The following is a 72,089-nucleotide window of genomic DNA, read 5'->3' on the forward strand; positions in this document are numbered from 1 at the left end:
TTTCAGAGAAGTCTTAAAATATTTGGATCCTTTAACCACTCTGATTTAATAAATTTTGTTTTTGGATTTTGAACATGTTATGGCAAAATATTATGTATAATTTAATTTATTCCTCCAATTTCTGTGAAGAGTGAAACCTGGCAGTTGAACTTTGTATTTCTTTTTAAATCTTTACCAGAGGACATGCTTAGAAAGAGGAAGGGATGAAGAGAGAGAGAGAGAGAGAGAGAGAGAGAGAGAGAGAGAGAGAGACATAGATCAATTGCCTTAAAAGAGTGCCCTGACTGGGAATCAAAATCACAACCTTTCATTGCAAGGACATTCCACCCAACTGAGCTACTCCTGCCAGGCTGAACTATGTATTTCATTGTTTTAAAACCTAGTGAATTATTAACTAGGAGTTCACAGCTCAATTTCTGGTCAGAGCCCATGCCCAGGTTGCAGTCAGGGCATGCATGAGGCAGTCAATCAGTGATTCTCTCTCATCATTGATGATTCTATCTCTCCCTCCCTCTCCCTTTCTCTCTTAAATCAAGAAAAATATACTTAAAAAATAAAACCTAGTCACTGATCAACCTGATAATTACTTGCACATAACTGGATACAATATTTAAAAGCAGATGTCCTACTAGCTTGTGGACAGAAGTATTATGAGTATAAGTCAGTCTAAAGCTAGAAAGCTACTAGAAACTGGTAATAAAACATGAAAGTATAAAATAAGAAATTGAGAGAGTGATCAAGGAAGAGAGAAAAGCAACTTAGCATCTAGGAGGCTGAGAACAGATATTATGGAAAAGAAACATATCTAATAGAATTTTTCAAATGATATGCAGTGCTTTGTGAGATAGAAATTCACTTTCCTTTTCCCCAAGAAAATCAATAAAGGCTGCATTACTCACAAATATGAATGTGGTGAAGGTAAGATACTTAACCAACTTCTACCTGTGTCCGACTCAATATAAAAAATAATAATACCTATCTCAAAGCTTATTTGTTGTCTGTTTGGTAGGGAGATGAGATAATTTAAGTGGATAATCAAGGCCTGGTAATCAATAAAATCTTACAAAAATATTTCTACATGTATTATTGTTAAAAAGTTTAAGATACAGAATATAAATAGCTTTAGTATTTGCATAAATATAAAGGCAAATGAAAAGAATTTCCATAAGTAGAATATTAGCTTCACTATTTCTACTGAAATATGTTTAATAATTTTAATGACTATTTTAATGTGTATCAATAATAAATTCAACATGTTGATGTGTATGCATTGTCCTATGTTGTACCTAGCACTTTATTCATCCTTTCCTTTCTTTTTCCTTCTGTCCCAACTTCATAAATTCTCATCTTTCACTCCTGGCATTAAATGCACACATGGTTTATGTTCCTATTTATAACTATGACGAAATAAGGCTAAATATCTAAATGTAAACTTCATATTATACATGTGTATATATAGTATATAAATATCATATTCTAGTTATAAAATTTATATCTCTCATTGCAGAAAGTGTGAAAATAAACAAGTTAAAATTATCCAATGTCTGGTTTCCAAATATGTTTTTCTTGGTTTATTAATATTCTCACAATGAAAAGATGTCATTATCACAAATATAGGCAAAGGAATTTAATGTTAGAATTTCATGAAAGATTTTGTTGGTTTTTTAAAATATTTTAATGATTTCAGAGAGGAAGGGAGAAGGAGAGAGAGATAGAAACATCAATGATGAGAGAGAATCATTGATCAGCTGCCTGGCTGCCTCCTGCACGCCCCCTACTGTAGGTTGAGCCTGTAACCCAAGCATGTGCCCTGGCCCGGAATAGAACCATGATCTCCTGGTTCATAGGGTGACACTCAACCACTGAGCCATGACACTGGGCTGAACTGGTTCTTGTCTTTTGAATGTGATAGAACTACTGCTACCTGCAAGGCTGCCAGTATTTTCCATCCATGGATGGGAATCTGTGTATGTAGAAGGCTGACAAATTATAGCGAATTTTCAGCTATGTGGGGCTAGTGCCCTAACTCTGGTTGATCAAGGGTCAACTGTATGTCAGAGAAAAGAGGACGACCAGTGTGAGTGAGATCAAAGAGAATTCAAGACTTTAGGAAAAAGGGGAAAACAAAACTGAAAGTAGTCATGAGTATTTAAATCTTAAAGAGTTTTCAGAAGTTTGGTGGAAGTTTTGAATTACCACTTTATATGGACTAGAGATGTTCATGTCAAGTTTATGTTATTTTAAAAGGTAGAGAGCCCTCAGCTGAAATCTGATTTACAGAATAACAAGTCTTTCATAAAGACTAATAAAAAAAGGAAAAGACAGGTTTAACAAAGAAGAATGAGTCACCATATGGTATAAAATAATTTAATATAAACTAAAAACATTTAAAAAATTATAAATAGAGGACATCAATATTAACATATAGTTTTCCTGGGTTTTTTTGCCTTTATTTCTATTTCTACATGACTTTATCAATGCAGTACACTATTCTTTGGAAAAGTCTGGATTGAAAAAAGCAAATTCAAAGAGCTCAATTGAGTTAGTGATATTTTGAGTAAAAATTAATGAATGAATTGTTATAGGCTATTACTGATGCAAAATATTTGGTGTGGGTAGCAACAGACCTCAAGATAACTGGTATCTCATACAGCCTTTACCTCTTTAATTCTCATTCCTTAATATTTTTAATCAGTTAATGCTCTTGAGACAAGTGCAATGTCCATAAAAAGAATTATACTTCTTGTAATCTTAAGAACTACAAAACAAGCAATTAGGCTTCTCATTGAAGGACAGAAACTTCTCAAAATACAGAACAAGTCTGAAATCTCTTTTTATATCTCATTTTTATACTTTTAAAAGGATAATTATATTCATTTTGTCCATAATACTAAAGAGTATGCTTCAAGTTAAATATTACATAAATTGTAGAGCACTGACTGTTTTAAAAACCATGAGAAAAAAATGAAACTAGATAAGTTTTTTTGTTACGTTAAAAATCTTTGAGTTTACATATTCTCTGTGTGTGTTGCTGGAGCCAATGTATATTTAGATGAGAATGTAAGAAAAAAGTATGGGTTAGAGCAAAAAAAAAAAAAAAATGATGGCATGGAGACCTTCAGAAATTGCTTCTATTCTGGGACTCACATTAAAAAAAGAGAGGTGTTTTAATGAAAGCCTATTTGAAGAAATAATGACAGTAAACTTCCCCTAACTGGTGAAATAAATAGACTAACAAGTCCAGGAAGCACAGAGAACCCCAAGCAAGTGGAATCCAAAGAGGACCACACCAAGACACATCATAATTAAAATGCTCAGGGCAAAAACAAAGAGAGAATCTTAAAAGCAACAAGAGAAAAACAGTTAGTTACCTAAAAGGGAGTGCCCATACGACTGTCAGCTGATTTCTCAATAGAATCTATGCAGGCCAGAAGGGAGTGGCAAGAAATATTCAAAGTGATGAATAGCAAGAACCTACAACCAAGAATACTCTACCCAGCAAAGCTATCATTTAGAATTGAAGGTCAGATAAAGAGCTTCACAGACAAGAAAAACCTAAAGGAGTTCATCACCACCAAACCAGTATTATATGAAATTCTGAAGGGTATTCTTTAAGAAGAGGAAGAAGAAAAAGGTAAAGATAAAAAATATGAACAACAAGGTGAAAAAAAATACATATCTATCAACAAGTGAATCTAAAAATCAAATGAATAGAAAATTTGATGAACAGAATAAACTGGTAAATGGAATAGAATCAGGGACATGGAAATGGAGTAGACTGACTATTCTCAAGGGAAGAGAGTGTAGGGGTGTGGGAGGAGATTAGACAAAGATCTTATATGCATGTATGCCTTACCTATGGACATAGACTATAGGGTGTCGAGTGGCTGGGATGGGGTGGGAAGCAGGTGAAGGGGAGCTATGGGATGAAAAAAGACCAACATCTGTAATAATCTCAATAATAAAGATTAATTAAAAAAAGAAAAAAAAGATGAGAGGTGTGAATGAAACTGATAATAAACACAAGGTTTGGAAAAATTGGCGGTTTTGTTTTAATCATAAGAACCTTTTCATGAAAAATTGATTTGTATTAAATTTACTGAAATAGTATGGACTGAAGTGAGGATTAATGTTTTACAAAGATATTTTGATAGTTATACTGAAAGAATCAATTGAGCTGTCTTAATAGGAAATCTTTAACCTTTCATTTTGTATGAGTGAAGCTTTGGATAGATATCTTACATAGTATACAACAGAATCAAAGAAATGCTCTTTATTAAATAAACTAGAGTCCCAGTGCATGAAATTAATGCATGGGGGGCGGGGGTGTCACTCAGCCCAGCCTGCATCCTCTCCCATCTGGGACTTCTCAGGGGATGTCCAACTGTCGATCCTTGTGGGATCGAGTCTAAACCAGCAGTCGGACATCCCTCTCACAATCTGGGACTGCTGGCTCCCAACTGCTCGCCTGCCTGCCTGCCTGATTGCCCCCTAACCACTCCCCTGTCAGCCTGATCGATGCCTAACTGCTCCCCTGCCAGCCCAATTGCCCCCAACTGCCCTCCCCTGCCAGCCCGGTTGCCCCTAACTGCTCTACCCTGCCAGTCTGTTCGCTCCTAACTGCCCTCCCCTGCTGTCCATCTTGTCGCAGCCAGGTTGTGACCACATGGGGGCAGACATCTTGTGCAAGTGCATATTACCTCTTTATTATATAGGCTATGTTTTCTCCAGATAATTATAACAGCACTAGTAGCCCAGTGCACGAAATGCGTGCACTGGGGTCGGGGGGGAGGGACCCCTCAGTCTGGCCTTCACCCTCTCCAATCTGAGACCCTTCAGGGAATGTCCAACTGCCTGTTTGTGCCCACACTTTTAACAGATAACAGCTCCATTGTTGTTTCTTTCTTATGCTTAAAACCATTGGACTTAGTAGGTATTCAAAGTGTGTATACATTTTGGGGGGACACCCTGTATATCTCTAGTCAGTGGTGAAATAAACCAACAGCAGATATGGAACCCCCAGACAGGGAACCTCGCGCACTCCCCACATGTCTCCCCACTTCACTTTCCACCTTCGTGGGCAGCAGGAGAATCAACGTTTTCTCTCATTAATTCGGAAAAGCACGTCTTGTCACCCGTTGCCCGGCAGGAGTGAGCTAGGCCCCAAGCAAGCGAGGCTCAGTCAGGGAGCCTTCGCTCATGGGTGCTGGCACCCAAAGTGCACATTCCTCCTCTACAGTCACCCCGACTATCCCACTGTTTCACTGAGAGGACGGAATTCCTCTCTGCCTCTGGGTTCTTGATCTTGAACGCTGACCGAAGGCACCTCAGCGAGGGCCATCCGTGCCCACCAGGTGTGTCTATCTGCACCTGCTCCTGCCTCAGCACCTGCATTAACCCCCCAGAGGTGACCTCTTAACTGCACTGGCCTCCATAGGAACAGGGCATCACCACTCCGCCCCCTCACTGTCATCTCACAGGCGCCCACCCTCAGCACCCAGAACACCCAGACACTCTCCAAAGGACGTGAGCGCATCAGAGGGGATGTATGCACATCCTGTGGGGGTGTTAGGCATGCTGGGTTGATGGAAATGTGGGGGGAACTTGTGCACGCCTTGGTTTGCAACTGTTGCAGGCATGGGAGGGTGACAGTGTGCTGGGGGATGTTCGCACGCCAGGGGGGGATGTGCACACCGGAGGCCTCTGGCTTTGCAGATCCGCAAACCCCCATGGTGCAGCCAGGAGGACGTCAGTCTGGCTCGCCACAGTGGCTGTCCCTGCGATCCTGCACCTTCTGGGCGAGGAGGTGGATCTTGCGCAGCCACTCCTGGGCGCTGATGGCCTGCAGGCACTACTTCAGCTCAGCCTGCAGGCTCCACTTGGCGTGCTCACAGCTGTCACCACCGCCATGTGGGGAGTTCAGGACGCCCTCCGCCGGCCTGCCTCCCCTGTCTAGAGGCTCTCTGTGCTGCTCACCTGCCCAGAGTGACTGGGGCTGGGCGGAAGCCAGCTGTCCTGCCCTGCCCAGCCACGGCCAATCCGCCACTGTGTGAGCTGCCGCCCCGCCAGGAAGGGTCACGGATCCGGGTCCCAGGACCGCAGACAGCCTCAAGCGCTGCCCCCCGCCTGGCAGGGTCACAGATCCGTGTCTTGGTCCCACAGACAGCCTCAAGCACTGCCCCCCGCCGGCAGGGTCACAGATTGGGTCCCGGGACCTCGGACAGCCTTGCCCACTGCTGCCTGCCTTCAGTATGCAAATTAGCCGCCATCTTGTTGCTTCAGGGTAGGGGTCCCCACTGGGGTGCCTGGCCAGTCTGGTTGAGGGGCTGAGGGCCGTTTTCAGGCTGGCGGGCAACTGAAGCTCCCAACCTCTCCTTTTTTTCTTTTTTCTTTTATTCTGGAATTTATTTACCGTCTATGGCTGTCACTGGAGCTGAGAGCCAGCTTTAGCTCTGAGGTTTGGCTGCAGCTCTGAGACCTCGGCTGCTGAAAGCAGGCACTGGGTTTGTTTGGGTTCTATAATTGAAACACTGTTGCAGTCCTGCTGGCTGAAGCCCGGCTGGCTGAAAGCAGGTTTCTGGAGTTTGTTTAGCTTCTATACTTGCAACATTGTTTCTTAGAGTGCAAGCTCAGAGGCCGGCAGCAGCAGGTGGGGAACCTTGGTTTCCTCCATCACTGGAGCAAGCAAGCCTCCTGTTCACTTCAGTGCCTGGCTGCCAGCCGCCATCTTGGTTGGCAGTTAATTTGCATAAGGATATGCTGATTAGCCAATGGGAAGGGTGTCAGGTTTATGGTCAATTTGCATGTTTCTCTTTTATTAGATAGGATATGAATTTATAACAGCATGGTCATTGTGAATATTGTGAATTATAGCCATGGAGAACTGGATAACTCTTGAACGTAGGAAATGATTTTTTTATATTTATGAATCAGTCACATTGAATTTAATAGAAATTTATCATTTCATATCACAAATGAATCTCTTACCTCTTACCTATAAATTTCCAAAGCAGTTACAGAAACCCTGGGAATATAAGGGGGCTTAGAAACAGTGACTATTTTACTTTTATCTAGCTATAACTTATTACGGTTTTAGGAAGAAAAATAATGTTGCCTAATAGTAAGATTCATTCATTTAGAATTTTGTAATTTAAATTTGGCTAGACATTACCCAAATATGAACTTACTTCTGACTTTGCACTCTGGCACTCCATATAACACATATTGTTGACTGTTATTTTTCTATGATTTGTATCTTTAAAAATAGAGTAACCTTAAATTTAAAAAACATCTCACTAGTGAGTATGTCTTTTACTTATATGGAAAGAATATTCACATTTTTAGAAAAATGATTCATTGAAGAAAATGGAAAAGGAAAGAAAATAGAAAAAAGGAATTAAGTAAAAGGGAGAAAGAAAAAATTAGTGGTAATTATTTATAATGTATGGGGAAACTTTTCTTCTATTTTTTCTAGGTTCTTCTGGCTGTTCTAATAATTAAATTGACATGAGACAGATTAATAGGAGAAAACCCAAATTTAATTTGCATGTACAGGGCTCCATAGGAATGAGGCCCATAGGTAATCTGGTAACTAATGCTTATATGCTGTCCTGTACTAAAGAGAATGGGATAAGGTTCTGTGACTTCAAAGAGAAGGAAGACAATTCATAGAAAGATGGGAAGATAAAATCTTGAGTAAACAAATGTTTGCTATGTTATGCAGAGACAAAGGGACACAGAGGGGAGTGGAGCAAACAGGTCTTGCTAAATTCCCCCTAGTCCACCACACCCAGCTTATATTCTTTGCAGTTATCTTCTGGTAATAGCTTTCTTCCTAGCATAGGTCCTTTATCTGAATTCCTTTTAGATAGTTAAGGGGGAGGTAAAAAGAAAAAGTTCCCAAGTCTTCTGTTCTTAAAACTAATCAGCCTAAAATAATCCTCATTCCAAAGAGACATAGTTAAGGGCAGTAAATTTTGCTCCCTCATAAAAATCATTGGAAATACTTGTACATTGTTATGACAGCCAAACTGGAATATATAAAATGCAATAAGGTTAAAATACAATTTAACATAATATTTTTTATAGCAGATATTGTCATTCTTTTAAAAAAATTTTGGTGAAAGACTTTTGAGGTGATGAATGTAAGGGTGTAGGCTGGTCTGCAAGAAGACAGAAAAACAAGAAAAAATAAAAATCTCTCTATATAAAAGCCTATCGACCATTATGATGGAATGACTGGAACAACCAGAATGACCAGTTGCCATGACATGCACTGACCACCAGGGGGAAGACGTTCAATGCAGGAGCTGCCCCCAACCCTCAGGCCCTGATCGCCTGTGGGGTCTACCGGCCAACCTCCTGGTCCCACCCCCTGGCTGGCAGGCCCCAATCACCCAATTGAAGCTGGGCCACTGGGCTGGTATGGGGAACTGGGGGTGGGGGGTGGCAGATGCAGCTCCTTTATCAGGGGGACCAAGGGCTAGCTCCCTCCTTGGGTCCAGCAGTCAACCTCCTGGGTCCCTGTCCCCCCCCCCCCCCACCCAGTAGGCCCAGAGTGCCCGATTGAGGCCGGGCACTGGGCTGGGATGGGGAACTGGGGTTGGGTGGTGGCAGACACAGGTGACAAGGGAAGGAGGAGGGGGGAGGTGGGGAGGTAGGGAACCTGATCGGTCCTAATCGCCTGCCAGGCCTAGGGACCCCACCTGTGAATGAAATTTGTGCATCAGGCCTCTACTGTTCCCATAATTTTGAATTGTCATGAGCTGAATCAGGAAGAGGATGAACATGGAAAATACAGAAGAAGCTATGATGGCAACAGAGGAAGTAATTAACTAATATAATTACCAGACATGCCTAGCTAACATTTTATTTTTTTAAATAGCTAATTTTCTAGAACCCTCTTCTGTCACTGAAGATATTAAGGGTGCTACTTAAACAATACAAATATCATACATGAGGATACACATTATATCTGCTTGGGTGTATATCAGAGGAAAGAAACAATCAGGGTAAGTGAGATGAATTAAATTCAAGTCTCAGGAACAATGGAGGAAGCTAAACTAAAAGTAATTATAAGGATTTAAGTCTTAAATTTTCAGAAGTTTGGTGAAAGTATTGAATTCCCACTGCATGTGGGCTAGAAATATTTAGGTCAATTTTATGTTACTTTTAAGAGTCAGAGAAAGATAAATACCACATGATCTCACTCATTTATGGAATATAATGAACAACATAAACTGATGAACAAAAACAGATCCAGAGACAGAGAAGCATCGATCAGACCATCAAACCTCAGAGTGAAGGTAGGAGAGGGTGGGAGTAAGGGGGGGAGATCAACCAAAGGACTTATATACAAGCATATAGGCCTAACCAATGGACACAGACAACAGGGGAGTGAGGGCATGAGTGGGGGGATAAGGGGTAACGTGGGGATAAGGACACATATGTAATAACTTAATCAATAAAAAAATTTTAAAAAGAGCTCTAAAATAGGTAGAGAGTAGGGTTTCTTTTTAGGGTGCTAGAATAACCTCAGTATCCACTTGACAACACAGGATGGGATGTAACAGCTCCAACTAAGGACTATCACAGAAATGAAAATCAGAAACCCATAGCAACTGAGAAAAAGGAAAATGTCACCATAATAAATATTGTTTTGATTGGGGAAAAAAAAGAGTCAGAGATTCCTTAGCTGCAATCTGACTTACATAATTACAAAGTCACCATAAAGTGTAATAAACACAGAAAAAAAAGATGTTTGGCAAAGAAGAAGGGGTCTTATTTCTCTATAAAATGATGAAGATGATGAAACTTTACTTCCTACAAAGCAACTGGCTTCTCTGAAGATTTCTGAGGTTCTGTGTAGCTTTAAGATCTGTGGCCCAAGGAGATAGTTTTATACTTTGAATTTTTATCAATAAAAACATGAATGATTTTTTAAATTAAAACAAGCAAAAGAAGAATGGGTCACAGGTTGGTGTAAAATAACTTAATAGATTGGGAAAAATTGCAAATGCTGAAGATAACAGTTAAAATATTGTAGACTAAAGGCTTGGTGCATGAAATTCATGAACTCGAGGGTGTCCCTCAGCCTTACCTTTGCCCTCTCACAGTCTGGGAGCCCTCAGGGGATCAGTTGGACATATTTAGGGCTGCCGTGGAGGTGGGAGAAGTTCTTGCCACTGCCACTGCGCTTGCCAACCATCAGCCCTGCTCCTGGCTGAGCAGCACTCCCCCTGTGGGAGTGCACTGACCACCAGGAGTAGCTCCTGATTTGAGCGTCTGCCCACTGGAGGTCAGTGGACATCATAGTGACCAGTTGTTCCACCATTCAGTCAATTTTCATATTAGTCTTTTAGTATATCACATTTTTGTTATTTGTATTTACTTTTATTTGACAGTAGAGGCCTGGTGCATGAAATTCATGCACTTGGGGGGGGTCCCTCAGCTCAGCCTACACCCTCTAGCAGTCCAGGAGCTCTCAGGGAATGTCCAACTAATGTCCTTCTGGCTGAGTGGTGCTCCCCCTGTAGGAGCACACTGACCACCTGCGGGCAGCATCTGCATTGAGCGCCTGCCCCCGGTGGTCAGTGAGCGTCATAGTGACCAGTCATTCTGCTGTTGGGCCAAAACCAACTCTCCAACATCCCCCAAGGGGTCCTGGGTTGTGAGAGGGTGAAGGCCAGGACAAGGGACCCCACTGGTTCACGATCAGGACCAGGGAGGATGCAGGAGGTTGGCCATCAGGGGAGGGATTGTGGGAGGGGCTCCAGGGTGTGTCCGGCCCTTCACACTCACTCCTGATCGACCGGACCCCAGCAGCAAGCTAACGTACTGGTTGGAGCGTCTGCCCACCAGGTGGTCAGTGCACATCATAGTGAGCAGTTGAGTGGTCTTAGCATATCATTAGCATATTATGTTTTGATTGGTTGAACAAATGACTGGATGACCGGACACTTAGCATATTAGGCTTTTATTATATAGGATTGCCAATGTAATATGTTATCTTTTTATAATGCCTGGATTTACAACCCTTTAGAAAAGAAAATAGAGCTCAATTTAGTTAACAAAATTTTTAATTAAAAGTATATGAATTACACTGTAAACCAAAAAAGCATAAATAAATAAAGGCAAGGTGCAATTAAGTGATACACATGGATTGGTAGAATGAACATCATTAAAATGTTCATACTACCCAAAGCAATCTATAGATTCAATTCACTCACCATTAAAAAACCAATGGCATATTTCACAGACCTAGAACAAACTCTCCAAAACTTCATCTGGAACAACAACAACAAAAAAACCCAAATAGCTGCAGCAATCCTGAGAAAGAACAAAGTAGGTGGGATCTCAACACCAGATATCAAGCTGTATTACAAAGCCACTGTTCTCGCCAGAACCAGTTTGGCTCAGTGGATAGAGCGTCGGTCTGTGGACTCAAGGGTCCCAGGTTCAATTTCGGTCAAGGGCATATACCTTGGTTGCGGGCACATCCTTAGTGGGGTCATGCAGGAGGCGGCTGGTCGATGTTTCTCTCTCATTGATATTTCTAACTCTCTATCCCTCTCCCTTCCTCTCTGTAGAAAATCAATAAAACATATTTAAAAATAAAGCCACTGTTCTCAAAATGCCTGGTACTGGTATAAGAACAGACATATAGACCAATGGAATAGAATAGAGAACCCAGAAATCAACCCAAACCACTATGCTCAATTAATGTTTGACAAAGAGGGCAAGAACATACAATGGAGTCAAGATAGTCTCTTCAATAAATGGTGTTGGGAAAATTGGACAGATACATGCAAAAAAATGAAACTAGACCACCAACTTACACCCTGCACAAAAATAAACTCAAAATGGATAAAGGACTTAAACATAAGATGGGAAACCATAAAAATATTAGAGGAATCCCCAAGCAGCAAAATCTCAGACATATGCCAAAGCAATTTCTTCAGCAGTACAGCTTCTAGGGCAATGGAAACTAAAGAGAAAATAAACAAATGGGACTGCATCCAAATTAAAAGCTTTTGCACAGCAAAAGAAACCATCAACAAAACAATAAGAAAGCCCACTGCATGGGAGAACATATTTGCCAATGTTATCAATGATAAGGGTTTGATCTTCAACATTTACAGGGAACTCATACAACTTAACAAAAGGGAGATAAACAACCTAATTAAAAAATGGCCAATGGATCTAAATAAATGCTTTTTGAAAGAAGACATAAGGAAGGCCAAGAGACATATGAAAACATGCTCAAAGTCACAAATCATCTGAGAGGTGCAAATCAAAACGACAATGAGGTACAATTTCACACCTGTCAGAATGGCTATCATCAACAAATTAACAAACAAGTGCTGACAAGAATGCGGAGAAAAAGAAATCCTCCTTCATTGCTGGTGGGAATGCAGACTGGTGCAGCCACTGAGGAACACAGTATGGAGTTTCCTCAAAAAACTAAAAGTGAAACTCCCATTTGACCCAATGATCCCACTTCTGGGAATATATCTCAAGAAACTAGAAACACCAATCAGAAAGGATATATGCACCCCTATGTTTATAGCAGCACAATTTACAATAGCTAAGATTTGGAAACAGCCTAAGTGTCCATCAGCAGAGGAGTGGATTAGAAAACTGTGGTACATCTACACAATGGAATACTACGCTGCTATAATAAAGAAGGAATTCTTACCATTTGCAACAACATGCATGGAACTGGAGAGCATTATGCTAAGTGAAATAAGCCAGTCAGTGAAAGAAAAATAGCACATGATCTCACTCATTTATGGATAATAAAGAACATTGTAACCTGATGAACAAAAAGATAGATACAGCCCTAGCTGATTTGGCTCACTGGCTAGAGCATGGACCTGTGGACAGAATGGTCCTGGGTTCAATTCCAGTCAAGGGTACATTCCTGGGTTGCGGGCTCGATCCCCAATGGGGGGTGAGCAGAAGGCAGCCAATCAATGATTCTTTCTCATCATTGATGTTTCTATCTCTCTTTTTTCCTCTCCCTTCCTCTCTGAAATCAATAAAAATATATTTAAAAGAAAAGACAGGTACAGAGGCAGAGAAGCATCGAACAGACTGATTAATTACTGTGGGAAGGCTGGGGAGGGTTGGGTGGGGGAGGTAAGAGATCAACCAAAGGACTTGTATGCATGCATATAAGCATAACTAATGGATGCAAGACACATCGGGGGGGTAAGGACATGTGTGAGGGGGGTAGGGGAGGCTGGGGGAAGGTCAATGGGGAAAAAAGGTTACATATGTACTACTATTTGTAATATTTTTAACAATAAAAAAAATAAAGGAATATATGCACCCCTATGTCATAGTAGCACAATTTACCATAGCTAAGATTTGGAAACAATCTACATGTCCATAAGCAGATGAGTGGATTAAAAAAACTGTGGTACATCCACACAATGGAATACTACGCTGCAGTAAAAAAGAAGGAATTTTTACCATTTGCAACAGCATGGATGGAACTGGAGAGCATTATGCTAAGTGAAATAAGCCAGTCAGAGAAAGATAAATATCACATGATTTCACTGATTTATGGAAAATAATGAAAAAACATAAACTGATGAACAAAAACAGATCCAGAGACAGAGAAGCATCTTTCAGATTGTCAAACCTCAGAGGGAAGGTAGGAGAGGGAGTGGGGGTAAGGGGGAGAGATTAACCAAAGGACTTGTATGCAAGCATATAGGCCTAACCAATGGACACAGACAACAGGGGGGTGAGGGCATGAGTGGGAGGGTTTGGGGGGCAATGGGGAGATAAGGACACATATGTAATACCTTAATAAATAAAAAAATAAAATTAAAAATTAAAAAGTGATACATGGTTATACATTTCAACTGAACAACAGACAACAAAAATTTTCCAGTTATTTATGAACTTTGTCATTTAAAAATCTGGCTTGCTTGTGTACTTATTATTTAAAAGTGACATAACTATCAATAAACAAGCACATGACTAAACCTGCACACCAAGCCACTATAAATTTCCATCTCTACCGAATAAAAACTTTGTTTACATTTCATTTAAAAGAAAAGTATATGAGTGATTTTTGATAGACTGTTAGTGCTGAATAGCAGAACAGAGAAGGGAATTGGATATGGGAAGCAACCTGTTCATGGAAGATTTTAAGCAAATTGACATCTCATGCAGCCTTTTCCCCCTTTAATTTTCATTTCTTCCTCTTTTTCTTTTTTAAATAGAAGTCAGTTATGAGACCCACACGAGAGTGACAGCCTTTATTCTTCTAGGACGGACTGATGATCCACAATTACAGGCTGTCATTTTTCTTCTTCTTATCACCTACATGTTGATTGTCACCGGGAACCTAACCATCATCACTCTCACCCTCCTGGATCCACACCTAAAGATGCCCATGTATTTCTTCCTCTGAAATATCTCATTTTTAGAAATGTCATTCACAACTGTATGCATCCCCAAATTTCTTGTCAGCATGGCAACAGGTGATAAGTCCATTTCTTATAACAACTTGTGCAGCCCAGCTGTTTTTTTTACTATTCTCTTGGGTGCAGCCTTGCATTACACTACCATCATGAGTGGCAGAGCCTGCCCCGTATGTGTCTAGTTTCTCCGCCAAAGTCTCACCTGGCACTGGAGCTCAGAGCACGCAGGAGCTTGTATCTCCCTCCCGATTAAAAAGCGGCACACCCAGGTGCCAGCCCCTTCTGCACCATCGCACCTCCACACCTCCGCACCTCCTACCAGTCTCAATGTTCTTTCTTCTTCTTTATTTTTTCTAGTTGTAGTTCTTCTACTCATCCAGATTTCCCACAGTTCTGGATGATAGTTTTTATGCATTTTAGCTGTAATTTTGATATGGTTGTGGGAGACAGCAAGTACAGGTGTTTACCTATGCTGCCATCTTGGTTCTCCTCAATTCAATTTTTAAGAAACTCGAATAGGGAAGTTGAAGGGTACATTTTTTATATGTCAATTTTTATTATCAAATAAAATATTCTTAAAATGTTATTAAGGTTTTATGGAAACCACTTACACAAACATGGTCCCTATTTGAAATGTAAATTTGAGTCTTTCTACCTCTTCTCAATGCCTCATTTATTATTTATTTAGAAATATAATTTTATCTTTTTACTTATTTTTAATTGAATTTATTGGAGTGACATTGGTTAATAAAATTACATAGGTTTCATGTGTACAACTCTATAATACATCATCTGTATATTGTATTGTGAGAACAAATGGGTAGCTGTCTGAGTGGAGGTAGGTTGTAAGGTTAGATATATAGTTTTTAAAATTTCACTAATATTCACAAAGTTAATGTTCAATTTCTTGCTAACGTGGACATCTAACAAAGTAATATATTCTTTTTAAATGTATGGGATAATTTATGTAACATGTTGATACATCGAAAAAGTGATAATCCTATAAGTCACAAATTATTCATAAGGTCACCATTTACATTGTACAGAAACAAGTGCTAGATAAATATTTATCAAGGAAATTTATATTAGTCAGAAAAATATTTTCTTTTGGTCCCATTGAGGTATAACAATTTGGGAAAGGATAAAAATATTTTGTTTTGCACAAGATCAGTCATTACATCTAATTTTAAATGCTCAAATCACCAAATTTGAAAAACCAAGTACTGTACTAGATTTCATGAGGCCTACTTTTATATAGGTCATTTCCTTAACTCAATGGAAATTTCTTAAAAGATATAATTTCATTTGCCTCCTAAATGGCATTGGGGATTGAAGGGATTTCCACTTCATTTTGTTAACAAAATATAAAAGATGCATGGACAACAAAGGACTGTATTTTGTCATCAGTGAGGTGTGTTTTTTATGTCGTCAGCAAGTTATTAGGCTCAAAATATGCCTTAGATTTCTGTAGTCTTCCACGTATAGGTCTTTTACCTCCTTAGTTAAGTTTATTCCTAGGTATCTTAATTTTTTTGGTGCGATGGTAAATGGGATTGCTTTTTTAGTCTCTCTTTCTGTAAGTTCACTATTGGTGTATAACAATGCCATACATTTCTTGGTGTTAATTTTGTATCCTGCTACATTGCCAAATTATTTGTTAAGTCAAATAATTTTTTGATGGAGTCTTTAGGGTTTTCTATGTACAGTATCATGTCATCTGTGAATAAGGACAGTTTTACTTCTTCTTTTCCAATTTGGGTGCCTTTTATTTCTTCTTCTTGTCTGATCAAAATGGCTAGTACTTCTAGTACTATGTCAAACAGGAGTGGTGAGAGTGGGCATCCCTATCCTGTTCCTGTTCTTAAGGGAAATGGTTTTAGTTTTTGCCTATTGAGTATGATGATGGCTGTGGGTTTGTCATATATGGCTTTTATTATGTCTAGGTATGATCCTTCTATTCCCACCTTGCTGATAGTTTGTTTGTTTTTTTTATCAAGAAACGGTGTTGGATTTTGTCAAATGCCTTTTATGCATCAATTGATATGACTATATGATTTATGTGATTTTTATCTCTCAATTTGTTTATGTGATGCATCATGTATATTGATTTGTGGATATTGTACCATCCTTGCATCCCCGGGATAAATCCTACTTGGTCATGGTGTATGATCTTTCTGATGTAATGCTGGATCTGATTTGCTAGAATTTTGTTGAGGATTTTGTCATCTATGTTCATGGAGGATATTGGGCGGTAATTCTCTTTCATGAGATAAATTTATTTAAGGTAGCATGGAGATGCCATGGTTTGCTGATCATTACGCAATGTAAGAATTTAAATCCCTGACTTTGTCACTTTCTTTCTGTAGATTCTCAGTGCTGTTAGAAATAGACTTCCTTCCTGGTAGCACTTGTAGTGATTGTATTTTACATGCTTATCATATGGCTCTGTATGACCTACATTCAGTTGAGAAAGGCCAGCCTGTAATGCCATGCTCTTTCCAAGTGATGATTTAAGTAACTCTGTCAACACTTGAAGCCATAGACTTCTAACATTCTCATCTTCTTATGGGCACAATATTGCCTTCAGAAGGTCAGATAACTGATTTCAAAATCCCCTCTTAATGGTATATTTTATGTGACCAGCAGTGCAGGAATGACATTTTTCTGGGTATTTCTATCTATCCTGTTTTAGCTCTTGTTTTGGGTTATTTTCATAAGATAATTTTATGTTATTTAGTCTTGGAAGATAGAGAAAACAGCAGATTTCTTCCCTGACCAGTGTTACAAAGATACTGCCTCTCAATGTGGTGAGGTTGGGCAGATTTGCTAGTAATATTGTCAGTCTCTTAAGTTTGGGGTCCTCAACTGTGACCTGAACTGATTATATATGGGCAACATCCACGTGGGTCCTCTTTACATTGCCTCTGCTGGGGATGAGGAGGCAGGTGGAGCTGAGCTAACATGAAACTCATTCAACTTCCTGTGCTGTAATAACATGTACTGTCTTCGAGGAGTCTTGTGCTTTTTGCCAGAATCTATGAAACTGTGGCTGACTGACATATTATAGCCCTTGCAGTTCTGGGCCGTTGTGTTGTAGGGGATGACTTGCTGGAAGAGAGAGAGCACAAGGGCCTTCCATGTGCACGGTTAGAGATATGAAAGGCTCCTTATATCCAGTTGTGGATTTTCTCGCACAAGTGTTGAGTGAGGAGGATAAGGGTGCCACACGGTCACATCAGTCAACGAGGCTAAGGGCAAGGAGGTAGGATTGAAACTAGCTACCTGAGCGCTCCTTTTTGTTGTTGCTCACTCCTTTGTAGGAAGGAGGAAGGGCCAAAGCCTCCCCACACCTGGTGTTGGGTGTAATGCAATATCGGATGTTTGTATGACCCACAAGTAAACATCTGATGACTCATAATGAAAAGTAATTATGCCCATGACTTCTAGTTTTAACCCCAACATGGGAAGTGCTTGAAAGTTCTCCCTCCCCAGTGTATGACCAAACAGCTGGGCAACTGTAAAACGACTACTTTTCTCTTACCCATTAGAGAACTAAGGCTGCAGCGAGAAACTGCTGCCCTGAAATGTGGACAGACTTGAATTCTGGGAGTCACAGTTGAGATCTGCTTACTTGGCACAGAAACCCCTGCAACAGTAATCGAGTAACAACACTTATTTTGGATGAACTCTGGAGCATGAATGTTAAACAGAATGAGAGAAACTTCTAGAGGCCACAATATTAAGGGAGCCCCAACATATTACAAACTTTACCTCAAAAAACTGCTCCAGGTTCTCATGGTGAGTATTTGAGGGGAAAAAAAAAAAAAAACAACCCTTGTGCTTTTCAGCAAGAGAAGTGAAGAGTAATCACTGTGAAAAATACCTGGAGCCTTCTCCATAGCAAAGAACCACTGTCCAGGGGAAAAGAATTTGCCAGTGTCTGTGGACAGAGGGCATGCTATCAGTCTTTTCTCTCACCTAATAGAGAAATAGGAGCATAGTCAATGGGTGCCATGCCTTCAAGGAACTAGATTGAGCATGCTGCAGGCAGGGAAAGGAGTAGAGGCCAGTGAGGGAAAAAGATAAACCACTGGAGAAATGCTTGGGAAAGTCAGAGCCCAGGGACAAAGGCTCACTAAAAGGCCAATATTTAATTAGAAGATCATAGAATGTTCTTTTATTATAGGAGAAAAATGTTCCTCATCTCCCCCCATTGCTAGTGGGAAGGGGGGGTTCGTGGGGTACTGTGGGAAGAGCATTTCTGGAGGCCCCCATGGAGGATGAGATAAGATAAAGCTTTATTTTTGTGGAATGATACCCCTGAGTTTCCAAAGTCCCATTTCCCTTAGTCCAATCATAGAAGAAGTATCGCTGGGGTTTCAGTAAAGCTAACATCAGAGCCAGTGTCCAGAGCTTCCTTCATATGTTGGAGCGGGGCCCATTCAGCATCAGGCTAGTTACATTAGTCCATGTGTGTGGGGTCCACATGGCCATGTGCCATGTGAGCTGAACCAGAGAAACCGGATAAAAAGAGCCCCACAAGCCCAGAGTCACATGAGTCCCAAGAGAGCCAGAGAGTTAACTCCTTTGTTTAGGGGGTTATGTGTCCCAAATCCTCATGCCTTTGCAGGGCCATTCCCATTCTGGCAAATTATCTCTGTCCCCAGGTATGATTGACAGCAAGCACATTCCAGGTGTCATCCCGATTTACTAGGCATGTGTCTATCTTCCCTTTGTCCAGTCCCCTCCCCACAATGTTTTACAGGGAACATGCCTATAATGTCTGGCCTTTTCTCTGCTCCTTTCCTATTATTAATAACTAGGGGCCCGGTGCACGAAATTCGTGCACTGGGTGTGGTGGGGGGGGGGAGTGTCCCTCAGCCCAGCCTGCCCCCTCTCACATACTGGGAGCCCTCAGGCGTTGACCCCCATCACCCTCCAATCACAGGATCAGCCCCTTGCCTGGGCAGGGGACCCTCATTTCCCCCATCACTGGTTCTGCCCCCAGCCCAGGCCTGATGCCTCTGGCCCAGGTATCAGGCCTGGGAAGGGGAACCCCATACCCCTCCGATTGCTGGCTCTGCCCCTTGCCCAGGCCTGATGCCTCAGCCAGAGGCGTAGACCCCCATCACCCTCCGATCACCTGATCGGCCCCTTGCCCAGGCATGACGCCTCCGCCAGAGGTGTCAAGCTTGGACAGGGGACCCCCCATTTCCCCCTGATCACTGGCTCTGGCCCCCGCCCAGGCCTGAGGCCTCTGGCCCAGGAATCATGCCTGGGCAGGGGACCCCCATCTCCCTCTGATCGCTTGCTCCACCCCCCGCCCAAGCCTGACGCCTCTGACCTAGGCTTCAGGCCTGGGCAAGGGGACCATCATATCCCCCCAATCCCCGGCTCCGCCCCCCACCCAGGCCTGATGCCTCGGCCAGAGGAGTTGACCCTCATCACCCTCCAATCACCAATCACCGGATCAGCCCCTTGACCAGGCCTGAGGCCTCCGGCAGAGGTGTCAGCCCTGGTCAGGGGACCCCCAGCTCCCCGCGGTTGCAGGCTCCGCCCCTGCCCAGGCCTAACGCCTCTGGCCTAGGTGTCTGGCCCGGGCAGCAGGGACCCGCAGCTGCAGCGGCCCCGCAATCCTGGGCTTCGCTTTAGGCCCAGGCAAGGGACCCCTAGCTCCTGGGACTGCCAGCTTTGACCGTGCCCAGCTCCCATCGCTGGCTCCACCCCTACTTCCTGCTATCACTGGCCAGGGCGGAAAAGGCACCTGATTCTCCGATCACGCCTTTGCCCTGCCCCCCAGCTCTTAGCTCCCCCCTGGGTTTCCGATCACTGTCAGTGGCAGGGGGCTTCTTCCTGCTTTCCCTTTTGCCTCCCTGCATTGTGCCTACATATGCAAATTAACCGCCATCTTGTTGGCAGTTAACTGCCAATCTTAGTTGGCAGTTAACTGCCAATCTTAGTTGGCAGTTAATTTGCATATAGCCCTGATTAGCCAATGAAAAGGGTAGCGTTGTACGCCAATTACCATTTTTCTCTTTTATTAGTGTAGATTTGCTAATTACAACAGTATCACTCTAACTCCCTCACACGTTACCACCTCACCAACAGAGGATCCAGGATAATAACAGTGAATTATAGTTGAAAGGCTGTAAGACTCAGGCGCTTACAAAAACACAAAAGTCAAAAGGGGAAAGAAAAATAAGGACAGTAGAGGACGTAGAAACCTCTGGCATGTATAGTTACAGAAACATCAAACACAGCTCAAGTCCTAGAGATAATAACATAAACCCTCACACTGAAGGCCTGTTTATCTCCATTCCTATTGTGACACAGAATGTCCAGCTTTTCTCAAAAGGCAAAAGTGCTAGGAGCAGAAATAGAATAGTGGAGACTGGCTATAATTATAAGAAATATTAATCATGCTCTGTGGAATATTAATTAGGCTCTGTTAACTCTAATTGTTTTGTTCTGATTAGAGAAAGCACATTCTAACCTGGCTGGGGGTTGAATGCCCCTGGAGATGGGAGTTAAGCTCCTTTCCCAAGAACTGCCTATCATCATGGAAAGATGAACAACATTGTTCAAAGGTGCCCTCCCCTTGTGACCACCCAGCCCCCAATCTGTATCACCTGTGACCATTATACTTTGTCTGCTTCCCCATGCCTGTAATTCCCACTTTCCCATGTAACCTCTGTCCTTCTACCCAATATAAGCAGCTGCCTTATGGAGGTGGGGTAGAGTAGATTTTTGTCGATAACTTGCTGCTCTCCCATTCTGCCAGCATTGTTGGAATTAACACTCATGTATAATTCAACCCTGCCTCTACTTAATTGGCTCAAGTCAACTGGTTGTCCAGTTTCATTTTCTGGCGACTCTGTGGGACTACAAAGGGAGGTGTGGGGGGACTCCTTTGGGGTGAGTAGCAGAGATCCCATTCGCTGCTTGCACTTGGGGTTCCTGGGGCGGAGGCCTGGACTCTTTTATTCACAGCTTCCAGGAATTTTCCTGTTTTGAGTCTCAGGTACAGCCCCAGTAATCCCAGTCATCTCACCTAAGATCTCAGTTGAATTGAGTGTTCTATAATTCTGTAAACAGGAGCGTCTGTTATATGTTCCCCTCCACATCTGATGTGAGCCTCATCAGCTCCTGGTTGCCAGAGGCCTGGTCTCAGCATCCAATCCTGATGAGCTTAGGATGGAGACACAGCCCTGCATAACCAAGGGCATTCTTTTAAGTGTGTCTAGAGAATTATAAAGTAACTAGAGGCCCGGTGCATGATATTTGTGCACTGGGGTGGTAGGGGTTTCCCTCAGCCTGGCCTGCACCCTCTCGCAGTTCAGAAACACTCAGGGGATGTCTGCCTGCTGGCCTAAGCCAACAGTTGAAAATCTCTTTCGCAGTCCGGGATCCCTCGCTCCTTACTGCCCGCCTGCTCACTGCTCCTTTCCACTCAGCTTGCTGCTCCTTAGCGCTGCCATGGAGGCAGGAGAGGCTTCCACCACTGCCACTGCACTCACCAGCCATGAGACCTATCTTTCTGTGTAATTGTCTGTGGGCCAACTGCTCTCTTCCTTCTCACTTAGGGTGAGCAGCATGTGAGGGCAGAGTGCACTGTCGTGGAACACAAAGGGCTGTCCAGAGCTGAGGGGAGTGGTCAGGCCCACGGAGTGAGTGAGAGGTGGACACAGAGGATGCTGTCTCACCCAATTTTGGGGTGGGCTGGCTGGCCTTCATCTGCCTGACCCCACCGAGGGAGGGACTGAGCAGGGTGTCTGCCTCTCCATTCTCCATCCTTCCATCTGTGACACCTGTCACCCTTGCCAGGCTTCCCCCAAAGTGAGTTCAGCTCAATCCCTGAATGTAAAAGGGCACGGTGGGGTGGCCTCCACTCCAGTGCCCCCTGATTCCCAGCGACAGGACCTGATCTCAGGACGGTGGCCACAGCTGCAGAACATAGATCTGTTTCAAGACAAGTTGGGAATGCAGACTTTCGTATGAGCCCCTATTCCGAAAGGTGGCAGTTTATTCACATTGCGGCAAAGACACCTTCAAGAGTAACATAAGTGGGTAAAATCAGGGCCAAACTGGGCCATTTCCTCATCCAATCTCTCTGAAGCACGTGGTCAGAACCAAGTTTCAGCTCTTCGCAGGACACTTCCAGGGTTTTGTTTTTTTTAAGCTTACAGAACAGTAGTCTGTCTCCATTCTTGTTCTTTGGGATTTTTTCATTGTCGGATAAAAGGATACGTACATTCGGGCAATCCTCTCAAGATATAATATTCCAGTTTACCCATGTGACGACAACAGCACCCCTCAGAGGGAGGGAGCCGACAGATGGGGAGCAGGGAATTCTGAAAACCAAAGTGATGACAGAGATGCTAATTCTTTTTCTTCAAGTATCTGACACCCCTCTTCAGGAGGCCTGCAGACTGGGCGTCTGCGGGACCTTTACCACTTGATGTCCTGGCAGGCTGCCCTGGGCCCTGCACGACAGTGTGCAGGGCTGCCTGGGCCCAGGGGGAGTCGCCCCCACCGCCTAGCCACTCCTGGTACAGCTCCTGCACATGGGCGCTGGTCTCCAGGGGCCACACCGGGATGGCAGCGTAGATGCTTTCCATCTGCTGCAGCAGTGCCCTGTCTGCACAGCCGTCGTCCTCCTGGGCCTGACCCCTGCCACTTAGGCATCCCCAGCACAGGCCAGGACCTCCATGAAGTGGCAGCGGAACTTGCCCCTCTACAGCTTCAGGACCACTTCTGGATGTTCCAAAAGCCTTAATCAGTCTCAAAGCGTAGCAGAACCTCTGTCCCTTTCAAGGGTGACCTCCTGGAAGTCTTTGTTCCTCAGGGTGTGGTAGGTGAGCACCCCCACATTCTCGTTGAACAGCTCCTTGGCCCAAAGATGTGCACCAGGTACCTGTTGGAGCTGGCACCTTGTGGAGCCTCACGTCCATCTCCTTCATGTCTCCAAACAGAGTGTCCACAGCGGTGTCATTCGAGGGGACGTCACTTTGCTCCATTATCTGGACAGTCTCACCCAAGGTTAACACCCAGTTAGCACCCTAGGGACTATGCAAAGCTGTGGGAACATCTTCTCAAAGGGCCTCCAGTTTCTCGCCATAACACGGGGCCACAATGACGTGGAAAATCTTGTCTGGGGACAGGTTCTGCCATCTGGCAAAGTAATCCTTCACCAGAGAGCCCATGATCTGCTGGGGAGACTTGGCCTGCAGAGGTGGGGGTGCTGGGGGGACCCAGCACTGCTCTGCATATTGGACCCAGCGGGGGCAGGCAGAGGTCAGCATGGGCAGCCGGGGCTCTTCCTCACGGTGCTGGCAGTACCGACGCACAGATTCCTTCTGACTCTCCAGGAGGCTGAAGTCCGCAGCTATTTTCATGTCAAAGACAGTGTGCCCCAAGGCTTTTGAGGAAGCCACAGAGCCTTCTGGATGCATCAGTGACACTGAGGCTGAATTTAGCAGCAAAATAAGGCCGAGACTAAGGACACATGGACACTGCCAGCACCTTGTGCTGTGAGGTGTCACATTTCTTATTAAGGTTCAGAATACGGAAGAAGTCCTTGGTGTTCTGTTGAGAAACTTGGACTCCTTCCTCTGTGGTCACACAACTGTCACACGCCAGGCAGTCACTCAGAAATATCTTGGCATCCGCCAACTTATGGAATTCTCCCTTCTCTTTGTTCTCCTGAGACAGACTCCGGACATTGACTGCGGCATTCTCTTGGTCATCGTTTTTTTTTTTGTTTGTTTGTTTGTTTTGTTTTGTTTTTTTACTACATTCCTTCCATTTGCAGTGATCACACTTCATCTGGAGTGGGGCTGGCAGGGGCCAGCTCAAGTGGCCTGGAGGAAGCACAGGGAGAGCAGTCAGTCACCGCTGGTCGCCCCTGGCACTGCTGGCAGTATCCTTTCTTCCTTGTGGAGCATCTAGGGAGGGGAAGTGGCCGCAGTGCCTGAGGCCAAGTTCCAGGAAGCCAGCAGTGCTGTCGGGATCATGCCGGCAGTGCTGGTCCATTGGTGCCTGGCCTGTCCTCTTTAGATTCAACCTGCAGGACTACTAAGGGAGCCAGTCCAAGTGAGGGGAAGTGGCCTCACTGCTCGAGGCCCAGTTCCAGGAGGCCAGCAGCACTGTCAGGATGGTGCTGGAGGCACTGGTCCATTGGTACCTGGCCTGTCCTCTGGAGATTGAACCTATAGGACTACTAAGGAAGCCAGTCCCCAGTTCCACCCCACCTCTGCCACCGATTGATTGGAGTCTGAGGACCAGGAGGAGGGACCAAGAGGCCGGTCTTCCAGCTGCTCGCCAGTTGCTGCTGTCACGGATTGATTGGAGCCTGAGGGACCCCGGTTCCCCCATTAGCCATCCCCTGATCAATGGAGCCTGAGGGCCAGGGGATGGACCTGTTGTCCGTTCAATTGTTAAGGACCCTGGGTTTTTATATATTAGGACCAGTGGCCTGGTGCACAAAATTCGTGCATGGGGGGGTGTCCCTCAGCCAGGCCTGCACCCTCTTCAATCTGGGAACCCTGGAAGGATGTCCTACTACCGGTTTACAGGGATCAGGCCTAAACTGACAGTCAGACATCCCTCTCACAATCCGGGACTGCTAGCTCCTAACCACTCACCTGCCTGCCTGTCTGCCTGATTGCCCCTAACCACTCTGCCTGCCAGCCTGCTTACCCCAACTGTCCCCCTCCACTAGCTTGCTCGACCCCAAATGCTCCCCCACCAGCCTGATAACCCCCAACTGCCCCCCATCCCCTGTGCCAGCGTCCTCGCCCCCAACGGCCCCCTGCTGGTCTGCTTACCCCCAATGGTGCCGCCCCCCAAGAGCCTGATCACCCACAACTGTCATCCCATCCTGGCCTGATCACCCACAACTGCCCTCCCCTCTTGGCCTCTAACCACCTATACCTCAGCCCCGCCACCATGGCTTTGTCCAGAAGAATGTCCAGAAGGTCTCCCAGTCTAATTAGCATATTACCCTTTTATTAGTTTAGATAGAGCCCTGGTGCACGGGTGGGGGCTGGCTGGTTTGCCCTGAAGGGTGTCCAGGATCAGAGTGGGGGTCCCGCTGGGGTGCCTGGCCAGCCTGGGTGAGGGGCTGATGGCCATTTTCAGGCTGGCCACCCCCCTCCCCCTGTGACCCAAGCTCCAGCCTCTACTTTTTTCTTTCTTTTTGTTTTTTCAGCACCTCCTTGAGTGGAGGCCAGGGAGGGCTGGAAGCAGGTATCTGGGATTTATTTATCTTCTATAATTGAAACTTTGTAGCCTGGAGCAGAGCCCAGGCTGGCTAGGGCAGGCGGGAAGCTTGGCATCCTCCATTGCCAGGGGTAACCCAAGCCTCCTTCTCACTCCAGCTACGTGGCCACTGCCATATTAGTTGGGTTAATTTGCATACTCACTCCTGATTGGCTGCTGTGCATGGCTTGTGGTTGTAAGCGGAGTGGTGGAGTGATGGTTAATTTGCATGTTTCTCTTTTATTAGTATGGTGTACTTAGCTTGAGGTACCATATTTTCTGCCAGGCTAAACTGTCCATCTCATATTCCCACATTTAATTATTAACTAACATAAACTTAACTTTTTCTTTAAAATGTTTATCTGGGATTTTAAGACACAAATGTGTGGTAGGTCACACATATATTAGGAAAATGTATACTGAATTCTCTGGAGACATAATACACACTAATTTTTTAAAATATATATTTATACTTTAGAAGTAATTTAGTGCATGGGGAGAACACTTCTATGACAACATCTAAATTGGTTTGCTTTGGGAAATAGTGTTAAAGACTCCCATATCCACATGAGAATTCTTTGTAATCTAGATAATTTTCCTTTAGAGCACAGAAAGCCTAAATACTACATGAGATCAAGTGTGGATTAATCAGTAATACTTAGAATATTCAACACATAATGGGAAAATTTAATTCACTGCCTAAAAATCTGTAATAAAATAGTTAATCAAACTCTTTCCAAAGTAGGGACTAAAAAAACAATCATAGATTTTAGAATAGAGTGAAATCCATTTAAAAAATGGAACATCTGTGTGTTCTGTTCAGCTGATGGTAAGAGATCTAAATATTGAAACAGAGACTTCTTTGTCTGTGGGTCTATCTTATTTTAAAAGATATTTGAGTGTTTAAGGGTTTTGGTAGACTCGAAAAGATGAAAACAATATTTCTCAAAAGTAACGACAATGTTTCCTGTTAGATATATTTTATCTCACATTTGTTCTATTTTCACCTTTAACTTTATTTCACCAACCTTTTAAATTTTAACATAGGGAAAATGGTGAAGACAACAAATGAAATATAATAAACGTTTAGTATTGAAACCCTTTTTCTTTTTGAAATCTATCTAATATTGACAGTATCTAATACAAAGAAATATACCTGCATTCATAGGCCTGACTTTTAAAGGTTTCATTTTGTCAACTTTGTTGTTGTTTATGTTACAGTGTGTGTTGGGAGATAGTTGGTGTGCACAATTGTTGAAGTTGGACAAAGAAATGATTTGGCGTGATAAAATTCTTATTGGGTCTTATTTGGGTGATTTACTTATAACTTTTCTATAGTGTTGCCATTATGGTAAGTTGTGTAAATGAGGAAAATTTTATAACAGGCAGCTTCACAATTATCTGAATGTGGAAAAAATGTCCAGGAAGAAAGACTAGTTTCTTTTCACTCATAAATGTCTATATATTCAACATACATGATTTTGATAATAAAACTCTAATAATTATCTTTAATGAAATCACTCATCACTTTATCTGTGTTCAGGCTGTTTCCTCTCTAAGGAATGAATACTTTCTCTCATTTCTTTCTATTCTAAGACCTAACTTTAAATCCAACTTTTCTCCTGTGAACTCATCTAGATATTATTGGAACCAACGTTTATTTGTCATTAAAAGTTTATTTTTATATATGCCTTTTTAATGATAATACATATTTTAAATAAGCTAGAAATAATAATTTTTATATTCTCAAACAGAAAACATTATTTTATCGTAAAACCTTAATCATTTTATGTGTTAGAGGATGAAGGTACTGAGGAAAGAATTTTTCCTTAGAGATATTGTTAAACTTTTTTATTTTAAAGAAATAAGCTATTCTCTGGCCCATAGTATGTGATACAAAATGCTGTACTTTTAAGGAGACAACTTTGGAAATCTTAATGCTGCTGTCGAACTTACTAGCTGTGCAAACCTGAACAATCTGTCTCACTTAATATATGCCTCATGTTGAGACCAGCTATCTATAGGTATTTCTGTAACTGTGTGTTTGCCAAACATTTGAATATTCTTATGATAAGGAAATATATACCTCTTAAAATTGTGTCACACTATTCTGTGATTTATTATGTGTTTGAAATTTTCCAAATAATTCTCTTCTCTTTTAGGCTATGGTGATCTCAAAACTGTTTATGTTTCAGTCTGTATTTTAGACAGAGAACAAAAAGGTAAGTATAAGAAAGGCAAGCAGATGGAGAGAAGTTGCATTGGTAACTAGTTCCTCTTTACAATTTCTTCTTACTAATTTACATATTTTCAATCTTCTTTTTACTTTTCCCCTCAAATTCACTATCCTAGCTCTCAAATGCCTTCTTACTGTTCTAGGCTTCCATAAAGCGTTATCTTTGTCCTTTCCTTTCTCTTTACTCCTTTCATCTCATATGATTTCATGAATCCATATTTATATACTTCTCTCTGCTTCTTTTTTTAAAGAAATTTTTAAAAATTGTTTTGAGAGAAAGAATCATCTACTTGTTGTTCCACTTACTTATGCATTCCGTGGTTAATTCTTCTATGTGCCCTGAGTGGGGACTGAACCCTCAACCTTGGTGTGTTAAGATAACACTCTAACCAACTAACCTACCCAGCCTGGGCTATTTCTCGCAGCTTTTATATTCCTTATTCTCACAAAACTGCAGTTTTTTCTTACACAGACTGACATTACCAGACTGTGCTTGCTGATTTTGTTCAAGGTACCAATTGGTAAGTGCTGGGTTACAATAGAGATTGAGGGGATGGAAATTTCATTAAGAACAGATTTTTCCCCCCCAATACCTCCTAATCATTTACCTGGAATTGGATCTCATTAACCATGAAAATAAATGAGACAAGAATCAGGCATTTGAATTTGCTCAGTTGAGTAGAATAGTAAATGTATACTAGCCTTGTTTATTGATGATATCTAGGTTTGGGGTATGTGTGTGTGTGGGGGGGGGGGTAAATTATGAGCTTGTAGTGACATCATTTTGGTACTAGGATGAAAACTTCTTTATTCAGACAGAAATGGCAAACCACCCTGACTCTTCAATATTAACAAGAGAAGAAAAAAAAACACATTTTCCTATGCTTTGATAATCTCTCTGATCCCACATAACAACAATCAACATTTACTATTGCTATATAGCTTATTCTCTAGTACAACATCCAACTACATTTTTAACTATTTTTTTCTGTCAAAAAACCCATATTTAAAACATAAAAGAGCAATGTATTTTTCTATCTGAAACATCACTTTGCTAACTTTACTTTCAACATTAATTATCATGGTTATCTTTTCCATTGGGATCATCATTTTCTTCTTTTTTTCTATTCAGATATAGCAAGTATAGCAATGGGAAATCATACGAGAGTGACAGTGTTTATCCTAGCAGGTTTGACTGATGACCCACAATGGAAAGTGGTGTTATTCATCTTCCTGCTTCTCATTTACATGCTAAGCATCACTGGCAATCTGATCATCATCACACTCACCCTGCTGGATATTCACCTCAAGACCCCCATGTATTTTTTCCTTCGGAACTTTTCCTTTTTGGAAATTTCCTATACCAGTACATGCATTCCTAAATTTTTGCTTACTGTGGCAACAGGGGACAAAACCATTTCCTATAATTGTTGTGTCACTCAGGTGTTTTTTGCCTTCCTTTTTGGAGCATCTGAATTTTACTTGCTGGCTGCTATGTCCTATGACCGCTATGTTGCCATCTGTAAGCCCCTGCATTACACCGTCATCATGAACCACAAAATCTGCACACAGCTTGTCCTCAGTTGTTGGCTGGCTGGTTTTTTTGTCATCTTTCCACCACTCATCTTGGGCATGGACCTTGACTTCTGTGCCTCCAATATTGTTGAGCATTTCTACTGTGACTCTACTCCTCTTATGCAGATCTCCTGCACAGACACATGGATTATTGAGCTGATGGGATTCATCTCTGCTTTGGTGACACTTGTGATCACATTGATAATGGTGATAATATCATATACTTATATTGCCTTGACCATTTTAAAATTCCCTTCAACTAGTCAGAGGAAAAAAGCTTTTTCGACATGTTCTTCTCACATGATTGTGATATCCCTTTCTTATGGCAGCTGTATTTTCATGTATGTTAATCCATCAGTCAAACAAAAGGTATCTTTTTCCAAGGGAATTTCTGTGCTCAATACTTCAGTTGCGCCACTTTTGAACCCTTTTATCTACACTTTACGGAACCAACAGGTGAAAAAAGGCTTCATGATTATGGTCCACAGGGTTATTTTTTTCACAAAGAAATGAATGTCCTATTGCACTGTCTATGTAAAATAAATGAACAATGGGGCCCTTAATAATAACAGTATATCTAATAGTACCTTCCAGGGCATAGTTTCTCCTTTTTTCCCTTTCTTTTCTATGATGTTTACCTTTATGTCTTTGAAGGTTTATTTTCACAGAAATCGTAGTTATACATTAATTTTCTTTATTTTCTTCAATAGTGATATTTTTTCGGACCTAATTTTCTTTTCCTCTGGATCTGTAAAAGAAATTGAGCTACATTTTTAATCTGTCTTTTTCTATCTTTTAATTCTAATTAGTCAAGACTACGAAATATAATTTAATTTGAATTATATTTAATGTTGCGTGCAATGCAAAGTTACTACTATACTTTCTTTGTGATCATTGGTAACCTATTTAAAACTAATATTCATTTATATTTTCAGTAATACTACTGATTTATTGGTGCACATTCTTTTTAAAATAATGAAAAGTAAACTGTAACAGATTTGCAAGTGTTGATGCTCATCTTTGAAAATGTTTGCTTATTTAAAATAAGAGATGCCTGGTACACAAAAATTTGTGCACTCGGGGAAGTCCCTCAGCCAGGCCTGTGCCCTCTTGCAGTCTGGGACCCCTTGGGGGATGCCACCTGTGTCAAGCAGAGCCCAGAGGCCTCCCAGCACTGGGATCCGGGGAGCCGCGAGACCTCCTGGCCCCTGGAGCAGCGTGACAGGGGGCAGCGCCCAAACCCCCTGATCGCCCTGTGGCTCTGTGTGTGACAGGGCGTGGGCCACAACCTCCCTGTCCGCCCTGCTCTGTTCGTGACAGGGGAAGGCGCCCCAACCCCCTGATGAGCCCTGCTCTGTGCCTGATAGAGTGGAGCTCCCAAACCCCCTGATCAGCCCTGCTCTGTGTGTGACAGGGTGCGGCACCCTAAACCCCCATGGGCCCTGCTCTGTGTGTGATGTGGTGGAGCCACAACCTCCCCATTGGCCTTGCTGTGAGTGTAACAGGGGGGAGTGCCCCAACCCCCTGATTGGCCCTGCTCTGTGGGTGACAGGGGGTGGCGCCCCAACCGCCTGACCTGCCCTGCTCTGTGTGTGACAGGGGGTGGTGCCCCAACTCCCCTATCTGGGCCTTACTCTCTGTGTGACATGGTGGAGCTCCCCAACCCCCTGATTGGCCCTGCTCTGTGTGTAACAAGGGGGAGTTCCCAACCTGCTGATCAGCCCTGCTCTTTGCATGACAGGGGGGAGCTCCCCAACCCCCTGACCGGCCCTGCTCTGTGTGTAACAAGGGGGAGCTCCCAACTTGCTGATCAGCCCTGCTCTTTGCATGACAGGGGGGAGTTCCCCAACCCCCTGACCGGCCCTGCTCTGTGTGTAACAAGGGGGAGCTCCCAACCTGCTGATCGGCCCTGCTCTTTGCATGACAGGGGGGAGCTCCCCAGCCCCCTGACCGGCCCTGCTCTATCGGCCGGCTCTGTATGTGACAGGGGTGGTGCCACAACCCCCTGATCCGCCCTGCTCTGTGCATGACAGGGGTTGGCACCGCAACCTCCCCATTGACCCTGCCTTGAGTGTGACAGGGAGTGGTGCCCCAACCCCCCAATCGGCCGTACCCTGAACGTGACTGGGGGTGGCATTGCAATTTCCCCATCTGCTATGCTCTGTGCATGACAGGGGGCGGTGCCCCAACTTCCCATCGGCCCTGCTCTGAACCCTACCAGGGGCTGCACCTAGGGATTGGGCCTGCCCTCTGCCACCCGGGAGCAGGCCTAAGCCAGCAGGTTGTTAACTCCCGAGGGGTCCCAGACTGTGAGAGGGCACAGGTCGGGCTGTGTGACACCCCCACCCCACCACCAGTGCACAAATTTTTGTGCACCGGGCCTTTAATAGTATATAATTGACTAGACAATTATATAAATTTATGTAGCATTTGTAGAATGAACAGGATCTTAATATTTATTTAGGTCATGAATATGATTTCAGGGAACATGGTTAATTAAACAATTTATTATATTTTTCATCATAATTTTATATTTATATCCATTTTGACAAAGTCGATTTAATAATTCTAAAACATTATCAAATGTTTAGAAATTTTAAGAGCAAGGAAATGAGAAAAATGTGTATGTATAATTTTGAGACAAACTAAAAAATAAAACCTGAGTTTCTCTTACTATTCTGATTAATTTTGATTCTGTTATATCTCAATCAGGATGAGTTCGCTTATCACATCTAAGGTAAACCACTAATTCATCACTGAGCTATTCTGAAATGCTTACTTAGTAGATATTTAAATGTCTGCCCTCTATTAGTTATTTACCTAAGAGGATGTTTGTGACTGTTAATAAGGATCACCAATACTTTTTAAGGTGAAATCATCTTGGCATGTGCTTAGAGTCTACAAAACATACAGATAATTCTCCCATAAGTGTAAGTTCTAGGCAGAAATGTGGTTTATTTCTGAATATCTCAAATGTAAGTTTCTGTGTTTTAGAATATATTTATCATCTTAGTGCTCTCTTTTTCCCAATGTGGCATAATCACTATAGTCAGATTGTCTAAAGAAATCTCTAATTTTAAGTTAGTCAGTAATAATTTGACATTTTTAGTTATGCATGTCCTTTATTCTTATTTAATTTACTAGAATTTTTCATTATGCATGATATTATTTACTAAACATTGTAGTACATTTTCCATTGTGATCAAAATACTTGAAATATTCCATTCCTAATAAATATATTTTTCTGCTTGTTTTTTAATCTGAATTTGAAAAGTATCATCCTTCCCTACATTTAGCTGTTATTGCCTTCATCACCTTTCACTTCACATTCTCTTCTCAGCCATCTTTTATTGGTTTATAAGCCACCAATTCAGTAACCTTTTAAACAGTGCCTTTCAAGATTAGTCATCTTTTTACTGTCATAGTAACAAATATCAGCATTACTTAGAACAATTGATCACTGCCTTCATAGTTAAAACAATTTATTTTTTGATTAAATGAGATATTATTGTGTGATTTTCTGTGATTATATGGAAGATATTTTTGTTTGTTTGTTTGTTTGTTTTGTTAATCCTCACCCAAGGTTATTTTTCCATTGATTTCTTAGAAAGAGTGGAAGAGGTGAGGGGAGGCAGAGAGAGAGAAACATCAATGTGAAAGAGACACATCGATTGGTTGCCTCCCTCCAAATGCACCCCTACCAAGGCTGGGGATCCACTTGCAACCCAGATATGGGCCATTGGCCAGAATCAAACCCAAGACCCTTCAGTCCATGGGCCAACGCTCTGTCCACTGAGCCAAACTAGCTTGGGCTGGAGGTTTTTCTTTATCTCTGTCTCTATCTCTATCTCTATCTCTATCTCTATCTCTATCTCTATCTCTATCTCTATCTCTAATCTATCTCTATCATCTCCATCTCTTTCTCTCTTTTTTGCTGATTCCTCCTGTGTTTGATTCCCAAATATTAGAATCCCTAGTGCTCTTCTCTTTATTATCTTTGTAATTCACTCACTTTCTCTAATGATGGATCACATCTAATTCCAGTAGTGTGTGTATGTATATGTGTATGTGTACGTGTAAATGGCTGAAAATCTTCTGAAAGTATTGAGAAATGGCAAAACATAAGTTGAAGAAACTCAGAGAACACAAGAAGAGGAAAACAACTAGGCACAACTATTTAAAGCAGAAAAAATAACAAGGCAAAAAGAAAATCTTGAAGGCATGCAAGGGGACAAACATATTTACTACATATAGACATGAACAACAATTAGTTCTGACTTCTCATCAGAAGCAATACAAGCAAAAAAGATATGTAGTCACAACCTAGAATTCTACATTCAAAGAAAAAGAGAAAAAAACTCAGATAGATGAAAACCAAGGGAATGCATTGTCAACAAACCTACCTCACAAGAAAGGTTAAAGGATTTCCTCCTGACAGAAACAAAATTTAAATATATTAAAGGCCAGAGTCTGTGACAAGCAGGACGACCAAATGACCCGTCACCATGAGGTGCATTGAGCACTTCTCAGTCCCTGCCCTGCACACCACAGGCTTCATTAGCAGCAAGGCAAGCGGTTTCAGGCGGGACAGCCAGCATAGCGAGCAGCCAGGGGAGGGCAAGTAGGTGGGGCTAGGAGTGCAGCGGGGCAGTGGGCAGGTGGACGGAGCTGTGAGCATGGCCGGTGGGTGGGCAGGGTGGTGAACGCAATGAGCAGCGCTACCACACACGATTTCCCACTCTGGGCCTCCTCTAGTATTTTAAATGAAAAAATTAAATTTTCTCTATGAAATGAAGAGCTTGAAAACTAGAATAAGGGGAAGTAAAATATAATCCTTTTTTCTCATTTTAATTGCTCTAAAAGAAGTGACTAAGGCAATGATGGTAATGTTTATAATAAAGGAAAACAGATTGAACAATCTTATTTATTGTTTTGGTCAAGGATGTCTGCCTATACCTGTCTGCCACAGTAAAACAAATCCTGTTTGTGGGAATAAGTCATCGTCCAGAGCCTTTAACACTTGTATAATTTTGGTTATACTGTAAAAAAGTCACAAGCATACCAAAGGAGTTTCAAATGACAAAAAACCATGAAAATAACAGAAATAGAAAGAGATTCAAGAAGATCTACATGTATTTAGCACAGTCTGTAAAAAACAATTAGAACATTATTTCATAAAAGAGGTATATATTAATATCTAAAATAATTGGTATTGAGAATTCAAGAAATATTCATACAATAATTAAAAGAGGAAGAGGGGATTATGTACTGGAAAAATGGTTAGGAGAAATATCCAGAATTATTTTTATAGAAAGTGCACAGAATACATATTCTTTACTATGGGACTTAGTAAAATAAAATCAGTCACAGGACACAAAGAACAGAAAAACATAGGACAAAAGGTTTAGTTGAAAAGATAATTATTAGGAATTTTTAAAACTAATTAAATATATCAGAACACATGTATAATAACACGAAATGAAAAATCTAGAATTCAATATTCAAATAAAATATTTATAATAAAATAAAGATGTGTAGCTCAAAAGTGTATTGTAAACAGTTCTGTCATTAAAGAAAAATATCAGTTAGAAGGCAGCACAGCGATGCAAGAAGGGCAATTGTAAAAATTAGATAAAATAAATGAATATTGATTTAATAGTAATGGTGTAAGAAGATAATAGATTCAGGAAGACTTTAAGATATGTAGAATTGAAATGCACAACAACAATAACATAAGTGGTAAGAAAAGATAAATTAAGCTAAAATATTCTAAGGTTTTAATAATCTGAAAACTAATTAAGGTAACACAGTAGCTGCCCCCTGGTGGTCAGTGCACTCCTACTGGGGGAGCGCTGCTCAGCCAAAAGCCAGGCTCACGGCTGGCCTGCACAGTGGTGAGTGCAGCGACAGTGGCAGGAGCTTCTCCCGCTTCCGCTGCAGCACTAAGGATGTCCGACTGATGGCTTAGGCCCATTGAGCTGGCCTAAGGCATCAGTCGGACACCTGAGAGTTCCCAGACTGTGAGAGGGTGCCCCCCTTGCCCCCCGAGTGTTAATTTTGTGTACTGGGCCACTAGTTGATACATAAAATTAACCATCTCAAGTCTAGACTTGTCAATTTGACTCTCATAAACATTTTCTTAAACCTTACTTAGTCTCCAAATAAAGAAAATAACAAAGTCGTAATTTCATATAATATAACTAGAGGCCCAGTGCACAAAAATTTGTGCACTCCGGGGGGAGAGGGGGTCTATCAGCCCAGCCTGTGCCCTCTCACAGTCTGGGACCCCTCGGGAGATAATGACCTGCTGGCTTAGGCCTGCTCCCGGGTGGCAGAGGGCAGGCCCAATCCCTAGGTGCAGCCCCTGGTCGGGCTCAGAGCAGGGCTGATTGGGGAGTTGGGGTGCCACCCCCTGTCATGCACAGAGCAGGGTGGATCAGGAGGTTGGGATGCCACCCCTAGTCACTCTCAGGGTAGGGCCGATTGGGGGGTTGGGGCACCGCCCCCTGTCACACTCAAGGCAGGGTCGATAGGGAGGTTGCGGCACCACCCCCTGTCATGCACAGAGCAGGGTCGATCAGGGGGTTGAGGATCTCCCCCCTGTCACTCACAGAGCAGGGCCGATAGGGGAGTTGGGGCACCGCCCTCTGTCACACACAGAGCCGCAGGGCGATCAGGGGGTTGGGGTGCCGCCACTGTCACACTCAGGGCAGGGCTGATGGGGGGGGTTCGGGCACTGCACCCTGTCACACACAGGGCTGCAGGGCGATCAGGGGGTTGCGGAATTCCCCCCTATCAGGCACAGAGCAGGGCCGATCAGGGGCTTGAGGAGCTCCCCCCTGTCACTCACAGAGCAGGGCCGATAGGGGAGTTGGGGCACCGCACCCTGTCACACACAGAGCCACAGGGCAATCAGAGGGTTTGGGCACTGCCCCCTGTCACGCTGACCCCGGTGCCGGGAGGCCTCGCTGCTCCGCTGACCCCGGTGCTGGGAGGCATATTACTCTTTTACTATATAGGATAGAAGCCTGGTGCACAGGTGGGGGCTGGCTGGTTTGCCCTGAAGGGTGTCCTGGATCAGGGTGGGGGTCCTGCTTGGGTGCCTGGCCAGCCTGGATGGGGGGATGATGGCTGTTTGCATCTGGTCACACCCCCTTCAGGGTGGGGGTCCCGCTTGGGTGCCTGGCCAGCCTGGGTGAGGGGATGATGGCTGTTTGCATCTGGTCACACCCCCTTTAGGGTGGGGGTCCCCACTGGGGTGCCTGGCCAGCCTGGGTGAGGGGCTGAGGGCCGTTTTCAGGCTGGCGGGTGACTGAAGCTCCCAACCACTCCTTTTTTTTTTTTTTTTTATTCTGGGCCAGCTTTAGCTCTGAGGCTTGGCTCCAGCTATGAGACCTCCGCTGCCGAAAGCAGGTTTCTGGCCTTTGTTTACCTTCTGTATTTGAAACAATGTTGCAATCCTGCTGGCTGAAGCCAGGGGTTTTGTTTAGCTTCTATATTTGTTACAATGTTGCTTAGAGTGCAGCTGAGAGGCCGGCAAGGCAGTCGGGCAAGCTTGGCTTCCTCCGTAACTGAAGCAAGCAAGCCTCCCTGTTCGTGTCAGCTGCCTGGCTGCTGGCCGCCATCTTGGTTGGCAGTTAATTTGAGTATCTCACTGATTAGCCAATGGGAAGGGTAGCGTTCGTACGCCAATTACCATGTTTCTCTTTTATTAGATAGGATAGTCAATCCTGTATACAATAAAAAACCCTCTAACCCCAGCTAGCTCAGTGCATTTCTTCTAAGTGTTTGGAGCACAAATAATCTTTTTTTTTTTTTTTAAATATATTTTATTGATATTTTACAGAGAGGAAGGGAGAGAGATAGAGAGTCAGAAACATCGATGAGAGAGAAACATCGATCAGCTGCCTCCTGCACACCCCCCACCGGAGATGTGCCCGCAACCCAGGTACATGCCCTTGACCGGAATCGAACCCGGGACCCCTCAGTCCGCAGGCCGACGCTCTATCCACTGAGCCAAACCGGCTTCGGCGGAGCACAAATAATCTTAATCAATAAAACTTAATTATCTTAAGTGTCAGCTTAATTATATACATGCTCAGTTTTATTATACTATAAACAAATACAGTCATGTGTCTCTTACAGACAGAATACATTGTGAAAATGAATTACATGATTTCATTAATATATGAACATCATAGAATGCACTTATACAAACCTTGATAGCATAGCCTATGACACACCTAAGTATATGGTACAGTCTACTGCTCCTAAACTACAAATTTGTACAGCATGTTACTGAATCCCATGGGCAATTGTAGCATAATAATAATCTTTTGTGTATTTAAGCATCTAAACATAGAAAAAGTAAAGTAAACATACAGCATAAGAAATAAAACATGGTACACCTGTATATGGCACTTAGTCTGAATGGAGCTTACAGGACTGGAAGTTGCTCTGAGTGAGTCAGTGAGTGAGTGAGCAGTGAATGTGAAGGCCTGGGACATGACTGTACACTGCTGCAGACTTTATGAACACTGTACACTTAGGCCACACTAAATTTATAAAAATTATTTTTTTTTCTTCAGTAATAAATTAATCTATCTGTAATAGTATCAATAATCCTATGAAAAGCCTAATATGCTAAGTGTCCAGTTGTCAGGCCTTCCGTTCCACCAATCAAAGCATAATATACTAATGATATGCTAAGGCCGCTCAACTGCTCGCTGTGAAATGCACTGACCACCGGGGGCAATCAACCAGTTGACCAGTCACTATGATATGCACTGACCACCATGGGGTAGATGCTCCAGTGGGTAGGTTAGCTTGCTGCTGGGATCCAGCCAATCAGAACAGAGCGACATGGGCCAGACACACCCTGGAACCCAATCAGGGCCCCTCCCTGGCTGGTCAACCTCCCGCATCCCTCCCTGCTCCCAATCGTGCACTGGTGGGGTCCTACGGCCAAGCCTGCACCCTCTAGCAACCTGGGCTGAGGGACCTTCCCCCTGAGTGCATGAATTTTGTGCACTGAGCCTCTAGTAAAAATATATTTTAAAATAATGATAAATCTTAGCTTATTGTAATGTTTTTAATTTATAATCTTTTTTATGTTTAAAAAGCTTGTAAGCCAAAGATACACTATGAACATTCCTCCGTATTAATGAAAAGCTTTTGGTGTTGTTTGGTTTGTAAATTTTATTAAATGTATTGGGGTGACATTTGTTAATAAAATTATATGAGCTTCAAATGTACAATTCTTTGACATATCATATGTATATTTCATTGTCTTTTCACTACCCAAAAAACAAGTCTCCTTCTGTCACCATACATTTGAATACCTTTACCCTCTTCTTACCTCCGTACCACAATTTCCCTCTGGTAACCACAATATTGTTGTCTGTCTATAATTTTTGTTTGTTTGTTTGTCTTGTTTGTTCTTTTGTTGCTTTCAATTTTATATTTCACACATGAGTGAAGTCATATGGTTTTTTACTTTTTTCATCTGATTTATTTCTCTTATCATGTTGATGTCAAAATCCATTCATTTTGTCATAACAAATGGCAGTATTTCACCTTGTCTGATGTCTAAGTAATATTTCATTGTACATACATACATCTTTTTAAAAAATTCATTCAGCTTTATTAACAAAAATATATTCAGTTCACACATAGTCTAGTAAATAAAGCATTGCAAACCCATGTATGACCATTTTTTAAAATACACATTACAAGCATTCAAGCATTCCTGTTCTCCTGATATAATGAGCTGAGAGCAGTGCTTTTCTATGATTTTTAAGACTATGGTGAATTATTTGGTAAACATGAATCTACAATAATTTTATGCATTTAGGAATGAGTTGTCCATACTTTCTAAGATATTTCTAAAGATTTCGTTATTCTAACTACATCAGACAATATTCATGGCTTCTATCTGTAACTACTATGAAGATACATCAGGATTTTAATGAACTGCAACTTTATTTTTCATAAAATGTAAAATGTTCCTCTGTCTTACATTAATGCAAGGAACAATGCTCTGAATATCTACTTCATGGTCATTAACATCTTAAGTCAACCACAAACAGCATATCCATTTAGATTTTCTTCAGAGGTTGCACATCACATTGCCCTTAATCTTCAAGGGAATAGATGTGAGTGAATCCCCCCAACTCCCAAAATACAAGGGATCTCTGATCTCTGAGGCAGCAACTATCAACCCAGTGATTTCACAACGCACTAGGGATAAAGACATAGCATCAAGTGATTTCATAGTAAAATCACATTAATATTTTCTTTTAAAATAATTCCAAATAGCGTCAATATAAAAAAGGATACATTTAAGCAATTACACCTGTCCAGATGACTGTCTTCCTAATACTTTGAAGCATACTAAAAATTACATAAGTTTTAAAACTTTGGATTATTCTCTATGTATTCTAATTTAGCATAATATCTGAAAAGTGTTATTGTTTTTAATGTGAATTCTCCAACATTTCAGATTTTATTTTCAATTAAATATTTCCCCACATTTTTTTTTTAAAAAAAACCTTTAAAGTTACTTCACAGCATGAATTCTATAGTGTTTTTCAAAGTGTATATTTTGGACAAAGATCTTTTATCATGTATTATGAGTGTAGAATATCCCCTCAATATGCATTTTCTGATATTGAGTGAGGCTATAGGTCCAGCAATAGGGTTTCCCATATTCTTTACACTTATAAGGTTTCCCTCCATTATGAATATTCATGTGTTGAGTAAACTGTGAATGGTGAATAAAGGCTTTTCCACATTTTCTATATTTGTAAGGCTTTGTTTTTTCTGGTATGAATTCTTCCATGTTGAATAAGATGTCAATTCTGATTAAAGACTGACCGGTTCTTCACATTTGTAAGGCTTCTCTGCAGTATGGATTTTCTTATATTTATTGTGACTGGATAATTGAGTAAAGACTTTCACACACTGATTACATTTGTAAGCATCTTCCCTGGTATGAATACTTTTATAACCACTAAGATTTAAAGACTGGTTCAAAGATTTGTCACATTCACTACATTTGTTTGTCTTCTCTGCACTATGACTATTCTGATGTATACTAATACATTTGAGCTTTGACTAAAGACTTCCCACATTTATAATGGTTCTCTGGAAAGTGAGTTCTCAGACATTTATTAGGATTTGACCCTTCAAGTTTTTCCAAGATTCATTGAATTGATTACTTCTCTCTCCATTACAAATAGGATGGTAATAACTGATAAAAGAAAGGCCATTAATTTCATTTAATGGGGGCTTTAATATCATTAAATGTGTACATGTATTACCAAATAACTATTCTATGATACCTATTGAATCATGATGGTGGTATAAAGACCTTCCCAAGTTTATAAAAATTATAGTCTTTGGAATAAGGAGGGATTTTTTTCAGTAAAACAATAAGGAATCCCCTGTTAATAGATTCTCAAATCGATCACCTTTAGAATTTCTTTCTTTATTTTTAAATCTCTGTTTTTCAGAAATGTTTGACTCTTGTTTAATCTGATACTACATTTTAAGTGGTCAAAATGATTATTTGTAGCACAGACTAGATGACTTTTCAGATTTTCAAAATTTCCTTTAAGAGAATATGTGTGTTTTAAAAAAAATGTTCTGGGTCTTTGCATTCAGAAACACAGTGTTTTGCTAATGTAACTCTTTTAAATGGATAGTTTCCCTAAAATGCTATGTATCTTTGATCTCTTTGGCAACAAGGATTTTATTATTAGTAATTTTCCCAGCATAGCTATGTCCATCATAGGATCTTTCTGTCCTTCAAAATTCCTGGCATTGGCAATAAGCCCTGTCTTCACACCTTTGTTTCATTCCCACTAACTTGTGTTATTAGTTTGTTTGTTTTGTTTTGCTAAATTCAATTCACTCTCCAGAGTTCAGGGAGCTTTCCTTTGCTCCAAAATGGAGATAATATTCAGGTCAGGAGGAGAAATTCCCAGGAAGAGCAGATTTCTGTAGCTCTCCAGAATCATATCTCTGTACCAGGCCCTCTGAGCTGTGTCTAGTCTTTTTTACTCTTCCTGAGAGAATTCTATGACATCATTCTTAAAAACTATATACATGTGTTTATTGACTTTTAGAGAAAGAGGGAAGGAGAGGAGAGAGAGATAGAAACATAACTGAGAGAAAAACAGCGATCAGCTGCTTCCTGCATACCCGCTACCCAGGCCTGTGCCCTGACCATGAATAGAACTAGAAATCTCTCAGTGCTTGAGTTGACACTCAACCACTGAGTCACAATGGCCTGGCTATGACCACATTCTTGATTGTCAATCATACATGAGAAAGAGTCATTGTTGAACACTCTTTGCTTTTTCATTCCCTTCATTCTGGAGAAATACTTGTGAAAGTCAGAGTCCAGGCAGAAAGGCTCACTAAAAGGCCAATATTTAAGTGGAAGATCATAGGATGTTCTTTTATTATAGGAGAAAAATGTTCCTCATCTTCCCCTATTGCTAGTGGGAAGGGGGGTTCGTGGGGTACTGTGGGAAGAGCATTTCTGGAGGCCCCCATGGAGGATGAGATAAGATAAAGCTTTATTTTTGTGGAATGATACCCCTGAGTTTCCAAAGTCCCATTTCCCTTAGTCCAATCTTAGAAGAAGTATCGCTGGGGTTTCAGTAAAGCTAACATCAGAGCCAGTGTCCAGAGCTTCCTTCATATGTTGGAGCGGGGCCCATTCAGCATCAGGCTAGTTACATTAGTCCATGTGTGTGGGGTCCACATGGCCATGTGCCATGTGAGCTGAACCAGAGAAGCCGGATAAAAAGAGCCCCACAAGCCCAGAGTCACATGAGTCCCAAGAGAACCAAGAGAGTTAATTCCTTTGCTTAGGGGGTTATGTGTCCCAAATCCCCATGCCTTTGCAGGGCCATTCCCATTCTGGCAAAAATCTCTGTCTCAAGGTATGATTGACAGCAAGCACATTCCAGGTGTCACCCCGATTTACTAGGCATGCATCTATCTTCCCTTTGTCCAGTCCCCTGCCCACAATGTTTTACAGGGAACATTCCTATAATGTCTGGCCTTTTCTCTGCTCCTTTCCTATTATTAATAACTTGCTAATTACAACAGTATCACTCTGACTCCCTCACACGTTACCACCTCACCAACAGAGGATCCAGGATAATAACAGTGAATTATAGTTGAAAGGCTGTAAGACTCAGGCTCTTACAAAAACACAATGTCAAAAGGGGAAAGAAAAATAAGGACAGTAGAGGACGTAGAAGCCTCTGGCATGTATAGCTACAGAAAACATTAAACACAGCTCAAGTCCTAGAGATAATAACATAAACCCTCACACTGAAGGCCTGTTTATCTCCATTCCTATTGTGACACAGAATGTCCAGCTTTTCTCAAAAAGTGAAAGTGCTAGGAGCAGAAATAGAATAGTGGAGACTGGCTATAATTATAAGAAATATTAATCATGCTCTGTGGAATATTAATTAGGCTCTGTTAACTCTAATTGTTTTGTTCTGATTAGAGAAAGCACATTCTAACCTGGCTGGGGGTTGAATGCCCCTGGAGATGGGAGTTAAGCTCCTTTCCCAAGAACTGCCTATCATCATGGAAAGATGAACAACATTGTTCAAAGGTGCCCTCCCCTTGTGACCACCCAGCCCCCAATCCGTATCACCTGTGACCATTATACTTTGTCTGCTTCCCCATGCCTGTAATTCCCACTTTCCCATGTAACCTCTGTCCTTCTACCCAATATAAGCAGCTGCCTTATGGAGGTCGGGTAGAGTAGATTTTTGTCGATAACTTGCTGCTCTCCCATTCTGCCAGCATTGTTGGAATTAACACTCATGTATAATTCAACCCTGCCTCTACTTAATTGGCTCAAGTCAACTGGTTGTTCAGTTTCATTTCTGGCGACTCTGTGGGACTACAAAGGGAGGTGGGGGGGGGGGGACTCCTTTGGGGTGAGTAGCAGAGATCCCATTCGCTGCTTGCACTTGGGGTTCCTGGGGCGGAGGCCTGGACTCTTTTATTCACAGCTTCCAGGAATTTTCCTGTTTTGAGTCTCAGGTACAGCCCCAGTAATCCCAGTCATCTCACCTAAGATCTCAGTTGAATTGAGTGTTCTATAATTCTGTAAACAGGAGCGTCTGTTATATGTTCCCCTCCACATCTGATGTGAGCCTCATCAGCTCCTGGTTGCCAGAGGCCTGGTCTCAGCATCCAATCCTGATGAGTCTAGGATGGAGACACAGCCCTGCATAACCAAGGGCATTCTTTTAAGTGTGTCTAGAGAATTATAAAGTAACTAGAGGCCCGGTGCATGATATTTGTGCACTGGGGTGGTAGGGGCTTCCCTCAGCCTGGCCTGCACCCTCTCGCAGTCCAGAAACACTCAGGGGATGTCTGCATGCTGGCCTAAGCCAACAGTTGAAAATCTCTTTCGCAGTCCAGTATCCCTCGCTCCTTACTGCCCGCCTGCTCACTGCTCCTTTCCACTCAGCTTGCTGCTCCTTAGCGCTGCCATGGAGGCAGGAGGGGCTTCCACCACTGCCACTGCGCTCACCAGCCATGAGACCTATCTTTCTGTGTAATTGTCTGTGGACCAACTGCTCTCTTCCTTCTCACTTAGGGTGAGCAGCATGTGAGGGCAGAGTGCACTGTCGTGGAACACAAAGGGCTGTCCAGAGCTGAGGGGAGTGGTCAGGCCCACGGAGTGAGTGAGAGGTGGACACAGAGGATGCTATCTCACCCAATTGTGGGGTGGGCTGGCCGGCCTTCATCTGCCTGACCCCACCCAGGGAGGGACCGAGCAGGGTGTCTGCCTCTCCATTCTCCATCCTTCCATCTGTGACACCTGTCACCCTTGCCAGGCCTCCCCCAAAGTGAGTTCAGCTCAATCCCTGAATGTAAAAGGGCACGGTGGGGTGGCCTCCACTCCAGTGCCCCCTGATTCCCAGCGACAGGACCTGATCTCAGGACGGTGGCCACAGCTGCAGAACATAGATCTGTTTCAAGACAAGTTGGGAATGCAGACTTTCGTATGAGCCCCTATTCCGAAAGGTGGCAGTTTATTCACATTGCGGCAAAGACACCTTCAAGAGTAACATAAGTGGGTAAAATCAGGGCCAAACTGGGCCATTTCCTCATCCAATCTCTCTGAAGCACGTGGTCAGAACCAAGTTTCAGCTCTTCGCAGGACACTTCCAGGGTTTTGTTTTTTTTAAGCTTACAGAACAGTAGTCTGTCTCCATTCTTGTTCTTTGGGATTTTTTCATCGTCGGATAAAAGGATACGTACATTCGGGCAATCCTCTCAAGATACAATATTCCAGTTTACCCATGTGACGACAACAGCACCCCTCAGAGGGAGGGAGCCGACAGATGGGGAGCAGGGAATTCTGAAAACCAAAGTGGTGACAGAGATGCTAATTCTTATTCTTCAAGTATCTGACACCCCTCTTCAGGAGGCCTGCAGACTGGGCGTCTGCGGGACCTTTACCACTTGATGTCCTGGCAGGCTGCCCTGGGCCCTGCACGGCAGTGTGCAGGGCTGCCTGGGCCCAGGGGGAGTCGCCCCCACCGCCTAGCCACTCCTGGTACAGCTCCTGCACATGGGCGCTGGTCTCCAGGGGCCACACCGGGATGGCAGCGTAGATGCTTTCCATCTGCTGCAGCAGTGCCCTGTCTGCACAGCCGTCGTCCTCCTGGGCCTGACCCCTGCCACTTAGGCATCCCCAGCACAGGCCAGGACCTCCATGAAGTGGCAGCGGAACTTGCCCCTCTACAGCTTCAGGACCACTTCTGGATGTTCCAAAAGCCTTAATCAGTCTCAAAGCATAGCAGAACCTCTGTCCCTTTCAAGGGTGACCTCCTGGAAGTCTTTGTTCCTCAGGGTGTGGTAGGTGAGCACCCCCACATTCTCGTTGAACAGCTCCTTGGCCCAAAGATGTGCACCAGGTACCTGTTGGAGCTGGCACCTTGTGGAGCCTCACGTCCATCTCCTTCATGTCTCCAAACAGAGTGTCCACAGCGGTGTCATTCGAGGGGACGTCACTTTGCTCCATTATCTGGACAGTCTCACCCGAGGTTAACACCCAGTTAGCACCCTAGGGACTATGCAAAGCTGTGGGAACATCTTCTCAAAGACCTCCAGTTTCTCGCCATAACACGGGGCCACAATGACGTGGAAAATCTTGTCTGGGGACAGGCTCTGCCATCTGGCAAAGTAATCCTTCACCAGAGAGCCCATGATCTGCTGGGGAGACTTGGCCTGCAGAGGTGGGGGTGCTGGGGGGACCCAGCACTGCTCTGCATATTGGACCCAGCGGGGGCAGGCAGAGGTCAGCATGGGCAGCCGGGGCTCTTCCTCACGGTGCTGGCAGTACCGACGCACAGATTCCTTCTGACTCTCCAGGAGGCTGAAGTCCGCAGCTATTTTCATGTCAAAGACAGTGTGCCCCAAGGCTTTTGAGGAAGCCACAGAGCCTTCTGGATGCATCAGTGACACTGAGGCTGAATTTAGCAGCAAAATAAGGCCGAGACTAAGGACACATGGACACTGCCAGCACCTTGTGCTGTGAGGTGTCACATTTCTTATTAAGGTTCAGAATACGGAAGAAGTCCTTGGTGTTCTGTTGAGAAACTTGGACTCCTTCCTCTGTGGTCACACAACTGTCACACGCCAGGCAGTCACTCAGAAATATCTTGGCATCCGCCAACTTATGGAATTCTCCCTTCTCTTTGTTCTCCTGAGACGGACTCCGGACGTTGACTGTGGCATTCTCTTGGTCATCGTTTTTTTTGTTTGTTTGTTTGTTTTGTTTTGTTTTTTTACTACATTCCTTCCATTTGCAGTGATCACACTTCATCTGGAGTGGGGCTGGCAGGGGCCAGCTCAAGTGGCCTGGAGGAAGCACAGGGAGAGCAGTCAGTCACCGCTGGTCGCCCCTGGCACTGCTGGCAGTATCCTTTCTTCCTTGTGGAGCATCTAGGGAGGGGAAGTGGCCGCAGTGCCTGAGGCCAAGTTCCAGGAAGCCAGCAGTGCTGTCAGGATCATGCCGGCAGTGCTGGTCCATTGGTGCCCGGCCTGTCCTCTTTAGATGAAACCTGCAGGACTACTAAGGGAGCCAGTCCAAGTGAGGAGAAGTGGCCTCACTGCTCGAGGCCCAGTTCCAGGAGGCCAGCAGCACTGTCGGGATGGTGCTGGAGGCACTGGTCCATTGGTACCTGGCCTGTCCTCTGGAGATTGAACCTATAGGACTACTAAGGAAGCCAGTCCCCAGTTCCACCCCACCTCTGCCACCGATTGATTGGAGTCTGAGGACCAGGAGGAGGGACCAAGAGGCCGGTCTTCCAGCTGCTCGCCAGTTGCTGCTGTCACGGATTGATTGGAGCCTGAGGGACCCCGGTTCCCCCATTAGCCATCCCCTGATCAATGGAGCCTGAGGGCGGGGGATGGACTTGTTGTCCGTTCAATTGTTAAGGACCCTGGGTTTTTATATATTAGGACCAGTGGCCTGGTGCACAAAATTCGTGCATGGGGGGGTGTCCCTCAGCCAGGCCTGCACCCTCTCCAATCTGGGAACCCTGGAAGGATGTCCTACTACCGGTTTACAGGGATCAGGCCTAAACTGACAGTCAGACATCCCTCTCACAATCCGGGACCTAACCACTCACCTGCCTGCCTGTCTGCCTGATTGCCCCTAACCACTCTGCCTGCCAGCCTGCTTACCCCAACTGTACCTCTCCACTAGCTTGCTCGACCCCAAATGCTCCCCCACCAGCCTGATAACCCCCAACTGCCCCCCATCCCCTGTGCCAGCGTCCTCGCCCCCAACGGCCCCCTGCTGGTCTGCTTACCCCCAATGGTGCCGCCCCCCAAGAGCCTGATCACCCACAACTGTCATCCCCTCTTGGCCTCTAACCACCTATACCTCAGCCCCGCCACCATGGCTTTGTCCAGAAGAATGTCCAGAAGGTCTCCGGGAAGGTCTCCCAGTCTAATTAGCATATTACCCTTTTATTAGTTTAGATAGAGCCCTGGTGCACGGGTGGGGGCTGGCTGGTTTGCCCTGAAGGGTGTCCAGGATCAGAGTGGGGGTCCCGCTGGGGTGCCTGGCCAGCCTGGGTGAGGGGCTGATGGCCATTTTCAGGCTGGCCACCCCCCCCCCCTGTGACCCAAGCTCCAGCCTCTACTTTTTTCTTTCTTTTTGTTTTTTCAGCACCTCCTTGAGTGGAGGCCAGGGAGGGCTGGAAGCAGGTATCTGGGATTTATTTATCTTCTATAATTGAAACTTTGTAGCCTGGAGCAGAGCCCAGGCTGGCTAGGGCAGGCGGGAAGCTTGGCATCCTCCATTGCCAGGGGTAACCCAAGCCTCCTTCTCACTCCAGCTACGTGGCCACTGCCATATTAGTTGGGTTAATTTGCATACTCACTCCTGATTGGCTGCTGTGCATGGCTTGTGGTTGTAAGCGGAGTGGTGGAGTGATGGTTAATTTGCATGTTTCTCTTTTATTAGTATGGTGTACTTAGCTTGAGGTACCATATTTTCTGCCAGGCTAAACTGTCCATCTCATATTCCCACATTTAATTATTAACTAACATAAACTTAACTTTTTCTTTAAAATGTTTATCTGGGATTTTAAGACACAAATGTGTGGTAGGTCACACATATATTAGGAAAATGTATACTGAATTCTCTGGAGACATAATACACACTAATTTTTTAAAATATATATTTATACTTTAGAAGTAATTTAGTGCATGGGGAGAACACTTCTATGACAACATATAAATTGGTTTGCTTTGGGAAATAGTGTTAAAGACTCCCATATCCACATGAGAATTCTTTGTAATCTAGATAATTTTCCTTTAGAGCACAGAAAGCCTAAATACTACATGAGATCAAGTGTGGATTAATCAGTAATACTTAGAATATTCAACACATAATGAGAAAATTTAATTCACTGCCTAAAAATCTGTAATAAAATAGTTAATCAAACTCTTTCCAAAGTAGGGACTAAAAAAACAATCATAGATTTTAGAATAGAGTGAAATCCATTTAAAAAATGGAACATCTGTGTGTTCTGTTCAGCTGATGGTAAGAGATCTAAATATTGAAACAGAGACTTCTTTGTCTGTGGGTCTATCTTATTTTAAAAGATATTTGAGTGTTTAAGGGTTTTGGTAGACTCGAAAAGATGAAAACAATATTTCTCAAAAGTAACGACAATGTTTCCTGTTAGATATATTTTATCTCACATTTGTTCTATTTTCACCTTTAACTTTATTTCACCAACCTTTTAAATTTTAACATAGGGAAAATGGTGAAGACAACAAATGAAATATAATAAACGTTTAGTATTGAAACCCTTTTTCTTTTTGAAATCTATCTAATATTGACAGTATCTAATACAAAGAAATATACCTGCATTCATAGGCCTGACTTTTAAAGGTTTCATTTTGTCAACTTTGTTGTTGTTTATGTTACAGTGTGTGTTGGGAGATAGTTGGTGTGCACAATTGTTGAAGTTGGACAAAGAAATGATTTGGCGTGATAAAATTCTTATTGGGTCTTATTTGGGTGATTTACTTATAACTTTTCTATAGTGTTGCCATTATGGTAAGTTGTGTAAATGAGGAAAATTTTATAACAGGCAGCTTCACAATTATCTGAATGTGGAAAAAATGTCCAGGAAGAAAGACTAGTTTCTTTTCACTCATAAATGTCTATATATTCAACATACATGATTTTGATAATAAAACTCTAATAATTATCTTTAATGAAATCACTCATCACTTTATCTGTGTTCAGGCTGTTTCCTCTCTAAGGAATGAATACTTTCTCTCATTTCTTTCTATTCTAAGACCTAACTTTAAATCCAACTTTTCTCCTGTGAACTCATCTAGATATTATTGGAACCAACGTTTATTTGTCATTAAAAGTTTATTTTTATATATGCCTTTTTAATGATAATACATATTTTAAATAAGCTAGAAATAATAATTTTTATATTCTCAAACAGAAAACATTATTTTATCGTAAAACCTTAATCATTTTATGTGTTAGAGGATGAAGGTACTGAGGAAAGAATTTTTCCTTAGAGATATTGTTAAACTTTTTTATTTTAAAGAAATAAGCTATTCTCTGGCCCATAGTATGTGATACAAAATGCTGTACTTTTAAGGAGACAACTTTGGAAATCTTAATGCTGCTGTCGAACTTACTAGCTGTGCAAACCTGAACAATCTGTCTCACTTAATATATGCCTCATGTTGAGACCAGCTATCTATAGGTATTTCTGTAACTGTGTGTTTGCCAAACATTTGAATATTCTTATGATAAGGAAATATATACCTCTTAAAATTGTGTCACACTATTCTGTGATTTATTATGTGTTTGAAATTTTCCAAATAATTCTCTTCTCTTTTAGGCTATGGTGATCTCAAAACTGTTTATGTTTCAGTCTGTATTTTAGACAGAGAACAAAAAGGTAAGTATAAGAAAGGCAAGCAGATGGAGAGAAGTTGCATTGGTAACTAGTTCCTCTTTACAATTTCTTCTTACTAATTTACATATTTTCAATCTTCTTTTTACTTTTCCCCTCAAATTCACTATCCTAGCTCTCAAATGCCTTCTTACTGTTCTAGGCTTCCATAAAGCGTTATCTTTGTCCTTTCCTTTCTCTTTACTCCTTTCATCTCATATGATTTCATGAATCCATATTTATATACTTCTCTCTGCTTCTTTTTTTAAAGAAATTTTTAAAAATTGTTTTGAGAGAAAGAATCATCTACTTGTTGTTCCACTTACTTATGCATTCCGTGGTTAATTCTTCTATGTGCCCTGAGTGGGGACTGAACCCTCAACCTTGGTGTGTTAAGATAACACTCTAACCAACTAACCTACCCAGCCTGGGCTATTTCTCGCAGCTTTTATATTCCTTATTCTCACAAAACTGCAGTTTTTTCTTACACAGACTGACATTACCAGACTGTGCTTGCTGATTTTGTTCAAGGTACCAATTGGTAAGTGCTGGGTTACAATAGAGATTGAGGGGATGGAAATTTCATTAAGAACAGATTTTTCCCCCCCCAATACCTCCTAATCATTTACCTGGAATTGGATCTCATTAACCATGAAAATAAATGAGACAAGAATCAGGCATTTGAATTTGCTCAGTTGAGTAGAATAGTAAATGTATACTAGCCTTGTTTATTGATGATATCTAGGTTTGGGGTACGTGTGTGTGTGTGGGGAGTAAATTATGAGCTTGTAGTGACATCATTTTGGTACTAGGATGAAAACTTCTTTATTCAGACAGAAATGGCAAACCACCCTGACTCTTCAATATTAACAAGAGAAGAAAAAAAAAACACATTTTCCTATGCTTTGATAATCTCTCTGATCCCACATAACAACAATCAACATTTACTATTGCTATATAGCTTATTCTCTAGTACAACATCCAACTACATTTTTAACTATTTTTTTCTGTCAAAAAACCCATATTTAAAACATAAAAGAGCAATGTATTTTTCTATCTGAAACATCACTTTGCTAACTTTACTTTCAACATTAATTATCATGGTTATCTTTTCCATTGGGATCATCATTTTCTTCTTTTTTTCTATTCAGATATAGCAAGTATAGCAATGGGAAATCATACGAGAGTGACAGTGTTTATCCTAGCAGGTTTGACTGATGACCCACAATGGAAAGTGGTGTTATTCATCTTCCTGCTTCTCATTTACATGCTAAGCATCACTGGCAATCTGATCATCATCACACTCACCCTGCTGGATATTCACCTCAAGACCCCCATGTATTTTTTCCTTCGGAACTTTTCCTTTTTGGAAATTTCCTATACCAGTACATGCATTCCTAAATTTTTGCTTACTGTGGCAACAGGGGACAAAACCATTTCCTATAATTGTTGTTTCACTCAGGTGTTTTTTGCCTTCCTTTTTGGAGCATCTGAATTTTACTTGCTGGCTGCTATGTCCTATGACCGCTATGTTGCCATCTGTAAGCCCCTGCATTACACCGTCATCATGAACCACAAAATCTGCACACAGCTTGTCCTCAGTTGTTGGCTGGCTGGTTTTTTTGTCATCTTTCCACCACTCATCTTGGGCCTGGACCTTGACTTCTGTGCCTCCAATATTGTTGAGCATTTCTACTGTGACTCTACTCCTCTTATGCAGATCTCCTGCACAGACACATGGATTATTGAGCTGATGGGATTCATCTCAGCTTTGGTGACACTTGTGATCACATTGATAATGGTTATAATATCATATACTTATATTGCCTTGACCATTTTAAAATTCCCTTCAACTAGTCAGAGGAAAAAAGCTTTTTCGACATGTTCTTCTCACATGATTGTGATATCACTTTCTTATGGCAGCTGTATTTTCATGTATGTTAATCCATCAGTCAAACAAAAGGTATCTTTTTCCAAGGGAATTTCTGTGCTCAATACTTCAGTTGCGCCACTTTTGAACCCTTTTATCTACACTTTACGGAACCAACAGGTGAAAAAAGGCTTCATGATTATGGTCCACAGGGTTATTTTTTTCACAAAGAAATGAATGTCCTATTGCACTGTCTATTTAAAAGAAATGAACAAAAGAACACTTAATAATAACAGTATATCTAAGTATCTTCCAGGGCATAGTTTCTCGTTCTTTTCCCGTTCTTTTCTATGATGTTTACCTTTATCTCTTTGAAGCTTTATTTTCACAGAAATCGTTGTTCTTCATTAATTTTCTTTATTTGCTTCAATAGAGATATTTTTTTCTGATCTCATTTTCTTTTCCTCTGGATATGTAAATGAAATTGAGCTAAATTTTTAATCTGTCTTTTTCTGTCTTTCAATTCTAATTAGTCAAGACTATGAAATATTATTTAATTTGAATTATGTTTTATGTAGCATGCAATGTAAAGTTTGTTACTGTACTTTATATGTGATCATTGGTAGATTATTTAAAACTAATATTTATTTATATTTTCTGTAATACTACTGATTTATTGGTGCACATTCTATTTAAAATAATGAAAAGGAAACAGATTTGCAATAGTGTTGATGTTCATCTTTGAAAATGTTTGTTAATTAAATATATGATTTTTATTTTACAGTACATTTTATAAAAACTAGTTATTCATAAGAAATATTTGAGCCGAACCGGTTTGGCTCAGTGGATAGAGCGTCAGCCTGCGGACTGAAGGGTCCCAGGTTCGATTCCGGTCAAGGGCATGTACCTTGGTTGCGGGCACATCCCCCGTAAGGGGCGTGCAGGAGGCAGCTGATCGATTTCTCTCATTGATGTTTCTAACTCTCTATCTCTCTCCCTTCTTCTCTGTAAAAAATCAATAAAATATATTTTTTTAAAAAAAGAAATATTTGAAAAATAGCAAAGAAATAAAATAAAACAGGCAGGAAGAAAACCACATCAACACTAATAAAAGAGAAAAATGGTAATTGGCGTACGATGATACCCTTTTCATTGGCTAATCAGGGCTATATGCAAATTAACTGCCAACTAAGATTGGCAGTTAACTGCCAACAAGATGGCGGTTAATTTGCATATGTAGGCACAATGCAGGGAGGCGAAAGGGAAAGCAGGAAGAAGCCCCCTGCCACTGACAGTGATCGGAAACCCAGGGGAGAGCTAAGAGCTGGGGGGCAGGGCAAAGGCGGCCCTGGGGCAGCCTTTGCCCTGCCCCCCAGCCATGATCGGAGAATCAGGCGCCTTTGCCGCCCTGGCCAGTGATAGCAGGAAGCACGGTTGGAGCCAGCGATGGGAGCTGGACACGGTCGAAGCTGGCAGTCCCGGGAGCTAGGGGTCCCTTGCCTGGGCCTAAAGCAGAGCCCACGATTGCGGTGCCGCTGCAGCTGCGGGTCCCCGCTGCCCGGGCCGGACGCCTCAGCCAGAGGCATTAGGCCTGGGCAGGGGCGGAGCCTGCAACCGCGGGGAGCTGGGGGTCCCCTGCCCAGGCCTGACACCTCTGCCAGAGGCCTCAGGCCTGATCAAGGGGCCGTTCCAGTGATTGGTGATCGGAGGGTGATGAGGGTCAACTCCTCTGGCCGAGGCATCAGGCCTGGGTGAGGGGCAGAGCCGGGAATTGGGGGGATATGATGGTCCCCTTTCCCAGGCCTGAAGCCTGGGTCAGAGGCGTCAGGCTTGGGCGGGGGGTGGAGCAAGCAATCAGAGGGAGATGGGGGTCCCCTGCCCAGGCATTATTCCTGGGCCAGAGGCCTCAGGCCTGGGCAGGGGCCAGAGCCAGTGATCAGGGGGATATGGGGGTCCCCTGTCCAAACCTGACACCTCTGGCAGAGGCATCAGGCCTGGGCAAGGGGCCGATCAGGTGATCGGAGGGTGATGGGGGTCTACGCCTCTGGCTGAGGCATCAGGCCTGGGCAAGGGGCAGAGCCAGCAATCGGAGAGGTCTGGGTGTCCCCTGCCCAGGCCTGATGCCTGGGCCAGAGGCATCAGGCCTGGGCTGGGGGCAGAACCAGTGATGGGGAGAAATGAGGGTCCCCTGCCCAGGCCTGACACCTCTGTCAGAGGTGTCAGGCCTGGGCAAGGGGCCGATCCTGCGATTGGAGGGTGATGGGGGTCAACGCCTGAGGGCTCCCAGTATGTGAGAGGGGGCAGCCTGGGCTGAGGGACACTCCCCCCACACACACACCCAGTGCACGAATTTCGTGCACCGGGCCCCTAGTATAGTATATAATTAAGTAGACAATTATATAAATTTATGTAGCATTTGTAGAATGAACAGGATCTTAATATATATTTAGGTCATGAATATGATTTCAGGGAAAATGGTTACTCAAACAATTTATTATATTTCTTCATCATAATTTTGTTTTATATCCATTTTGATAAAGTAGATTTAATAATCCTAAAACATTATCAAACTTAGAAATTTTAAGAGCAAGGAAATGAGAAAAAAATATGTAAGTATAATTTGAGCCAAACTAATACAAATAAAACCTGAGTTTCTCTTACTATTCTGATTAATATTGATTCTGTTATATGTCAATCAGGATGAGTTAAGCGAACTCATCCTGATTGACATATAACAGATAACTCATCACTGAGCTATTCTGAAATGCTTTACTTAATATGCATTTAAATGTCTTCTCTCTATAAGTTGTTTACCTTAGAGGATGTTTGTGACTTTTAACACTAGATTGCCCAAGGAAGTCATTTTGACTGCTTTTTAATTTCAATTAGAAAAACAATTATGTATATAAGGACACAATGTCTTAGAATTTTTTGTGACTTTTTGTACAACATATAAATGTGTTTATTAATAATTGTAGTTACCTCCCCCTCCTTCATTTCCGGTATATATATATATGTGTTATACCTATATTGCTCAAAAGCAGTTATTTTGACTGCTTAGGAAATTTTAGACTCTTATTATTGAATTGAGTAAATTTCTTATGTGACCAGTTCGGCTCTGTATTGAAATAACAGTTTTCATTTTTTTTCAATTACCGTCACATGATAACATACAAGTACATGATAAATTGTTGATACTTGATAAGTTGCAGTTGCTCAATAAGCTAAACTAGTACTTGTTATTCGAATCTTTATGCAGTGATACTTGTTCTAATAAGTTGTTTATTTCTTTTGCTCCCTAAATTCATGAAAGAAATGTCAAATAGAAGTGAGTTATTGGAAAAGCTAAGGAACATAAGTGAAGAGTGCTCTGATATTATTCTTTCACAATGCAGTCATTTTGACTGCTTTTGGGCAATATAGGTATATACTAAATTTCAGTCTTTCTAGTGTTAATAAGGATCACCAATATTTTATAAGGTGAAATCACCTTGGCATGTGATTAGAATCTGTGAAACATACCGATAATTCTCACATAAGTGTAAGTTCTAGGCAGAAATGTGGTTTATTTCTGATTATCTCAATTGTAAGTTCCTATGTTTTAGAATATATTTATCATCTTTAGTGCTCTCTGTTTCCCAACATGGCATAATCAGTATAAGCAGATTGTCTAAAAAATCTCTAATTTTAAGTTAGTCAGTCATAATTTGAAAATTTTAGTTATGAGTGTCCTTTTTTCTTATTTAATTTACTGGAATTTTTCATTATGCATGATATTATTTACTAAACATTGAAGTCGGTTTTCCATTGTGATCAAAATACTTGAAATATTCCATTCCTAATAAATATATTTTCTGGCTTGTTTAGAAATCTGATTTTGAAAAGTAAAATCTTTGCCTACATTTAGCTTTTATTGCCCTCACCACCTTTTACTTCACATTCTCTTCACAGCCATCTTTTACTGGTTTATAAGCCACCAATTCAGTAACCTTTTAAACAGTGCCTTTCAAGATTAGTCATCTTTTTACTGTCATAGTAATGAATATTAGCATTGCTTAGAACAATTGATCACTGCCTTTATAGTTAACTAGAGGCCTGGTGCACGAATTCGTGCATGGGTGGGGTCCCTTGGTGTGGCCTGCAGGAATTGGGCCAAAACTGGCAGTCCAATGCTACCTGCCACTCCTGCCTGCTGCTCCCACTCATCCCGGCCCTGCTCTTCCTGCTATGGGCTCGCGCCTAGTCAGTCCTGATTGGGAGAGGCTCTTGCCACTGCAGTGGCTCTTGCCAGCTGTGAGCCCTGCGTCTGGTGCCTGTCCCAAGGGGGAGGAGGTGGCAGGATGCAATCAGCCCTCCAGGCTGGCAGTGGGATGCCCTTGCCGGCCCGGAATCCGGATCTGTCTTGCTGAAGTTCGCAACCATTGTCAGGAAACACCTGGTGGCCGCTATTATATCCTTTCTTTCTTGTGGAGCATTTAGGGAGAGGAAGCGTCAGCGGTGCCTGAGGCCAACTTCCAGGAGGCTGGCGGCACTGTCAGGATTGTGCCAGCGGCACCAGTCCATCAGTGCCTGGTCTGTACTCTGAGATTGGACCTGCAGGACTATTGAGGGAGTGAGTGGCTGCCACTGGGCTGGTGGGCCACCAGGACAGGTTGCCAGCTGAGCGGCACTCCTGCTGTGGGAGAGCACTGACCACCAGGGGGCAGCTCTTGCATTTAGCATCTACCCCCTGGTGGTCAGTGCACGTCATAGCAACCAGTTAACAGGTTGACCTGTTGTTTGGTCATTTGGTCTCTTAGGCTTTTATATATAGATAGATAGAATTTTTTGGATTAAACGAGATATTATTGTGTGATTTTCTGTGATTATATGGAAGGTGTTTTTGTTTGTTTTGTTAATCCTCACCCAAGTTTATTTTTCCATTGATTTCTTAGAAAGGGTGGAAGAGGTGGGGGCAGAGAGAGAGAGAGACAAAAACATCAATGTGAGAGAGACACATTGATTGGTTGCCTCCCCCCGAATGCACCCTGACCAGGGCTGGGGATCTACTTGCCACCCAGGTATGGGCCATTGGCCAGAATCAAACCCAGTCCCTTCAGTCCATGGGCCAATGCTCTGTCCACTGAGCCAAACTGGCTAGGGCTGGAGGTTTCTCTCTCTCTCTCTCTCTCTCTCTCTCTCTCTCTCTCTCTCTATATATATATATATATATATATATATATATATACACATATATATATATATATATATATATTATCTATCTCTATCTCTATCTCTCTTTTTTGCTGATTCCTCCTGTACTTGATTCCTGAATATTAGAATCCCCAATACTCTTCTCTTTATTATATTTATAATTAACTTACTTTCCCTAATGATGGATCACAGCTAATTCCAATAGTGTGTGTCTGTGTGTGGGTAAATGGCTGAAAATCTTCTGAAAGTATTGAGAAAGGACAAAACATAAGTTTAAGAAACTGAGAGAACACAAAAAGAGGAAAACAACTAGGCACAACCATTTAAAGCTGAAAAAAAATAACAAGGCAAAAAGAAAATCTTGAAGGCATGCAAGGGGAAAAACATATTTACGACATATAGACATAAATAACAATTAGTTCTGACTTCTCATCAGAAGCAATACAAGCAAAAAAGGTATGTAGTCACAACCTAGAATTCTACATTCAAAGATGAAAGAGAAGTAAAAACTCATTAAAACCAAGTGAATGCATTGTCAAGAAACCTATCTTACAAGAAATGTTAAAGGCTTTCCTATTGACAGAAATAAAATATTTTAAATTAAAAAATTAAATTTTCTCCTTGAAGTAAAGAGCTTCAAAACTGGAATAAGGGGAAGTAAAATATAATCCTTTTTTTCTCATTTCAATTGCTCTAAAAGAAAAGTGACTAAGGCAATGATGGTAATGTTTATTGTAAAGAATAACAGATTTGAATAATCTTATTTATTGTTTTGGTCAAGGATGTCTGCCTGTACCTGTGTGCCAGATTAAATCAAATCCTATTTGTGGGAATAAGTCATTATCCAGAGCCCATAACGTTTGTATAGTTTTGAGTATACAGTAAAAAAGTCACAAGCATACCAAGGGAGTTTCAAATGACAAAATACTATGAAAATAACAGAAATAGAAAGAGACTCAAGAAGATATACATGTATTTAGCACAGTCTGTAAAAACAATTAGAACATCATTTTCATAAAAGAGGTATAAATTAATGATCTTAAATAATTGGTATTGAGAATTCAAGAAATATTCATACAATAATTGACAGCAGAAGAGTGGATTATGTACTGGAAAAATGGTTAGGAGAAATATCCAGAATTATTTTTATAAAAAGTGCACAGAATACATATTCTTTACTATGGGACTTAGTAAAATAAAATAAGTCCTAGGAATCAAAGAACAGAGAAATAGAACAAAAACTTTAGCTGAGAAGATAATTATTAAGAATTTTTAAAACCTATTAAATATATCAGAACACATATGTAATAACACAAAATAAAAAAATCTAGAATTCAAATTTCAAATAAAATATTTATAATAAAATAAAATAAAGATGTGTTGCTTAAAAGTGTGTTACAAACAGTTCTGTCATTAAAGAAAAATTTCACAAGGCAGCACAGAGATGCAAGAAGGGAAATTGTAAAAATTAGATAAAATAAATGAATATTGATTTAATAATAATGGTGTAAGAAGATAATAGATTCAGGAAGACTTTGCGATATGTAGAATTGAAATGCACAACAACAATAACAGAAGTTGTAAGAAGAAATAAATTAAGCTAAAATATTCTAAGGTTTAATAATCTGAAAACTAAGGTAAGAATGTATGCTATTACCTCTAGAGTAATGTCTGAAAAAATAAATATAACAAAGCAATCAATAGAGGTAAAATGGAATCTATACTTATAACAGGGCTAGTGGCCCAGTGCATGAAATTCATGCATGGGGGGGTGTCCCTCAGCCTAGCCTGCACCCTCTCCCATCTGGGACCCCTTGAAGGATGTCCTACTGCTGGTTTACAGGAATTGGGCTTAAACCGGCAGTCAGACATCCCTCTCATAATCCAGGACTGCTGGCTTCTAACCACTCACCTGCCTGCCTGCCTGCTTGATTGCCCTTAACCACTCTGCCTGCCGGCCTGCTCGCCCCCAACTGCCCCCTGTGCCAGTGTGCTTGCCCCCAACTGCCCCCCTGATGGCCTGCTCACTCCAAATTGCACCCCCGCTGTCCTGATCACCTCCAACTGACCACCACGGATGGCCTGCTCACCCCCAACTGTCCCCCCTGCTGGTCTGCTTACCCCCAACAGCCCCATCCCCCATCAACCTGATTGCCCACAACTGCCATCCCATCCTGGCCTGATCAGCCACAACTGCCCTCCCCTCTTGGCCTCTAACAGCCTATACCTCAGCCTCACCACCATGGCTTTGTCCAGAAGAACTTTTGGAAGGTCTCCTGGAAGGTCTCCCATCCTAATTAGCATATTACCCTTTTATTAGCATAGATAGAGGCCTGGTGCATGGGTGGGGGCTGGCTGGTTTTCCCTGAAGGGTGTCCAGGATCAGGGTGGGGGTCCAGCTGGGGTGCCTGGCCAGCCTGGATGAGGGGCTGATGGCTGTTTGCAAGCTGGCCAAACCCCACAGTGGGGACTCTCACCCCATGGGGGTGTGGCCAGCCTGGGTGAGGGGCCGAGGGCCATTTTCAGTCTGGCCATGCCCTCCAGCAACCCAAGCTCCCAGCTTCTCCTTTTATTCTTATTTTTTTTCAGCACCTCCTTGAGTGGAGGCCAGGGGGGGCTGGAAGCAGGTATCTGGGATTTATTTATCTCCTATAATTGAAACTTTGTAGCCTTGAGCGGAGCCCAGGGCTGGCCAGGGCTGGTGGGAAGCTTGGCTTCCTCCATTGCTGGGGGCAACCCAAGCCTCCTGCTCACTCCAGCTCCGTGGCTGCCACCATCTTAGTTGGGTTAATTTGCATACTCACTCCTGATTGGCTGGTGGGTGTGGCTTGTGGTTGTAGCAGAGTGGCGGAGTGATGGTTAATTTGCATGTTTCTCTTTTATTAGTGTAGATAATATGCAAATTGGTCAGGACACCGTCACATAATGACCAATCAGCAGGCTGCATGCACAGCAGGCAGGGATGGGCGGGGACTTGCACCATCTGGGACATGAGGCTGGTTCCCACCTGGAGCCCAGCCGGGTATGTGAGGCTGCCTCATTGGCTCCTCATGTGAAAGGTGAGCTTGAATCCTCACTTTTATTCAGTGTAGTGGAGAGTGGGAACTGGTTTATAGGATCCAGTCCCACTTGGGGAAATGTTACTACAGTCTGAGAGTAGGTGTAAAATGGGGATCATATTTATTTGCTCACAGGCTTGCTGTAGAACAGACAGAGTCGCCATCCTCACAGAACTCAGGATGCCCCATGTGAAAACCTAGAATGAAAATTTAGCAACACCCCACATGGCCAAGAACTAGAAACTGCCCTTTGAAAGGAGCATATGCAATAGAACTGTGAGTCCGGGGAAGGCGAAGAGGAAAGCTGCCGTGTGGTTAATTTACAAGTTTAAGGTGCAAAACTGGCATCAGAAAGTAGTGGCATCACACTGAGTCCATGCAGTCATATGGCAACACTGAGACCGTGGGACCCTTGGGACGAGTGGTTTCCGAGCCATGGGAACCCCCTGCACCCACTTCAGCCTCTGGGTGCCAGTTACAGTTGACCACGTGAACAGGGATGAGGGCTCTGGGCCTGCAGTGGTGGGGTTAGAGGACAGAGGACCTCCTCCCATAATGTCTCCCCCAACCTGCACAGTGTCAGGTTGTGTGGCATGCGCCCAATGATGGCATCACCAGGTGATGTCACCTAGAGGGTCCTCTCAGGCAGTTTCCCTGAAGAGGGGCGCATGCCCAGTTCAGAGGTGAGGAGGTACAGGCTTGGGGGCCACGCGACTCCCCACAACCCCTGCAGCATGGCCGGAGCTGAAGCTGCAGGTCTGTCTGGCTGTTGTAGGGCCTGGACAGTGCAATGACCCTGGCATTGGTGGCGAGCGCTGGGCGCCTGAGTCCGGGGAGCCTCCCATACCCATGGGCCTTCCCAGCTAGACCGCTTCCCTCCTGCATCCCTCACCAAACTCGGGTCTGACCCTCATCCTCCCCACCAGACCCCAGGGGCCCAACCTCCCAAATGGTGACCTTTGACTGTGCGCCCTCACCCTAACATTTCAGTCTCGGAACCTAACACCTCCCTTAACCCCCCTCACCTCCGATCTAACCTTTAACAGGAGCCATTGCCAACCACATCTGGTCCAGCAACACTCTCCCCACTCAAGCCCCCCACCTTCCTCCATGGAAACTGCTATTGCTTCCCATGAACTCAAACAAAATAGGATTAATCAGCCCTGACCAGTTTGGCTCAGCAGAGAGAGCATCGGCCTGCGGACTGAAGGGTCCCTGGTTCAATTCCGGTCAAGGGCATGTACCTTGGTTGTGGGCACATCCCCAGTGGGGGGTGTGCAGGAGGCAGCTGATCGATGTTTCTCTCTCATCGATGCTTCTAACGCTCTATCCTTTCCCTTCCTCTGTAAAAAATTCAATAAAATATATTTTAAAAAATAGGATTAATCAAAGAAGAATATGTACAAGCAAAGACCTTGAACTAAAGAAAAAATAAAGTAACTAATATACACGAGAAAAGTTAACATCTAAGGTAATCAAGTAACTGCAAAAAAGATGCTTGGAACATTTAAAAAATCACAATATTCAGTACTGGAGAGGGTGTGATGAAACAGACACCTCATAGCACTGCTCTGGAGTATAGGGGAGAGCATTTCTGGAGAAAGTTTGACAGGATGTAGCAAATATTCAGGCTCCTGGGATGGATGGGCCAGATATCATCCTATATAATAAAGAGGTAATATGCAAATTGACTACCACACCCTCACACAAGATGGCCGCCCCATGTGATCACAAGATGGCCACCCCCATGGCATCACAAGATTGCCACCACAAGATGGCCAGCAAGGGAAGGCAGTTGGGAGCAAACAGATCAGCAGGGGAGGGCAGCTGGGGGCAACTGGACCTGCAGGGGAAGGCAGTTGGGGGGGACCAGGCCTTCAGGGGAGGGCAGTTTGGGGGGACCAGGCCTGCAGGGGAGGGCAGTTGGGGGGGATCAGGCCTGCAGGGGAGGGCAGTTGGGGGTGACCAGGCCAGCAGGGGAGCAGTTAGGCGTCGATCAGGCTGTCAGGGGAGTGGTTAGGTGGTGATCAGCCTGGCAGGCAGAAGCGGTTAGGGGCAATCAGGCAGGCAGGCAGGAGAGCGGTTGGGAGCCAGCAGTCCTGGATTGTGAGAGGGATGTCTCAGATTGGAGAGGGTGCAGGCTGGGCTGAGGGACACCCTCCTCTAGTGCACAAATTTCGTGCACCAGGCCTCTAGTAATAAAAATAAAAGGCTAATATGAAAATGGTCATCACACTGTGACACCGTAATGACCGAACAGCAGGAGGTTGTGTGCGAGGCAGGTGTGGGTGACGGGGTCTTTCAGCATCAACAGATGGGGACTTGCACCAACCTGGGATGTGAGGCTCCTTCCCAGCCCGGCGCTTGGCCAGGGATGTGCGGCTGCCTCCCCACCCAGTGCCAGGATGGGGGACATGAATAGCAGTATTAAAATATTTCCTCTAATTAATTCCTTTTTAATGTGCATGAATTTTGTGCACCAGGCCACTAGTAATAAAATAAAAGTTTATTATCCCAAGTGAAGGCACTTGAAAATGAATATAAGGATCAAAAACAGGTCAATCAAATGGATAAAAGGTAACAAGAAGTTAGATATCAGTAATTATATCGAATTTACATGGATGAAACATTTTTCAAACTAATTTTCATTTGAATTATAAAATTATATGATGATTAAGTTGGATATGCTTTTATTTTATTTTATTTTTAAATAGAGAATAAAAGGTTTATTTTTTCAACAAACATGGACCTGTTTAATATATTCCATGCTTGTTTTGGAATCCTTTAAAATATTCATTCATTTGATCTGGTTTTCATCGTCATTTTAAAAATGAGGAAACTGAGGCACAGAGGCACCCATCACTCCCGGAATCACACACGTGATAGCAGGGGTAGGGTCTTCCCTGGGCACTCTAGCTGCAGAGTTCCTGCTCCCCAAGCACCTGCTGCCCCCATCATGTCCCTGCAGACAAGCTCTTCCAAGCACAGAACCTTCTGGAAGGTCACACTGACACTGTTGATAGTGTGTTTTTATTTGTTTATTTTTTATTGTTTAAAGTATTACAAATAGTAGTATATATGTCTCCTTTTCCCCACCATTGACCTCCTCCCAGCTTCCCCTACTCCCGGCAATGCCCTCATCCCTCTAGTGCAGTAATGGCAAACCTTTTGAGCTCGGCGTGTCAGCATTTTGAAAAACCCTAACTTAACTCTGGTGCCGTGTCACATATAGAAATTTTTTGATATTTTCTACCATAGTAAAACAAAGATTTATATTTTTGATATGTATTTTATATATTTAAATGCCATTTAACGAAGAAAAATCAACCAAAAAAATGAGTTCGTGTGTCACCTCTGACACCCATGTCATAGTTCGCCATCACTGCTCTAGTGTCTGTGTCCATTGGTAATGCTTATATGCATGCGTATAAGTCCTTTGGTTTTAATATAAAAAAAAACAGAATTATGTAACATGGACATATTAACCATAAAACATAAGTTTTAGCTAGACTAATGGCAGATACAGTAGACTTTACTGAAAAGGGAATTAGTATTGATAAAATGGAATCTTTCATAAACAGAACTAATCCATATGAAATATCACTATCTGAAATAAGCATGTGCTGCCTGTATTAATCAGGGTGCTCCAGAGAACCAGAACGAATATGAAATTTTTATAAGGAATTGTCCCACTTAATGATGGAGGCTAAGAAATCCCACAATCTGCTATGCAAGTTGGATACCCAGAGAAGTATTGATATAATTCTGAGACTCAGGGAACTGATGTTGTAAGTCCCAGTTGAGGGCAGGAACAGAGAGCAAATACCACCCCACACCTCTACCATTGTGTTCTATTTGGGTTTTTCAGGGATTGGATGATACCCACGCACATTTGCGTCAGGGCAATCTGTTTTACTCAGGCACAGAATCAAATGCTAATCGCATCTGGAAACACTCTCACAGAAATAATATATAATGTGCATATCCTATACCCTAGTCAAATTTTTTTTATATAAAATTGACCATCTCAAGTCTAGACTGTGTCAATTTGACACTCATAAACATTTTCTTAAACCTTACTTAGTCTCCAAATAAAGATAATCACAAAGTCATAATTTCATATAACACGACTAGAAGCCTGATGCACAAAATTCATGCAAGAGTAGGCCTTTCTTCCCCCAGCTGCTGGCACAGGCTTCCCTGCGGCACCCAGGATGGGACCAGGCTTCCCTCCAGCGGCCGGCCTCCTGGGATCTGGTCTTCCCTTGCAGAGGGAGGCCTCAGCCACCTACCATAGCCAGCTTGTCAGTGGCCTGGGCCTCCCTCTGTGGGGCAATGGCTGGGCCCGACCAATCATATTGCACCCCGCTTAGCTGGCCTGGCACCAGTGGGGGTCATAGCATGGTCTGGGATGGGCGTCTGGATGGATGATCGTCTAGACGGTCGTTCTGCTGTTAGCCGTTTGGTCGATTTGCATATTATGCTTTTATATAGGATAGTCAATTCTGCATACAATAAAACACACACTAACCCCAGCTAGCTCAGTGCATTTCTTCTAAGTGTTTGGAACACAAGTAATCTTAATAATAATAAAAAAAACCCTAATTATCCTAAATGTCAGCTTAATTATAGACATGCTCAGATTTATTATGCTATACCCAAATACAGTCATGTGCCACTTACAGGCATGATACATTGTGAAAATGCATTACATGATTTCACCAATATATGAACATCATAGAATGCACTTATACAAACGTTAATAGTATAGCCTATGACACACCTAGGATATACGGTACAGCCTACTGCTCCTAAACTACAAATCTGTACAGCATGTTACTGAATCCCATGGGCAATGGTACCATAATAGCAATTTTTTATGTATTCGACATCTAAACACAGAAAAAGTACAGTGAACATACAGCATAAGAAATAAAACATGGTGCGCCTGCATATGGCACTTAGTCTGAATGGAGCTTGCAGGACTGGAAGTTGCTCTGAGTGAGTCAGTGAGTGAGTGAGGAGTGAATGCGAAGGCCTGGGACATGACTGTACACTGCTGTAGACTTTATGAACACTGTACACTTAGACCACCGTGAATCTATAAAAATTATTTTTCTTTCTTTAGTAATAAATTAACCTATCTGTAATAGAATCAATAATAAGAATATATTTAAAAATAATAAATTAATCTTAGCTTATTGAAATGTTTTTAATTTATAAACTTTTTATTTTTAAAAAGCTTGTAAGCCAAAAATACATTATGAACATACCTCTGTATTAATGAAAAGCTTTTACTGTTGTTCATTTTTTTAAATTTTATTAAATGTATTGGGCTAACATTGGTTAATAAAATTATATGAATTTCAAGTGTATAATTCTATGATGCATCACATGTATATTGCATTGTGTGGTCACTACCCAAAGATAAGATTCTTTCTGTCACCATGTATTTGAACACATTTACCCTCTTCTTACCTCTGTACCACCATTTCCCTCTGGTAACCACCATATTGTTGTCTGTGTCTATAGTTTTTGTTTGTTTCTTTGTTCTTTTGTTGCTTTCAGTTTTATATTTCACACATGAGTGAAATCATATGGTTTTTTACTTTTTTCATCTGATTTATTTCTCTTAGCATGTTCATGACAAGATCCATCCATTTATTCACTTACAAGCAAATGGCAGTATTTCACCTTGTCTGATGGCTAAGCAGTATTTCATTGTACATACATATATCTATTTAAAAAATTCATTCAGCTTTATTAACAAAAATATATTCAGTTCACACATAGTCTAGTAAATAAAGCATTGCAAACCCATGTATGACCATTTTTTAAAATACACATTACAAGCATTCAAGCATTCCTGTTCTGATACAATGAGCTGAGAGCAGTGCTTTTCTATAATTTTTAAGACTGTAGTGCATTATTTGGTAAACATGTATATACAATAATTTTATGCATTTAGGGATGAGTTGCCCATACTTTCTAAGATATTTATAAAGATTTATTTATTCTAACCACATAAGACAGTACTCATGACTTCTATCTGTAACTACTATGAAGATACATCAGGATTTTAATGAACTGCCATCTTATTTTTCTGAAAATGTAAACTGTTCCTCTATCTTACATTAATGCAAGGAACAATGCTCTGAATATCTACTTCATGGTGACTTACATTAACATCCTAAGTCAACCAAAAACAGCATACCCATTTAGATTTTCTTCAGAGGTTGCACATCACATTGCCCTTAATCTTCAAGTGAATAGATGTGAGTAAACCCCCCACCCCCAATACACAAGGTCTCTCAGATCTCTGAGGCAGCAGCAATGAACCCCATGATTTCACAAATGCACTAGGGATAAAGACGTAGCATCAAGTGATTTCATAGTAAAATCACATTAATATATTCTTTTAAAATAATCCCAAATAGTGTCAATATACAAAGGATACATTGTAAGTAATTACACCTATCCAGACATCTGTCTTCCTAATACTTTGAAAAATTATTATCTAAGTTTTAAAACTTTGGATTAATCTCTATGTATTCTAATTTAGCATAATATCTGAAAAGTGTTATTGACTTACTACTTTTTACTGTAAATTCTCCAACATTTCAGATTTTATTTTCAATTAAGTATTTCCCCACATTTTTTAAAAACCTTTAAAGTCACTTCGCAGCATGAATTCTATGGGGTTTTTCAAAGTATATATTTTGGACAAAGATCTTTTGTCATGTATTATGAGTAAAGATTCCCCCCCCCCATATGCATTCTCTGATATAGAGTGAGGCTATAGGTCCAGCTATAGGGTTTCCCATATTCTTTACACTTATAAGGTTTCCCTCCATTATGAATATTCATGTGTCGAGTAAACTGTGAATGGTGAATAAAGGCTTTTCCACATTTTCTATATTTGCAAGGCTTTGTTTTTTACTGGTATGAATTCTTCCATGTTGAGTAAGAGTCAATTCTGATTAAAGACTTTCATACCTTCTTTACATATGTACAGATTTTCTCTAGTATGGATTTTCTTATATATATTGAGCCTGGATAACTGAGTAAAGACTTTCACAACCTTATTACATTTGTAAGCGTTTTCCCTGGTATGAATATTATCATAATCACTAAGATTTAAAGATTGGTTCAAAGATCTGTCACATTCACTACTTTTGTTTGTCTTATCTGCACTATGACTATTCTGATGTATACTAATACATTTGAGCTTTGACTAAAACTTTGCACATTTATAATGGCTCTCTGGAAAGTGAGTTCTCAGACATTTATTAGGATTTAACCCTTAAAGTTTTTCCAAGATTCATTGAATTGATTACTTCTCTCTCCATTACACATAGGATGGTAATAATTGATAAAAGGCCATTAATTTCATTTAATGGGGACTTTAATTTCATTAAACGTGTACATTTATTACCAAATAACTGTTTTATGATACCTATTGAATCATGATGGTGGTATAAAGACCATCCCAATTTTATGAAAATTACTAGAGACTTGGTGCACAAAATTCGTGCATGGGGCGGGGGGTCCCCTCAGCCCAACCTGCACCCTCTCCAATCCGGGACCCCTCAGGGGATGTCTGACTGCCGGCCTAAACTGGCAGTCAGATATCCCTCTCACAATCCTGGACTGCTGCCCCTAATCGCTCACCTGCCTCCCTGCCTGGTGGCCCCTAACTGCCCCCCACCTCACCAGCTTGGTCACCCCCAACTGCCCCCCCTCGCCCACCTGGGCACCTCTTACTGCCCCCCCTGCTGGCCTGGTTGCCCCCAACTTCCATCCCTGCCAGCGTGGTCATCCCTCATGGCCCCCCTGCCAGTCTGGTCACCCCACACAGCCTGCTGCCCAGTCATTTGGTTGTCCCTCACTAAACCCCTTGCCAGCCTGGTCGCCCCACGCAGCCTGCTGCCCAGTCATTTGGTTGGCCCTCACTAACCCTCCTGCTGGTCTGGTCGCCCCATGTTCAGTCCTTCGGTCAACCGTCACTAACCCTCCTGCAGGCTTGGTTGTAGGCAGTTATCTTGTGACTGTGTGAGGTTTAATTTGCATATTCCTCTTTATTATATAGGATGGTCTTTGGAATAAGGAGGGCATTTTTCTCAGTAAAAGAATAAGGAGTCCCTTGTTAATAGATTCTCAAGTTGATCACCTTTAGAATTTCTGTCTTTATTTTTAAATCTCTGATTTTCAAAAATGTTTGAACCTTGTTTAATCTGATTCTACATTTTAAGTGGTCAAATGATTATTTGTAGCACAGACTAGATAACTTTTCAGATTTTCAAAATTCCCTTTAAGAGAATATGTGTGTTTAAAAAAAAAATTGTTCTGAGTTTTTGCATTCAGAAACACATTATTTTGCTAATGTAACTCTTTTACAGGGATAGTTTCCCTAAAATGTTGTGTATCTTTGATCACTTTTGGCAACAAGGATTTTATTATTAGTAATTCTCCAAGCATGGCTATGTCCATCATAGGATCTTTCTGCCCTTCACAATTCCACCAATTCCCAGCCTTTCATTAAGCATACATTCTCAGGCCACAGCTTTCATATCTTACCAGTAGCATTTTGTGTAATGAATCTTCTATGCCTGGCATTGGCAAATAAGCCCTGTGTTCACACCTTTGTTTCATTCCCACTAACTTGTGTTATTAGTTTGTTTGTTTTGTTTTGCTATATTCAACTCACTCTCCAGAGTTCAGGGAGCTTTCCCTTGCTCCAAAATGGAGATAATATTCAGGTCAGGAGGAGAAATTCACAGGAAGAGCAGGTTTCTGTAGCTCTCCAGAATCACATCTCTGTACCAGGCCCTCTGAGCTGTGTCCAGTACTTTTTACTCTTCCTGGGAGAATTCTATGACCTCATTCTTATAAAATATATACATGTATTTATTGATTTTTAGAGAGAGAGAGGGAAGGAGAGGAGAAAGAGATAGAATCATAGCTGAGAGAGAAACACCGATCAGCTGCCTCCTGCATACCCGCTACCCAGGCCTGTGCCCTGACCATGAATAGAACTAGAAATCTCTCAGTGCTTAAGTTGATGCTCTACCACTGAGTCACATTGGCCTGGCTATGACCACATTCTTGATTGTCACTCATCCCTGAGAAAGAGTCATTGTTGAACACTCTTTGCTTTTTCTTTCTCTTTTTCTGGACTTTTCCTCAGGCAAAAAGATTCTTCATAAGTAAATTCTCTGGAGTGCTCTGATTCCCTATGTATATCTTTATCCAATTTTCTAATGAAGGACACTTAAGTTGTTTTTATGTCTTGGCCATTATGAATAATACGGCAACAAACATTTGGGTACATATATCTTTTTTTAAAATTTAAATTCTTTATTGTTTAAAGTATTACATAAGTCTCCTTTTTTCCCCATTGACCTCACCATGGCCGCTCCCACCCCCCCAGCACATGCATGCATTGCCCTACTGTCTGTGTCCATTAGTCATGCTCATATGCGTACAAGTGCTTTGGTTGATCTCTTATCCCACCCCCACCCCACCTTCCTTCTTAGGTTGGATGGTCTCTTTGATGCTTCTATGTCTCTGGGTCTATTTTTGTTCATCTTATATTTTGTTTATGTTCTTCATTATATTCAACAAATGAGTGAGATCATGTGATATTTATTTTTTTCCGACTGGCTTATTTCACTTAACATAATGCTCTCCAGGTCCATCCATGCTGTTTCAAATGGTAAGAATTCCTTCTTTTTTATAGCAGTATAGTGTTTCACTCTGTAGATGTACCACAGCTTTTTAGTCCACTCATCTGCTGATGGGCACTTAGGCTGTTTCCAAATCTTAGCTATTGTAAATTGTGCTGCTATGAACATAGGGGTACATATAGCCTTTCCTATTGGTATTTCTGATTTTGGGGGATATATATTCCTGGAAGTGGTATTACTGAGATACAAATGTGTTATAAGAGAAGAAAAATTATATGTTAATGCACTGGAATACAAAATGTCAATTTAGGACTATTTTTATAAATGCATTTTTCTCTGTTGCATGGGAATTCCAACGAATAACAATAACCCAACAGCAAGGAGCCCACCAAGCATCCAGATCTTGGGCTGTAGGTAACATTTGGGGGCTAAAACATAACCTCTGCGAACTAGAAAAATGGCCGATAGACATGTAAAAAGGTGTTTAACATCACTAATCATCAGGGGAATGCAATCAAAACCACAGTGAAATATCACCTCACACAGTCAGAGTGACTATCATAAAAAACTCAAGAACATGTTGTCTGGATGAAAGAAGGTGAAGGGATTAACCAAAGAACATATAGGCATAACTCATAGACAAACACAATAATATGGTGATGACCAGAGGGAAGGAGGAAGGAGGCTGAGTGAAGGTGGGTAAAGAACAGGGAGAATTGGGGACATAAGTTATAGTGACAACAATAAAAATGTTAAAAAGCACATGTAGGTGAGGATGTAGAGAAAAGAGAGACCTTGTGCATTGTGGTGGGATTGGAAGTGGATGCTGCCACTATGGAATCCAGTATGGAGATTTCTCAAAGCACTAAAAATAGATCTTTCATATGACCCAGCAATCCCACATCTGGGTATTTAACCAAAGGAAACCCCCCTACTAATTTGAAAAGATATATGCACCCCTATGTTCATTGAAGTATTATTTACAATAGCCAAGATATGTAAGCAATCTAGATATCCACTAACAGATGAATGAATAAAGTACATGTGGGTTATTACTCAGCATAGAAAAGAATGACATCTTGCCATTTGCAACAACATGTATGAACCTCAGGGGTATTATGCTAAGTGAAATAACTCAGACAGAGAAAGGCAAATACTGTATGGTTTTACTTATATGTGGAATCTTAAAAAAAAAAACCCAAAACAAATAAACATACAAATCAAAACAAAAACACACTCATAGAAACAGAGACCAAAGAGAATAGTTACCAGATGGGCGGGGTGGGGGGTGGCAAAAATGGTGAGGGGGAATATGGTCAATAATATTGTGATAAGTTTGCATGGTTTTCAGAGAAGTCTTAAAATAGTTGGATCCTTTACCCACTCTGATTTAATAAATTTTGTTTTTGGATTTTGAACATGCTATGGCAAAATATTATTTGTAATTTAATTTCTTCCTCCATTTTCTGTGAGGAGTTAAACCTGGTAGTTGTACTATGTATTTCTTTTTAAATTCTTCCCAGAGGACATGTTTAGAAAGAGGAAGAGATGGAGAAAGAGAGAGAGAGAGAGAGAGAGAGAGAGAGAGAGAGAGAGAGAGAGAGATTGAAGTGAGAGAGAAGCATAGATCAGTTGTCTTTCACATGTGCCCCAACTGGGGATCAAACCCAAAAACCAGGTATGTGCCCTGACTGGGAATCACAACCAAAACCTTTCAGTGCAGGACACTCCACCCAACTGAGCTACTCCTGCTGGGCTGAACTGTGTATTTCATTGGTTTAAAACCTAGTCAATTATAAACCAGGGGTTCACAGTTCAATTCCCTGTCAGAGTACATGTCCAGGTTGCAGTCAGGGCATACAGGAGGCAGCCAATCAGTGATTCTCTCTCATCATTGATAATTCTATCTCTCCTTCCCTCTCCTTTTCTCTATGAAATCAATAAAAATATACTTAAAAAATAAAACCTAGCCACTAATCAACCTGATAATTACTTGCACATAACTGGATACAATATTAAAAAGCAGATGTCCTACTAGAGTGTGGACAGAAGGGTAATGGGTATAAGTTAGTCTAAAGCTAGGAAGCTATTAGGAACTAGTAATAAATAATAAAAGTAGAAAATAAGGGAGTGAGAGAGTGATCAAGAAAGAGAGACTGGCAACTCAGCATCTAGGAGACTGAGAAAATATATTTTAGAAAATAAACATGTCTAATAAGAATTCTCAAATGAAATGCAGTGCTTTGTGAGATAGAAACTCACTCTCCTTTTCTCT

General features: G+C 42.2%; 2 protein-coding genes and 2 pseudogenes across 2 annotated transcripts; 2 read left to right on the forward strand and 2 right to left on the reverse strand.

Moving 5' to 3' along the window:
• Positions 1 to 22,816: 22,816 nt before the first annotated feature.
• Positions 22,817 to 24,263, reverse strand: LOC132225766 (nuclear prelamin A recognition factor-like; annotated as a pseudogene).
• Positions 24,264 to 29,082: 4,819 nt separating this feature from the next.
• On the forward strand, positions 29,083 to 30,021 carry LOC132226131 (olfactory receptor 6C75-like). Its single transcript, XM_059680993.1, has one exon. The coding sequence runs from the start codon at positions 29,083 to 29,085 to the stop codon at positions 30,019 to 30,021; it is 939 nt and encodes a 312-aa protein (XP_059536976.1).
• Positions 30,022 to 44,944: 14,923 nt separating this feature from the next.
• Positions 44,945 to 46,387, reverse strand: LOC132225773 (nuclear prelamin A recognition factor-like; annotated as a pseudogene).
• A 4,787-nt stretch (positions 46,388 to 51,174) lies between these two features.
• Positions 51,175 to 52,113, forward strand: LOC132226132 (olfactory receptor 6C75-like). The gene has a single exon (XM_059680994.1). It carries the CDS (start codon positions 51,175 to 51,177, stop codon positions 52,111 to 52,113), a length of 939 nt encoding a protein of 312 aa, XP_059536977.1.
• Positions 52,114 to 72,089: the final 19,976 nt, after the last annotated feature.

The sequence above is a fragment of the Myotis daubentonii genome, chromosome 2 (assembly GCF_963259705.1).
Source record: "Myotis daubentonii chromosome 2, mMyoDau2.1, whole genome shotgun sequence".
Taxonomy (NCBI): Eukaryota; Metazoa; Chordata; class Mammalia; order Chiroptera; family Vespertilionidae; genus Myotis; species Myotis daubentonii.

Excerpts from the sequence above, each read along its gene's own strand:
- LOC132226131 (XM_059680993.1), top strand. The coding sequence starts at position 29,083 with ATGGGAAATCATACGAGAGTGACAGTGTTTATCCTAGCAGGTTTGACT.
- LOC132226132 (XM_059680994.1), top strand. The coding sequence starts at position 51,175 with ATGGGAAATCATACGAGAGTGACAGTGTTTATCCTAGCAGGTTTGACT.